At 36.6% G+C, this 72,089-nt stretch overlaps 3 protein-coding genes and 1 long non-coding RNA gene across 6 annotated transcripts; all 4 read left to right on the top strand.

Moving 5' to 3' along the window:
* Positions 1 to 34,385: 34,385 nt before the first annotated feature.
* Positions 34,386 to 37,261, top strand: LOC141631169 (uncharacterized). The gene is made up of 5 exons (XM_074443875.1): positions 34,386 to 34,883; positions 34,967 to 35,179; positions 35,267 to 35,934; positions 36,581 to 36,829; positions 36,946 to 37,261. The coding sequence occupies exons 1-5, from the start codon at positions 34,386 to 34,388 to the stop codon at positions 37,259 to 37,261; spliced, it is 1,944 nt and encodes a 647-aa protein (XP_074299976.1).
* Positions 37,262 to 37,445: 184 nt separating this feature from the next.
* Positions 37,446 to 38,323, top strand: LOC141631168 (uncharacterized). The gene is made up of 3 exons (XM_074443874.1): positions 37,446 to 37,674; positions 37,743 to 37,831; positions 37,937 to 38,323. Exons 1-3 carry the CDS (start codon positions 37,446 to 37,448, stop codon positions 38,321 to 38,323), a joined length of 705 nt encoding a protein of 234 aa, XP_074299975.1.
* A 13,562-nt stretch (positions 38,324 to 51,885) lies between these two features.
* LOC141633320 (uncharacterized) lies at positions 51,886 to 57,815 on the top strand. 3 transcript variants are annotated; one of them, XM_074445805.1, is made up of 7 exons: positions 51,886 to 52,135; positions 54,074 to 54,583; positions 54,666 to 54,718; positions 55,347 to 55,384; positions 55,780 to 56,098; positions 56,257 to 56,552; positions 56,898 to 57,815. In XM_074445805.1, the coding sequence occupies exons 1-7, from the start codon at positions 52,123 to 52,125 to the stop codon at positions 57,520 to 57,522; spliced, it is 1,854 nt and encodes a 617-aa protein (XP_074301906.1). In that variant the 5' UTR covers positions 51,886 to 52,122; the 3' UTR covers positions 57,523 to 57,815. The 3 variants fall into 3 exon arrangements, with proteins under 3 accessions (XP_074301906.1, XP_074301905.1, XP_074301907.1); XM_074445804.1 differs by having other exon boundaries at positions 55,347 to 55,393; XM_074445806.1 differs by lacking the exon at positions 51,886 to 52,135 and having other exon boundaries at positions 54,562 to 54,583; positions 54,666 to 54,722; positions 55,347 to 55,393.
* A 1,869-nt stretch (positions 57,816 to 59,684) lies between these two features.
* LOC141626895 (uncharacterized) lies at positions 59,685 to 62,802 on the top strand. The gene is made up of 3 exons (XR_012536464.1): positions 59,685 to 59,886; positions 59,986 to 60,046; positions 62,626 to 62,802. It is a non-coding gene; the product is annotated as an uncharacterized LOC141626895 (long non-coding RNA).
* The last annotated feature ends 9,287 nt before the right edge of the window (positions 62,803 to 72,089 follow it).

Below are 72,089 nucleotides of genomic sequence, written 5' to 3'. Positions count from 1 at the left end.
AAAAACCCGTCATTTATTGATGGTAATAAAGTCTCCCTATTGTGTTAGAATAGAGATAGTAAAAGAATGAAGATCAATTATTAATGCACATATAGAAACATAAGTGAAAAATTGTGATCCAAGTCCACTACATTTGACATGTAAGAAATAAACACTAATATTTAAACTTTAATTTTAACGAGAGTACACAACTCGGGAAAAAAAGATCCTACAATCAATTGCATTTACAACGAGATGAAATTATTGATGAGCTTAGAAACACCATCGGGAAATTATTTGAAAAGCAAAAAACTCGAGATGCTGATGCAAATTACTTCTACCACACTAAGGACATTAAAGATTTATCGTGCTTAGCAAATTTAAAAAGGGTGTTTGGTAATCAGCAGATTATAGGATAGTTAGAATCGTTTCATGTATAAGTTGAATCTGCTAATACAATATCCTGATATTCGCAGCATATTCAAACTTAGTTGATTCCGACCAATATGCTATTAGAATATGTCGTTTACCTAATATTTTTTTCCTTTATATAATCGCATAACTCATTGTATGCCGTTAAAGAAAAATATTATTCTAGGCCCGTGCATTGTACGGGCATTAAATCTAGTATATATATAAAAGAGGCTTTTTTCAGGCAATTCTAGAGTCTCCAACTATTCTAAAACACCTAAATAATTTTAAATTAAATTAATAAATTAATATTATTAAAACTAAATCTTAAAATTATTTTAAAAGTTCAAAATATCAGTGTTTGTGTTCTATAACAAGTGAATTTCGCCGCTGCACATGCTATGTCTATCACATACAATATAATTCTACAGTATATTATATATGGAGTGTATATTATATATTATTAATAATTAATAATACTATTATAATAAAAAAAAAAAGAGTTTTCTATAACTTCAAATATATGTTTGAGCATGCGCATATAAAAGAGATTATATAACTTCCAAAGAAGTCGATTATCCCATCTCCTCTCAATCATTCATCTTTCTCTCTTGACTTTTTTTTATTTTCTTTTCCTGCTAGATGAACTGTTTGTTGTGAAATTGGTGTAGATAATAATTATTTGCTAATAATTTGTTTGTGTGTTATGCTAAATAATATCTTCATACGATTTTTTGCCCATATTAATAGTACAACTTTGTTGAAAATTTCAGGTACATTATTATGTCGAGTGTTTAACGAGTTTATTTAATCCATGTGCGGAACAAATCTTTAAAATAATTATGTTGGCAAAGGTAACCCACATTGTTTAACAATTGCTTTCTCAGTAACTATCAAATGCTTTTCATAGGGTTTTCTTTTCATTCTTTTTATTATTGTTGCCTTTACTTAATGTATTATTTACTCTTAAATCGGCTTGCTAGAAACTCTATTTTTGATTATTTTTATTAGTGTATTTGATGCAGGGGCGTCTTAAAACAAATGGAGGCCCGGTGCTCCGAGAAAAAATGAGGCCCCAAATATGAATGTACAAGGGTACTATACTTCGATTTTTGTATTGAATTTAATCAATAAGGCTTATAAATTCGGCGTTCAAAACCGGAGGCTCGGTTCCTCCGCCCGTGGTTGCATGGGGTGTTAGACGCCCATGATTTGATGAAATAGGTTTCTTGCAGGGCAATGGGAGCTAGGTAGGTAGTAACAAAATAGAGTATAAAAACTCTCGGGAACCGAGAGGCAGGGGCGTCATAAAAAGAATGGACGCCCGGTGCATCATAAAAAAATGAGGTCCCAATTATAAATTTCTTGGTTTATTGCATTGAGGCATAGATGTATTACTTATATTACACACATTCTCTACTTCCGCCCTTATTTTTGGGTTATAATTTTCCTTCTTTATGTACATGCAGACTCTGAAATCTACACAAGCCATGGGAGAGGCCATGAAGGGGAGTAACAAAGGCTGTGGCCTGTGGGACAAATGAACAGGCAAATGAATCTTCCATCTCTTTAGAAAATCATGCAGGAATTTGAGAGGCAGAATGAGAGGATGGAGCTCAGCAGCGAAGTTATGGGAGATGCTATTGATGATGCTTTGGAAGGAGATGAAGAGGAGACCGAAACTGAGGATCTTGTGAACCAAGTTCTTGATGAAATTGGAATCGACATCAACCAAGAGGTATGTGAATTCCTAATTTATATAGTCACTTGAAGGAATGACACACATTTAAAAATTGCGACGCATACAATAAATGGTGGTTATATTACGTGTTTTCACAAAAACTTAAATGAGTATGTAAGACCAAATCATTAACCCAAGAACACATGAATTTTGGTGTGTCTGATTGTCCCCTGCAAGGCTCTTAGTATATTAACTGGTAGTTCATGGTATATGAATCGGTCTCCCAAAATATAGTGTTAGACCGTCTCTCTTTTTTGTGTATATGCTCCTAATTTATATACTTTCCTGATTACTGTGAATGCACACAGGAAATGTTGATAGTGTGATTCTTGAGTAGCTTTATTGGTATTAGGCTTCCTTGCTTAGGGCACTTTGAGCTTTGTTAAGTGTTAGCTTACTGCTCTTTATAGGCTGTGCTTTTTTGAGATAGTTTTAGTTCAGTTCAGTGTAGTTTATTTTGGTTCTTCAGTTCAGGTAAGGTAGTTGCACTCGAAAAGAACTGCCTTTGTTCTGGCAAAACTTTTGACTTGGTATGTTAAATAAGCAAGTTACTCTGATGAAGAATTCTATCCTCTCACCAATGGAATTTTTAACTCCGATATGGGGACATCTTTCCGCGTATCGTCATCATTCATATATTAATTGTTGCAGCTGTTGCGGTATTGCCTAGAATCTGTAAAGGCTGTCACTTGTTTTCAGAAATCAACTGTTTTTGATTCGTTCGGACTGCCATTCGTTTGTATTAGTAAATGAACAAAAATTTTATGGCTTTCCGGTATTCAAGTTTTTCTCTGATAATTGAGATATGCAATTTGAGCTTCTGCTCCTGCCAATGCTGCAGTGGTTATAAATCAAGATTAGAAGGTAATAAATACCCTTTATATAGTATTTTGTGGTTCGTATTTTAGTCTCACTTGGAATATAGGCGGTAGTTATAAAAATTTATCTTAATCATTTATTATTCATTAATTTTTATCTATTGATAATTTAGACTTTCGTAACAAATTTTCTATCTTATCAACTTCAATTTAAAAGCATTTTTAAAATAGAGACAAAATAATTTGGCTGTGACACTTAACACTAAAATAAGTACATAGAGAGTATTTGCTAATAATATTGTATACGTGCCTAATTTATTAGTAATATATTATTATTTATTATTCATATCTTGTGCAATAAATCATCATGAATACACAAATTCATTCTTCTTTGATAGCTAGCTAGATTTCTTGCAATTTCGGATGGAATTACATACTCCATATTATATTTGGATACAAAAGCATGTATTAACAATAAAAAAAAATCCCAAAGAATTACAATCAACAGTCCACCACGTAAGTAATAATCACCATCAACATGAAAATTACACAACCAACCAAAGTGACAAAAACAATAAACAAACTGAGAAAGAGAATATGATAGGAGTATGTTTCTAGGTAGGTAAAAAAACAGGAAATAAGACTTCTTTTATAGAGTTTAGTTAAGGTAGGCAAATCCAACTCAAACACTCTTATTAACGAAAAAGATTTTAAACATGTTAGAAGTTGAGTCTTACTTTAAGAGGGACGACCGGACGAGTACAACTATGATAAATAGCGGGCAAGATTCGAGAACAAACTATATCAAAATTATGGAAATAAGAGTAAAATAAGTATCTCTAAAGGCTCAATGGCGGAATAGTTACCAACATGGCAACATGTATGTTTATCAAAATTTGGCCTTAACAAAATTTAAATAAGAAATTTAAATAAGACGATATTATTTCCAGGCCCGTGCATTGCACATATAAAAGAGGCTTTTTTTCAGGCAATTTAAGAGTCTCCAAATTTTTTAAAACACTCTGATTATAATAATAATAATATTGATCTAAAAAAATAACAGAATTTTTAAATATTAATCTAAAAGATAACTTTTCTTTCATGGAAACAGGTAGAATAATTTAACAACGTTTTTTTTTTGTTAAGACGTTAGCAATATATATTGTGCAACTATTTTTAGTCATACCAAATTTAAGTACCATATAGTGTGTAACTATTTTTAGTCATAACAAATTTTAATACCCGTGCAACGCACGGGCACAAAATCTAGTATTAAATATAGTAAAGACAATAACATTAATACAGTCGTTATTACATGAGACGGTTTTACACTGTGAGATGATTTCATTGTATATAAAAACAACTTACTTAGGACTTGCTTGGAATGGGAGTAATAATTAAGGAAGTAATAGAGGTAAAATGAACTAAAAAATGGAGGGAAGGGATAAGAGTTGGAGATAAAAATGAATAAAAATGGGGAAATATAGTGTAATAGTACCTCCATTACGGGAGTAATTGTTACTCCCCAGTTCCCTCCCCCTCAAGTAATGCATTACCTTCATATGGAGGTAATAATTCCCCCCTCACCTCCTCTTTCCACCCTCCACAACCACCACTAACCACCAATCTCCTCCCATTTCTTCTTATTTTAGCTCTCATTAGTCCCTTAATAATTATTCTCATTCCAAGCAAGCCCAGTAGTATTAGATAAATTGTTTATTTATATAAATGAACCGTCTCACACGGTGATCCGTCTTACTCTATAATTCGTGTCAATCTAAATAGGCTCAATAACAAACTGTTGGGTCAAAATCTAAATATGATTAAAATAGGCTTAAACAACCTCAAACAAACCCATTAAAATCCCAGTACATATCGCCAAAGGCCCCAACTTCACCTAAAAGTAAATTAGTAATGCTAACCTAACATACTTTCAAATTATACTTCACACGCCTCTTTCTCCCTCGCTCTCTCTCATAAAACACACCCTCACCAGTCACTGTCATTATATCACTCCCTCAAACTCACTCTCTCACTTCCGTCTCAACTTTTATCTCTCGTAAATCTCATGGATTCATAGTCCCTATAATTTCTCTCGATAATATTTACCCAATTGTCAATTTCTCTCACTATCAACTATATATGTTTGTTTCATTTTTTGTTCATGTTTCTGTGAGTTTTTTTCTATTCAATTTCTCATAGATCCGACGGTTATTTTTATAAAAGTTGATTTTTTATTTTTTATAAAATTATTAGTGAATATCATAGATCTAATAAGTATTGCTTTTTTAAATAAAATTACTCAATATAAGTAAGTACTCATCCCTCCTATCCGGAATAACCGTCTCATTTGTCATTTCCGTCTATTTATATAACTGTCTCATTTGTCATATTTGGACAGGTTTAATGACTTCCCTACCCTTGGCTCTTTTCTTTATTTACGACCCCAACCACCCCTAACCCATCCTATTAGTAAACTTTTCATTATTTAACTCTGTTATATTCTTACCCATATACAATACTTTTCATTATTTAACTTCATTCCTTAATTTTCGTGTCATTGTCCAAATGTGACAGTTATTCCGAATAGGAGGGAGTATGTGTTTTTCGATAATATTCTTTTTACTTTATTTCGTTGCCTATATTACGTTTAAATTATTTTTTTCATTTATTCAAAACTTATTTTCGTTAATTTAAAAAAATCCCATATTTTGAATGTAATCTTCCCCTTTTTTGAAGTTTTTTTTTTGACAAAACAATAGAATATTTCAAAGAACGAAAATCAAATCTATTAAATTTAAATGACTTGGATATTTTCTGAAGAATATTTATCAATTAAATTCCTAAATCTTATTTTTATATAAGTTTTTTATGGTTTAATGGCATGCTTTTCATGTATTGAGTTAGAGGATTTTTAAAGAGAATTTTTTGAAATAAATTGTTAAATTTAGCTTTCGGATTTTTTTTAAGATTTTAAAACAATTTTTTCAAAAAAAAAGTAATTTTTAGATGTTAAATATTTGTAATCACTTTCTTGAGATCATTTAAAAGAATTAGATTATATTAATTCAAATTATATTAGCTTAGATTATACGGAGTATTAATACATTGATTTTATTATAAAAAAACGTGCAAAATAAATTCAAAATCGTTTTCTTCGGAGTAATTTTTCAGATTTGAATTGGGTGGAGGAGAGGAGATGAGAGGAGAGGGGGTAATTAAATGGTGTATAGAATGTGGTGGGTCCTATATGCTGCCAAATTTCTGAAAATTTTCAAACAATGGGAAGTTTTGAAAAAACCTAGCTTTTATACTAGGTAGACTAGATTTAATGTCCGTGCGATGCACGAGTCTGTTTTTAGTGTTCTAAAATATACTCTGTAGTAATTGTAAAATGTTAAAGTATATTCCTAATTATAATGGGTTCTTAATTTTCAAATACACATTTTACTGGTTATTTTTTTTTTTTGGGTGCACACACATTTTACTCATTGTAAAATATCAAAGGTTACTCTAAATTATAATAAGGTGTTTATTTATTTTCACAATATATATTTTACTTATCACACAAACCTTATACCCTTCTCATCTCCCTTGTCTCTTCTATCATCTCTCTTCCCTTTACTACTACGCCCACATCCACCCAATTATTACCTTTTTCCAACCCAATAAATACTCAGTTTAGTACCTCTATACAAAATAGGTTCATTGATAAAGAACATTAAATAATCATCAATTTAATCTCTAAATACTTTCTTTACAAAAAAAAAACTCGCAAGAGTGATCTCGTTACGTTTATCTCATACTTGTGGTATTCATTATAAGGAGTTAGGTTTTTTCAATGCATCGGCTGGTTAAATAAACACCATAATTCGTAGTATAATAATAACAATTGTTGTAGAATTAATATAAATTTCTTCTGTTAAACGTATATTCAATTTTTTCAAACTCGTCACTTCGTCAATGTATCAATTTTCCATGAAATAAAAGTGTTAAACTACAATGAAGCTAGGATTGATATGGTCTAATTGCATGGCTGATATGGGATTATGGTCTAAGTGCTTGGCTAGCAGTGAACATGCTAGAGCATTTGTTTATGGAGCACATACGTTAATACTCCCTATATTCACTATACTTTTCCCTATTTTTTAAAATGGATTGTTCAGGTTTTTTTCCACTTTCTTATTCTGAAAATTTTTACTCTTATTTTATTCACCCCTCACTCCTATCACCAAACCCCACCCAACTCTTTTACTCATATTTTATTACTTTCCTTAATATTTTGGCCCCACAATTCCCTATTTCTCTTATTTTATTCATCTGTCTCTCCTTATCAACAAACCCAGTCAACCCTTTTACTCGTACCTTTTTACTCGTATTTTATTTATTTCCTTAAATCTCGTGTCCACAAACAAAGCGAAGATTATAGTAATAAGAGGTCGTATTTTATTCCTTTCCTTAAATCTTGTGTCCACAAATAAAGGGAAGATTATAGTGAATATGAGGGAGTATATTTGCTTTCTGGTATGTTTGTTTGCAGTTAGGAATAGATTGTACAGAGTAGTGTTTACGGGAGTTAAGTAAAGAAGAAGGACCTCAAATATGATAAAAAGGTGAAATAAGGACCTAAACTATTTCAACTAGTCTTGCTGAAGACAGGTCGAGGCAAGTGACGGATAATGTCATTCACAAAACGGATAGGGGGGACAAGGTGGGGGCACCCCCATTTGCTTCCCTCTCTCCTCTATTTGGGTCATTTGTGAGGGAAAATGGTATCCGTCACTCCAAAATGACGGATACGTACCGTTACAAATGAGATTTTGTGAAACTATTTTCAATTGGTCTCCCTTGTGACGGGTTACCATTTGTGACGGATATTTTGTGAGATAAAATGGTAACAAAATGGGTTAGTGGAGAAAGGGGACCACATGAATAGTGTTGCAGAGAGAGAAAAAGTGGGTACTTTGTGAGGTAAAATGGTATCCGTCTTCAGCTTGTGACGGATATGTCATGTCTTCAATGAGAATTTGTGAACTATTTTTAGGAAGCTTTAAGGATCTCAACTACCTTATTCCGTTAACTACCAATCTTGAGCCGTTACATCCACGTTCTGCATCTAATACATTATACAAAATCAAAATTAAATTGGCTAACCACACTCTCTCTCTTATTTAGTCCACTGCCTCAAGCCCTCATTTAACAACTACCATAAGTTAATGTTGTTGAAATTTATTTTGTCAATTTTAATGATGTTGCGTTTAGATTATCAATTTGCTCCGTCTTCAGCAAGACTAATTGCATTCATTAAGCCTAATTACGTACGTATGTACTCCCTTCCGACACGGTTATTTATTTTGCCTTTACTTTTGACACAAAGACCGAGCAAAGAGAAAAGAGTCAATTATTAGATTATAAGTGGAATAAATTGAGCGTGGAAGATTTAATTGTCCCTCAAATATATTTCTAAAATAGAAAGACAAATTTAAGTCCAAAAGAACAGGGCCTAAGACACTCCAAAATGGAAAAAAAATAAAATAAAAAATGACCGAAACGGAGGGAGTAAGACGGTGATAAATTTATTATTGTAAAACCGATTTATAATAACACTAGCTTTTACGCACTACAAAAGAACGATTCAATAAAATCAATGGCGGAGTCAAGATTTAAAGTTAGCGGGAGTGGAAAATTTTAGCGGAGATAAATGAGTAAAAGTATAAGGTAGTCTCAAAAAAATTTCGAAATGATATACTACTAAAGACTTCGAAATTTTTGTGCGCCAACGGGGCGAGTATAAGAAGAACCCAAAATCTGAAAATTAACTGAATGATACATTTATATGACACATGCGAAATCAACCGAACTTGAAATCACAAGTTACATAGCCAACACATTCGAAATCAACCGAAGTAAGCCAAAATGAACCAAAATTAAATGATACGGAGTACTTAATACTCCGTATATCATTTACATTAAAATATAAAAATAAATTGTCAAATATTGTTTCATCAATAACTTATTACACGAAAATACTCTTTTTAATTAAATTTATACTCTTTCCATCTAGACCTGCCAAATGAGTCAATTAAAGCAGGTTACGAACTCAGTAACTTCGGTATATTTCGCGTTTGACACATACTAATTTATATACAAATAATTCTTGTTCAAGACTGAATTATCCGTTTTATGATTAAAACGTGTCAAATATTAACCACTTGTATAAAAAAACAAAAATTGGTGAAAAACTATCATCAACGGAACCCAAAATCTCACTTTAAACGGACACTATCCGTCTAAAGTTGTAGACGGGTCAAATATGTGACCACTTACTATTCTTGCAAAAATGAGATTATTTAATCTGTCTACATTTTTAGACGGATATATCCGTCTACAATAAAATTAATGGTCAACGTAAATAAATACTGACTTACTTAGTAGTGGAGTAGTAATAAAAATAGGCAATTGGTCTCCCTTATGACGGGTTACCATTTGTGGCGGATATTTTGTGAGATAAAATGGTAACAAAATGGGTTAGTGAGAAAGGGGATCACATGAATAGTGTTGCAGAGAGAGAAAAAGTGGGTACTTTGTGAGGTAAAATGGTATCCGTCACTCTTGAGTGACGGATATGTGCGGTCACAAACAAGAATTTGTGAAAAATAGGAGAGGGATGGAGCCCATAGAGGCCACTAATTACTTTTTGTTAAACTGTTAGAATTTCTACTTAGTGTACAGTATTTAAACATTTGACAACAGTGAATAACGGAAAGTAGAAATGTTAACTGCATAAATCACTTGGGGTCCTTAAAGCCTCGCAATTATATTTGAGGTCCTCGTTGCAATGTTTTACCATATTTCAGGTCCCTTCAATATGCTTTACTCGTGTTTACGGCCTATCAATTTCTTATATCATATTGAGAGTGAGCAATTTGTTAAAAAAAAGTAGGAAAAAAAAAAAGTGAATTAACAAAACAAAACTCAATAATATACGTGGTTTAACCCTACCCCCTAAACTTAGAAATCCAATTTGTTAAAAAAACCATCCCCAAATTAACAGCCCATCCTTTCCCAAACCAATTATCCCCGATTCAACGTCATTATCTCCAAATCATTATCAAACAAATCAACCCATATTTTCACCACAAATTCTCTCCCAGATCATCATTCATCACTACCACCAAAATCCTCGATTCATCTTCAACTCTTTCCTTAATCAATTTGTTCCCCTCCAATATGCTCGATCACGGATCATCACTGACACTGTTCATCATCAAATGGAGTAGGCGATTATATAGCTCATCTATGAAACAAAAATCATAATAGATCCTTACTGAAATAAAAATTGAACTCGAAAAAAAAGTGCATGAAGAGTTTGATTCTTTGTAGCCAAGTATGATGAAAAAAAAATTAAACAAAGTAATGATGAAGTAAAATTAGACTTAAAACAAAATATAAATTAGATATCGATTATCGCCATTATTAAAGCTATTAAAAATATGTTAACTTTTAGCTTTAGTTGTAATTATTGTGTGAGGCGACCTGTCTTATTCTATACTTTTTGTTAGCATGAAAATCTATTTGTTACTATAGAAGACACTAACAAATATCTGTATCTAAATATCAATAAAGTTTAATATTGCTAAGCATTAGACAAATTAATATGGACAACGGATTACTCGCTAAGCATTATAAACAAAAAGAACCAACAATACAAATCATAAATATCTTCCTACAAACAATTCATCAACGTAGCATATGATTTATTTGTATCATTGGACATTAGTGGTTACCTTTACTTCGTATTTGTGTAGAATACCATGCAATACACACCCAATTACTCCAGTCTCCATACTAATCAACCCAATTGTATAAGCTGCAAAAAAGAAAAAAATGTAAGATATTTCATCTTCTATATGCATGTTTAATTACTTAAATAAACATACAATAAACTAAATTGCGGAAGCGATAAATAAAGATCGAGAATTAAAACCTCCAACCATTGCTTATCGGTATTCCTGAACAGCTTTTAAAACCCGAATAAAGAAATAAACCCGTTTCCGATATAAACCTTTGCTGCTGTAAAAACCCGTCTGCTTAGTGTGCCTTTTCTGATTTCGGTTCCGAACCCTCCTTCTCACTGATTTAGATGGTGTATATTATCTTAAGGGAGAGTAGGTTTGGTGACCTTATTAATCAGAATTGTGTTGCATTTATACTAATCTTGCCATCAAAGATCAGTTAGAAACATAGAGAAATGAGTGGGTGGTTGACTGAAGAAGTGGGGGAGAGAAAGTAGGGCAGTTTGAGTCCATCTTTTGACTGCCAAATAATGGGCCACAACTTTAGTATTTTCAGTAACTGAAAAAAATCCAACATTCTCCCACTTGGCCCATTGCAAGAGAAACTTCATATACGAATCATAGCGACGAATTCTCTAGAGCGAGAATTAATCTTCCATGTATTACGATACACTTAGTCTCTCACCACTCACACTTAACTTAATGAATAAACCATATGTTTACTCTAGGTCAAAACATAATGATATTTCTCAATAAAAATAAATAACCAAAGTATGTACGTACATAATCCAAAATGAGAAAATATCCAACTAAATGAAAAATTTCAATACAATAAATAAATGTATCACATTATGGAACCAAGTCTCATATTCACTACATGACCCTTGAAACCTTTAGGTGGCATGCCTTTAGTCAAGGGATCAGCAATCATTAATTCAGTGCTAATGTGTTCTATGATCAATTTCTTTTCCTGAACACGCTCTTTTATGGCCAAATACTTAATGTCGATGTGTTTACTTCGACTTCCACTTCTATTATTCTTAGCCATAAATACCGTGGCTGAATTATCACAATACATTCGAATTGGCCTACTAATAGAGTCAACGACTCTTAGCCCAGATATGAAACCTTTCAGCCATACACCATGTGAGGTAGCTTCAAAACAAGAAACGAACTCGGCCTCCATAGTAGAAGTGGTCACAATGTCCGCTTAGTACTCCTCCAGGATACAGACTCACAACTAGCATAAACACATATCCTGATGTGGATTTTCGTGAATCAATGCAACCAAGAAAGTCCGAGTCGAGTACCCCACCACTTCAAGACTATCAGTCCGTCTATACATAAGCATGTAATCTTTAGTACCCCGAAAGTACCTCAACACTTTCTTTGCACCTTCCAAAGTGATCGATGCAGGTTACTCGATATCTCGCCTAATACTCCAACAAAGATATGCAATGTCGGTCTGGTACAGGACTTGAGCATACATAATGCTACCAACAATCAAGCATATGGAACATTTTTCATTTGTTCTCTTTCTAAATCATTCCCGGGACACTTTGGTCTAAACCGAATCGGTCACCTTTCACAATAGGTGCTACACTTGGTGAACAATCTTTCATTCTGAATCTTTCAAGCACTTTGTTGATATAGGCCTCCTGAGACAAGCCTAAAATGCCTCGGGATCTATCTCTATGGATCTTAATGCCAATGACATAAGATGCCTCGCCCATATCTTTCATATCAAAGTTATTTGAAAGAAATTGTTTCACCTCATATAGTAACCCCTTATCATTGGTTGCTAGCAAAATGTCATCCACGTATAACACAAGGAAACAAATCTTACTCCCACTAACCTTAAGGTATATGCATTGGTCCATGATATTTTCTTCAAAACCGAATGAAGAAATTACTTCATGGAACTTCTTATACCATTGACGGGAGGCTTGTTTCAAACCGTATATGGATTTATTTAGCTTACAAACCAAATGCTCACCATCTTTAGAGGAGAATCCTTCAGGTTGTTTCATGTAAACCTCTTCCTCTAAATTGCCATTGAGAAATGCCGTTTTCACATCCATTTGATGTAGCTCGAAATCAAAATGAGCTACTAATGCCATGACAACTCGAAGAGAATCTTTCTTTGATACAGGAGAAAATGTCTCCGTGTAGTCGATCCCTTCCCCTTGAGTGAACCTTTTAGCAACGAGCCTTGCTTTATGTCTCTCGATGTTGCCAAGTGAGTCTCTTTTAGTCTTAAAGACCCACTTACATCCGATGGTTTTTACACCATCAGGCAACTCGACGAGATCCCAAACTCGATTAGACGCCATAGAGTTCATCTCGTCTTTCATAGCATCCATCCATAAGCTTGAATCTGTAGAACTTATGGCTTGTGAAAATGACATAGGATCATTATCAGCTCCAACATTGCAATCCGATTCTTGTAGATATACTTCATAGTCGTCAGGAATAGCCGATCTCCTTTCTCGAATAGATCTTCTTAATGGAATTTGTTCAACCTCATGGTGAACTTCTTCCTCATTATGATCCACCCTATTTTGATCGACATTTTGTGGAATTTCTGTATTTGGTTGTTGAACTTGCGGTCGATCTTCAGGACCGTGAACAATAACCAACCTGTCACTTAAAACAGAGGGTGAAGCTTCATGTTGATCCTTTTCAGGTTCAACTTCTATAGTACTCCCACTGATTAAGTCATTCTCTAGAAATTTTGCATTTCTAGATTCCACAATCCTGGTACTATGAGACGGACAATAGAACATATAGCCTTTGGACTTTTCGGCATATCCAATGAAATGCCCACCAATAGTCCTTGGGTCTAGTTTCTTTTCTTGTGGGTTGTAAATTCTCACCTCAGACGGACATCCCCAAACACGTATATGTTGCGAACTCGGTTTCCAACCTTTGAATAACTCAAAAGGCGTCTTTGAGACGGCCTTGGAAGGAACCCGATTTAATATATACGCAGCCGTCTTTAGTGCATCAACCCACAAAAATGAAGGAAGTTTAATATTACTTCTCATACTACGCACCATTTCAATTAATGTCCGATTCCTTCTTTCTGCTACACCATTCTGATCCGGAGAACCGGGCATTGTGTATTGGGCAATAATCCCATGCTCTTGAAGGAATTTAGCAAAAGGACCAGGTGCTTGTCCATCCTCAGTATATCTACCATAGTACTCACCACCTCTATCTGATCTCACGATTTTAATGTGCTTACCACATTGTTTCTCTACTTCAGCCTTAAACAATTTAAAGGCATCAAAAGCCTCGTCTTTAGAACGAAGTAAGTAGATGTACATATATCGTGAATAATCATCAATAAAGGTAATAAAGTATTTCGGATCATTAGCGTTCATGTCCGGACAACAAATATCCGTGTGTATGATTTCTAATAGGTCAGAACTCCTCTTAGCACCTTTCTTAGATTTGTTAGTTTGCTTTCCCTTAATGCAACTAACATAAGTATCAAAATCGGTAAAGTCTAAAGTACCAAGTACCCCTTCCTTTACCAATCTCTTAACCCTCTCAATGGAGATGTGTCCCAATCTCCGGTGCCATAACATAGAGGACTCCTCATTCATAATACTTCTTTTTAAACCAGTATTAACATGCATAGTGTTTTGAGTGGTATCATTTTGTAAATTAAGACGATATAAATTATCAGACAAAATACCATAACCAATAACTTTAGAATTTCTGCAAATACTGAAACCAGAATTCGAAAAATTAAAGGTAAATCCAAACGGTACAAGCCTTGAAACTGAAATTAAATTCCGAGCAAAATTCGGAACATAAAATGTCTTTTCCAAAATCAAAACAAAACCACTACTCAAAACTAAACTGCGTGTCCCTACGGCCTTCACGTTCGAGCCTATCTGGTTTCCTGAATTGATAGAGCTTTCACTTGCCACTGGTTTCCGCAGGTTTGTCATACTCTGCAAGGTATTCGAAACATGGATTGTAGTACCAGAGTCAATCCACCAAGTATTATGAATAACATTAACCATATTAGATTCATAACAAACAAACGCATAAAAATTACCTTTCTTTTTAAGCCAAGCCTTGAACTTTATGCAGTCTTTCTTCATATGTCCCTTCTTTCTACAGAAGAAACATGAAGACTCCTTCTTAATGGTCGGCTCAACATGTAACACCCCCTCATACCAAGGTACCTTACCAGGACCACCCAAGTATGAAAGACTGTTACCATCTCGGTTGCCCGAGATTAGTACATATCAAAAGCGTCTGAACTGAGCACATTTATTAAAGTAATGTAAAATGCAAAGTTTACAATATCCAAAACCAAATACTGTCTAAAGAAATACAACTTCAAAGTCTTAATAATAAAAGAAAACTCGCTAAGACTCAGACAGTGATGCTATGACTCGTGGTGGCAATTCTCCCAATGAAATCCCCAAGCTCTCACTAGCAAAACCTGTCAAGCCTGCTCACCATCCCCGAATGGATCACCGCAGATTACACAAACAACAACGGGGTCAGTGTTATGCAACAACAAGACAAACAAATGCAATACTCGTCCGATCATCGTCAACTCCCAATCACCCTGTCTCACATAGTAACCGACTACACACTAAAGTGTGTAGCCCTGCCAGATTACCCATCGCAACAGGTAATCCTCGCCGCCAGTGGGTGACCGCAGCCGATCCCACCTAGTCCAGCTCCTCAACGAGCGACAATAATCCCTGTCCCTTAATGTGCACATCCCCTCCCGTGGCGGGTTCCACGGAGGGCGAACTAGGGTGTGAAGCCACTCCCGCAAGTGACTCCACCACAATCACAATCACATGACATTACCGTCATCTCAATCCCCTCACACCAACATTGTCACAACAATCTCCATATTACGATGATCAATAGACAACGATAAATACAATAATATGTCATGTAAAGCACAAAGAATCGAGTAGGGAAACCCTACCTTAGCAATCACAAAGCATAAGCAACACGGACAATCAAAAAGGCTCCTCTACGAAGTCTTCTCCTATACAAGGATCATACAACACAATTACACTTTGAACAATTCCAAACATCCCCTTCCATATAAATGTATAGCAACCCGAAACGATGCAATAATTACAAAGATGTACTTACCAACAAAGGTCAACAAGAACCTTGACGCAAGAATCGCCGCAAATTATCGACACAAAGATGCTACGAAATGCTCAAAGGGATGATTAGGGAATGATTTGGGTAGGATTAGGTGCGTAGCAATGTTAACGCTGTGAAAAGTGATATTAGAAACTGACGCGGAATTATAAAATACCCTAATCATTCCTTAATCAAACCGTCGAAATATAACTTCGCCAAACCGGACACTCGGTCGAGTGCAAACAACACTCGGCCGAGTGTCCAATACTCGGTCGAGTATTCGCTATACTCGGCCGAGTGTTCCTCGGCAGAACCGAAATAACACGCACTAAGAGCACTACTCGGCCGAGTAGGCTCTACTCGGTCGAGTAGGCTCCAAAGAAGATCCGTATTGTTACAATCTTTCCCCCTAAAAAGAACTTCGTCCCGAAGTTCACACTCTGCTATACACAAGCACAACACCACGACACAAGACTCACAACACCACGACACAAGACTCTAACACTCACATGAGACAACTCCAAGGAACTACACAAAACGCACCTCCCGACACGAATCAAACAAAGCAAAGAAAGCACAAAACACTATCGCGACCATCTCCTACCCCCCTAAAAAGACAACGGTTACGTCCCCGTAACCAAACATACCTGATCAAAAAGGTTAGGAAAGCGGTCTCGCATAGCTTCCTCGGGTTCCCATGTTGCTTCCTCCACATTATGATTAGACCAAAGGACCTTGAGTAAGACCGTCTCACCATTCCGGGTCTTACGAACCTTGCGATCAAGAATCTCCTTAGGAATCTCGGCATAGGACAAGGATTCATCAAGTTCGATGTTCTCCATCTCGAGGATGTGCGACGGGTCACTCACATATTTCCGGAGTTGAGACACATGAAAAACATTGTGAACTCTATCCAAAGCTGGTGGTAAAGCTAATCTGTAGGCTACCTCGCCAACACGGTCCAGAATTTCATAAGGACCTATAAACTTTTGGCTTAGCTTACCCTTTTTCCCAAACCTCATAACACCTCGCATAGGTGACACTTTCAAAAGCACCTTGTCACCTACCGCGAACTCAATGTCCCCGCGTGTAAGTCGGCGTAGCTCTTTTGGCGATCTTGAGCTGCTCTCATCTTTTGGCGAATCAACTGGATTTTCTCAACCATATCCTGAACCAATTGTGGCCCTAAAACCACTGTCTCGGAACTATCATCCCAACAAACCGGACTTCGGCATTTCCGGCCATACAAAGCTTCAAATGGTGCCATCCCAATACTTGTATGATAACTATTATTGTATGAAAACTCGATCAAATCAAGTCTGTCTTCCCAATCGCCTCCAAAGTCCATAACACATGCCCTTAGCATGTCTTCTAAGGTCTTGATGGTCCGTTAAATCGACCATCGGTTGCGGATGAAAAGTCAGTACTCATCTTCGCCGTTGTGCCCATCAACTCTTGCAGTTCTTGCCAAAACTTTGATATGAACCTCGCATCGCGATCGGAAACAATATCTTTCGGAATACCATGTAACCGAACCACATGCTTTCAGAACCCAAAGCCACCGCATCTTAGACCAAGTATCTTTCATTGGAACAAAATGGGCTGACTTGGTTAGCCGATCAACAATCACCCAAATCATGTTGTTACCTTGTTGTGACCTAGGTAACCCCACAATAAAGTCCATAGAGATCGACTCCCATTTCCACTCGGGCACTGTCAGGGACTGAATCTTACCTTGAGGTCTCCTTTGTTCACCTTTGACCCTTTGGCAAGTCAAACATCTAGCCACAAACTCAAACTACCTCCCTCTTCATGTTCGGCCACCAAAAAGTCTTCTTAAGGTCTCTCAAAAGCTTGTCACCACCCGGGTGAACTGAATAAGGAGTGCAATGAGCCTCGGACAAGATCATTCTCCTTAACTCGCATCGTCGAACACACCATCTCCCATCAAAACGAACACTCCCATCTGGATGTATAGAGAACCTAGATGCTGCTCCGCTCTCTACCGTTGACTTCCACTCCTGGATTTTAGGATCAAGTTGTTGCTTACCTTTGATGTTTTCATACAACTCTGGCTCGATCGTCAAATCCCCGATGGTATTCCCCTCTCGAATCATAAAGATCCCCAATCTAGACATCTCATCTCTCAACTTCAAAGAAGGACATAGCCGTACATAGCGAATGAACGCTCTTCCTACTCAAAGCATCTGCGACAACATTAGCTTTACCCTCGTGATAGATGATCTCCATATCATAATCTCCAATCAGCTCCATCCACCGCCTCTGTCGCATGTTAAGCTCCTTTTGAGTGTAGATATACTTTAGACTCTTATGATCAGAGAACACCTTAAAAGTTGCGCCGTAAAGGTAGTGCCTCCAAATCTTAAGTGCGAACACAACTGCACCCAGCTCCAAATCATGAGTAGGGTAGTTCTCCTCATATTGCTTCACCGCCTCGAAGCATAGGCTATCACTCTTCCTCCCTGCATCAAGACACAACCCAAACCGTTCTTTGAAGCGTCGGTATAGACCTCAAAGTTCTCACAACCTCTCGGCAAGGCTAGGATAGGAGCCGTGGGTCAAGCGTTCTTTTAAGGTCCGAAACGCCGTTTCACAACTCTCATCCCAAAAAATCGACTTCTTTCCTCATCAAGGATGTCATAGGCCGTGCTATGGTAGAGAAATCCTTCACAAATCTCCGTGTAGTAGCCGTGCAAGGCCTAAGAAACTCCGAATCTCAGGAACATTCTTCGGCGATTCCCACTTGGTAACGGCCTCAATCTTACTAGGATCCACAGATACCCCCTTCTTGGATATTACATGGCCTAGAAAAGCCACTTCCTCTAACCAGAACTCACACTTGGATAATTTGGCATAGAGCTGATTTGCTCTCAAGGTCTGCAAAACTATCCTCAAGTGCTCTTCGTGCTCTTCGTGCTCTTCTTTAGTCTTGGAATAAACCAGGATATCGTCGATGAAAACAACCACAAACTTATCCAAAAACGGTGTGAAGATCCGGTTCATCAAATCCATAAAAGCTGCTGGCGCATTGGTCAACCCAAAAGGCATCACTACATACTCGTAGTGACCATAGCGAGATCGGAATGCTTTGTTTTAGGAATATCCTCGTCTGCTATCCTCACCGATGATACCCCGACCTCGATCAATCTTAGAGAACACACCCCACTCCACTAAGCTGATCGAACAAATCATCAATCCTCGGCAACGGATACTTGTTCTTCACTGTAACCCGATTGAGCTCTCTGTAGTCAATGCACAATCTCATACTCCCATCTTTCTTCTTTACAAAAAGAACTGGAGCTCCCCACGGTGACACGCTAGGCCTGATATAACCCTTGTATAACAACTCATGTAGTCGCTTCTTCAACTCAACCAACTCTTTAGGTGCCATACGATAAGGTGCTTTAGATATAGGACCCGTTCCCGGTTTAAGCTCCACGCTGAAATCGACATCCCTCTTGGGAGGCAAACTTGGTATCTCCTCGAAACACATCTTCAAATTCTTTCACCACGAAATCTCGAAGTTGTCGGCGACTCTACTCGGTGATCTCTCACATGACAAAGGATTAAGGGACACTTTTTCCTTAAACATGACTTTAAAGTCATAACCGCTATAAACCTACACTTAGGCTTTACCACAAACCCTCTATAGGACACCTTAACACCCTTGGGACTCTTTAAAGACACTCTCTTCTGTCTACAATCTATCCTGGCATCATACCTACCTAGCCAATCCATCCCAACGATCACCTCAAACCCATCCTTAGGAAACTCTAACAAGTTTACTGGTAAATCTACCCCTCCAATCACCATGGATATACCCTTATATAACTTGAGACACGACACAGACTCCCCCGAAGGTATGAACACATCATCTTTTACAACCTCAAACTTACCCAAACCCATAGACACAAAGATGACTTTTAGACACAAAAGAATGTGTAGCCCCAATCAAACAAAACAAAGGACGGTACATTATTAACAAGAAAGGTACCCAGAACTACATGAGCATCATCCTGTGCTTCCTGCTTATCCATCATGAAGAGCTTTCCACTATTCTTCTGTCCTCCACCCCGAATCAAGCATTGGAGGTACTAGGCTTAGCTGCCGAATCCTGGGTGACACTGTTATTCTGACGCTGATAAGATCCACCACCACCGCGGTTGTAACCGCCCTGGCTACCCTGTCCACCTCTGTTGCCCCATGAACCTCCCGGTCGGCTACTAGCAAAACTCTGAGTCGGCCCCTGAGAGAAATTTCCTGATCGAGCTCCTGAACCATTGCCGGGCTTGTAGCTCGTGCATTCCCGCCTTTTGTGGCCTATACCACCACAGTTGAAGCACGTAAGGTTGGTGTTGTCACTTACAGCCCGACCTCCATTCTTTCCCCCCACCCACGAGAACCTCCCGGAGAAACCACTCCACTAGAGAAAGCTTTAGCATGGTTGAAATTCCCTTTCTTGTTGGTTGGCTGATTGTTGTTCCCACTATCAGCCTTCCTCTTTTCGGTAGCAGTCCTCTCCTCAATCTCCCTTGAGAGATCCACCATTCTCTCAGCTTGACCCGCTCTCAGATACACTTCCTTGAGGTCAGTAGCAACCCCAGCCGGCATACGACTCATGATCTTAGCAGACAAACCCCTCTCAAATCGGAGAGCCAAACCTCTCTGTCCAAGCTGCAAATCTTCCACATAACGAGAAAGCTCCATAAACCGATGATAGTAATCAGTGACCGTCATCTCCTCAGACATAGTGAAAGATTCAAAGTCAGATCTCATCTTGTGTCGGATATGCTCCGGCACAAACTGTTCCCTCATAGCACTCTTCAACCCAGACCACGGGATAGCCCCTTCCTCCTGGTAGTAAGCTCTAGCATCATCCTTGACGTTCTGCCACCAAACTGCAGCTTCCCCTCTTAGGTAGTATACAACCTGTTCCACAATCATATCCTCGGGGCACTTAACCATTTCCATGAGAGCTTCAATCTCACGGTGCCACTTCTCGAGCAGCTTTGGTTCGCCTACCCCGTCATATGTGGGAGGGTGGAAACGAGCGATGTTGATGCTAAGCTGGGTTGCATCCACATTTCTCTCGTTTCCTTTTCCCACATTTTTGAGAGCTTCAAGGAGAGCCTCTTGTTGCTCAATCATGCGAGCAACCTCATCAACAGACATCTCCGAAGCTTGGATCTGCGCAGGAGTTCTTTTGGGCGGCATTTTGAGCTGGTAAAAATGAAAGAAACGTAAACATATGCTCAAAATATAACATCCCTCCGCCATAAGAACACTCGGCCGAGTATAAATAACACTCGGTCGAGTAAAGATCACTCGGTCGAGTATCCTCTCGTATACTCGGTCGAGTATCGACTCCAGAGACAAACATCAAAGCACAAAAGAAGCACTCGGTCGAGTATAACAACACTCGGCCGAGTGGACCATACTCGGTCGAGTGTACCCCCATGCTCGGTCCGAGTTACCATAAACAATGAGCGATTGCTACTTTCCTTCAAACAACACTCGGTCGAGTTCCCTTATGCTCGGCCGAGTACTCAATACTCGGTCGAGTGCCTATCATGCTCGGCCGAGTAACACTATTTACTGAGTTAACACTTTACGATCCCTCTATCATACTCGTATTCTCATAACAATACGTAAGAAAGCAAAAGCCATGTTATAAACATATCAACATGCAATGCATATATCAAAATTTTAATGCCACATTGTAAACATATCAGCATACTATTCATGCTTATTCGATTTCTAACATAACAATTATTTACAATCCATCTCTTCTATCATTTCTCCCTTCATCACCTTCACAACTTTAACACATATTTACATTCAACTATCAACTTTTACTAGCCTTCATCATCACATACATGTACATACAAAACCTACTCTCACCACTTTTCCCCATGTTACCGGTTTGAGTTAGTGAGGGCCAAGTTGCGACTCCAGGACGTCTCCCGAGTCTTTGCGGTAGCTCCAGACAACTCTCCCCGGGTTCATTTTATTTAGACTCCCTAGGTTCATTAATTCATTTTGTTTAGGTGCCGGAATCTTCGGCTCTGATACCACTTTGTAACACCCCCTCATACCAAGGTACCTTACCAGGACCACCCAAGTATGAAAGATCATACCATCTCGGTTGCCCGAGGTTAGTACATATCAAAAGCGTCTGAACTGAGCACATTTATTAAAGTAATGTAAAATGCAAAGTTTACAATATCCAAAACCAAATACTGTCTAAAGAAATACAACTTCAAAGTCTTAATAATAAAAGAAAACTCGCTAAGACTCGCATGGTGATGCTATGACTCGTGGTGGCAATTCTCCCAATGAAATCCCCAAGCTCTCACTAGCAAAACCTGTCAAGCCTGCTCACCATCCCCGAATGGATCACCGCAGATTACACAAACAACAACGGGGTCAGTGTTATGCAACAACAAGACAAACAAATGCAATACTCGTCCGATCATCGTCAACTCCCAATCACCCTGTCTCACATAGTAACCGACTACACACTAAAGTGTGTAGCCCCGCCAGATTACCCATCGCAACAGTAATCCTCGCCGCCGATGGGTGACCGCACCGATCCCACCTAGTCCAGCTCCTCAACGAGCGACAATAATCCCCGTCCCTTAATGTGCACATCCCCTCCCGTGGCGGGTTCCACGGAGGGCGAACTAGGGTGTGAAGCCACTCCCGCAAGTGACTCCACCACAATCACAATCACATGACATTACCGTCATCTCAATCCCCTCACACCAACATTGTCACAACAATCTCCATATTACGATGATCAATAGACAACGATAAATACAATAATATGTCATGTAAAGCACAAAGAATCGAGTAGGGAAACCCTACCTTAGCAATCACAAAGAGAAGCAACACGGACAATCAAAAAGGCTCCTCTACGAAGTCTTCTCCTATACAAGGATCATACAACACAATTACACTTTGAACAATTCCAAACATCCCCTTCCATATAAATGTATAGCAACCCGAAACGATGCAATAATTACAAAGATGTACTTACCAACAGTGCAACAAGAACCTTGACGCAAGAATCGCCGCAAATTATCGACACAAAGATGCTACGAAATGCTCAAAGGGATGATTAGGGAATGATTTGGGTAGGATTAGGGTACGTAGCAATGTTAACGCTGTGAAAAGTGATATTAGAAACTGACGCGGAATTATAAAATACCCTAATCATTCCTTAATCAAACCGTCGAAATATAACTTCGCCAAACCGGACACTCGGTCGAGTGCAGCAACACTCGGCCGAGTGTCCAATACTCGGTCGTGTATTCGCTATACTCGGCCGAGTGTTCCTCGGCAGAACCGAAATAACACGCACTAAGAGCACTACTCGGCCGAGTAGGCTCTACTCGGTCGAGTAGGCTCCAAAGAAGATCCGTATTGTTACACAACAGACATCTTACCCTTTCCCTTATCCTTATGGTGACCCTTCTTAGTACTAGATGATTCTTTATTAGTACTAGTAGTTAGGTTCACCTTTTCGCCCTCCTCCAACAACAACCTCCCCTCCTCTTGAACACACATGGTCATTAATTCATTAAGAGACCATTTATCCTTATGTGTATTGTAAGAGATCTTAAATGGGGCATATTGTCTTTGGGAGAGAACACAAAATGAAATGTACCAGAAAGAGTCGACATAGTAACTTCCAATACCTTAAGTTGGGCACGCATATCCCTCATGCGCATGATGAAATCACGCACTCCATTAGTGGCATTGAGCTTCAAAGAAGTAAATTTCATAATTAAGGTGCTTGCCAGAGCCTTATCAGAAGTTTCGAACTGCTCATCTATTGCTTTAATAAGGTCTCGGACTTTAGTATGCTGCTCGACGGAACCTCGGATACTAGCACACAATTTTGTCTTTATGAACATCGTACAAATATAGTTTGATTTCTCCCACTTTTCACGATGATCTACTTCATCTGGTGTGCTAGTTTCCTTTATCTTAGCCGGTTTAGCATGTTGTATAGCATAATCGAAACGCGTGAATCCTAAATGCAATAGAACTCTTTCCTTCCACACCTTAAAATTATCACCAGTTAATTCAGGAACGTTTATTTTGATATCATAGGAACTTCCAGGTAAACTTGCTGCAAATTTTAAATTACATGCTTAGTAACAAAAATGAGACTTAACTTTATCACAACTTACCAATGTAAATTATGCTCATATGAATCTAGTGACATAAACTTGCCTGTGGGCTAAAGTCTACTCAAATTAGATGCATAAAAAATTAAACTTTATGATGAAACTATCAAATTATATTCATTTCTCAACTCCTGTGGGTATATTAAGAAACATAATTCAATATAACATCCTAATTAATTATACAAATATAATAAGATTCCTGTGGGTAAGTCTCATCGCATTACGTACAATTAATTACAATAAAATGTCTAGTTTCCACATGCGATTTCGTATAAAATTTAATCAATTAGAGATGCTGTGGCTACTCCCTAACTAATAAATTTAAAATCACTTGACATTTAAAAAAATTTAATCTATATAACAAGACTTAATATATATAGGATACTGAAGGAGGAAGGCATAAACATGGTCGACATGTGAACTGATTATAAGCAAATACACCCAAAATCATAGTGTATATACACGACACATTAAGCATGCCTGACAATAATAAATAGACATGGACCAGGAAATATAAAATGAAGTACCACTTTGTCTACTTTATTTAATTGTGCAGAAGGTTTATAAATTGACCAAAAACCACAAGTTCTCGTAAAATACATACCAAAGTAATTAATAGTTATTGTCCAAAGAAAAGGTCTCTAAAGAAACACAAATGAGTATTATTCAATATAAGTCAACTTCATATTCCTACCTTAATTAAAAAGTAAAAAAGGTAGTGGGGTACATCACAAAGTATAGCCACACAATTATAAAGCAACAAAAATTGGCACAGTAGAGAACCATATGCAGTGCGCAAAAATCAATAAATGTGAAGTCAAAGTCACAAGCTTAAAAGGTGATAACAAACCAACAAAACATGTTGCAGAGAGCACATGCGAGACATGCGAGTACTGTAGATTTATAAAGCATACACTATTATTATAAAAATACTTCTTTATATATGACTCTTGGTTTATACTTTATAGACATCAAGTATCCAGCAGTGCACTTTACAACACAATATAAGCGTTTCTTCAAAACAAAACAAAACAGAAACAAAACAGACGACATAAAAGGGAAAAACCTTCATCCCTTACCTCCGTTAAAACCAAAAAAAAAACCCAGAACAGACATGAACACAAAATTTTTCCAGATTTTAATGATAAAGACGGAAACTCATTACAAACAAACAAGGCAATAAACGATTATCAGAAGAAATCCCAAAATCCGACAGAAAAACGAGAACGTCAAATCATCACATTTCAATCGATGGAAAAACTGAAGTCGGAAAAACAACAAGCAAGACAGAGGCGATTTCTCGCTCTGATACCAAATGTAAGATATTTAATCTTCTATATGCATGTTTAATTACTTAAATAAACATACAATAATAAACTAAATTGCGGAAGCGATAAATAAAGATCGAGAATTAAAACCTCCAGCCATTGCTTATCGATATTCCTGAACAGCTTTTAAAACCCGAATAAAGAAATAAACCCGTTTCCGATATAAACCTTTGCTGCTGTAAAAACCCGTCTGCTTAGTGTGCCTTTTCTGATTTCGGTTCCGAACCCTCCTTCTCACTGATTTAGATGGTGTATATTATCTTAAGGGAGAGTAGGTTTGGTGACCTTATTAATCAGAATTGTTTTGTATTTATACTAATCTTGCCATCAAAGATCAGTTAGAAACATGGAGAAATGAGTGGGTGGTTGACTGAAGAAGTGGGGGAGAGAAAGTAGGGCAGTTTGAGTCCATCTTTTGACTGCCAAATAATGGGCCACAATTTTAGTATTTTCAGTAACTGAAAAAAATCCAACAAAAAAACACAATTTAATATAATCTATAGTCATCAGGTAAAAAAAAATAAGCAAATCAACATCAACATCGATATATCCATATATCAATACTAAAAAGACCAATACAACATGTACACAATTAAAATTACGTGACTAAGAAAATCATAAAAGAGCAATGTATATATAGCTTTCCTATCTTTTGCTACCGAGATGTTCGAAACCTAGCTAAATTCTATTTGTTTTCTTATTGTATTGATTTATATTGTTTATGATGAACTAATTACTATCTTTAGTTGGTTTTCAAGTATAGTTTATTTATAATACCTACAATGATAGAATTTCTTCTTTCTCAGAGTCATGACGCACGTTTACTACCGAACTCTTTACTATTGGTCGAAAGTCTTTCGTAAAAACTGGACACTCTATAATCGCTCGAAAAAAGCTTTATTTAATAATATAGATAGATAGATAGATAGATGTTTATTAGGAATTTAGGATACTAGCTAATATTATATACAAATAAAATACAAGTATATAAGTTCCTACGTCCAAAGTTTTCATATGAAATTTTTATGCATATACCCTTCCCTATATATTCCCCCTTCTGATGTGTTATGTACTCCTAATGTGTAAATTTAATGTTTTTAACCTTTTTTATTATTATTATTATTATTATTATTATTATTATTATAGTTTTAATCATGTTTTTTTCTATGCGGTTCAAAATCCGGGTATATTCTATGAGGAAAGACAATGCTAAAAGTCGGAAGATCGAGACTTTCAGTCGGTTTTTACTCTGATTGTTAAAATGCATTGATGTCAAGTTAGTAGGAATCTGCGGATGCAATGACGGTAAAAAGGTGGAAAGGCATATCTACAACTTCTTAATCTGACCCAAGTGTAAAGGTCATGCAACTCATTATATATCTGCACCATCACACCACTTTCAAGTTAAAATTTTGTTGTGCGTGAGATTTTTTTCTTTTACCATGTTTATTTTTGTTTATAGTGATTAATTGATGATTGAGGGTGATTTTAATTATAAGCCTTTTTTTTCCTATGAAACATATGTAATCTGACGTGTAATTTTAATCTTTTAATTGCAGGATGCAGTGAATAATATTTGTTGATGCTCATGATAATTATTCGATCTTAAGGTTCGTTTTAGCTCCGGTTAATTTCTACATCATTGAGACTTCCATTAGTTTAATCTTTATTTCTCGGAATTCATCAATTAAATTGAGTTGTGTTTCTGTAAAATTTATGAATGTTTGTGTTAACATTTCCTTATCAATTTTTTTGTGGCACAATCTAAATTATCATTTGCATAATGATCAATTTACGGATCATTTAAGATTTTGGTGTTTTTTATATAGATGTAAATTTTTTGGGTTAACTCTATTATTATGTAAATTGATGGTTTAAAATTAAGGGTAAGGTTTAATACCTTCTATATAAGGTATTAACTTAGGAATTAAGAATTAGATTACACATTACTCAATGCAATTAATACAAATATTACGGATTTATTTCCTTTTATGGCTCCTTAAAGCTGTATTTATCATTTCCCTAAAATTAATTATAGAGATAAAAAAAAAAAAAGCAAAAAGCAATTATTTTAAGTGTCTCAGCTTTGATATTATCCAACTAATCTGCAACCAAGCAGATGACATCTGATTGATTAGGGCCATTATTACACATACACAAGTACAAGTCTTAGAGTTGGCTGCCAACACAATTTTTATTCTTTTTTCTAAGTTGCTCAAGTTAAGTTGTTCTCAGTTGTTATCTTCAACAACAATACAGTTCTACGACTTCTACCTAATACTCCTGTTAAAGATGATGAGAAAACTATATAGCCCGTATATCCCCATGCGAAGAGAAAAGTGGTCAATTTATGTTTAATGAAGCCTTTGTGAGCTAATCTTCTGTAAGGCAATTTGTTACACTTATATAATTGTAAAACGAATTCAAATACAACCTCATTAGTGGTTAAAAATGATTACTAAAAAAATTGTTTTTGTTAGCCAAAATATATCGTGTAGATATTTTTGGTAGTATATATTTTGTAATTATACTAATCCTAGTTTCTCTCCTATCTTAGCTAATTAGTTACCATAATCTTAGGTTGTATATTTGACCTTTGACCTTGTATTTACCTATATAATGAAATGAGAAACAACATCCCAATTCAGGGATTATTATCATAACATGGTATCAGCCTGATAAGGAAAATCTTCTCCTATCGGTCCTGTGCACCTCCGGCCGTTTTTCGAAACCGCCTCACGCTACCAAGCCTCTCGCACAACCATGGCCCCTGATGCTTCCCCATCGCCTAAACCCGACCCGCATCCAGTTTTCACGGTCTCCAACATCCAGCATAAAGTTCGTGTTCTCGACGGCACGAAAGTGACATATGCATCGTGGGTTCGCCTATTCAAACTTCATGCCCGAGGGTATAAGGTGTTATCGCACATCGATGGTACACCCGCACCCAAGGCCACCGATGAGTCCTATGACTCTTGGTCCGAAGTCGATGCTCATGTTTTGCAATGGATCTACGGAACCCTAAGCGACGATCTCCTTCCTCGTGTCCTTGAAGATGAGTCCACTGCCCGACAAGCATGGGTCCGGGTGGAGAACATTTTCAACAATAATAAGGGAGCTCGTGCCGCCGCTCTCGAGCAGGAGTTTAATACCCTAAAACTCAAGCATATGCCTTCGCTAGAGGCCTATTGTCAACGCCTCCGCGAACTCGCCGGGATGCTTAAAGACGTCGACGCCGCCGTCACCGAACGCCGCCTTGTCATACAACTGGTTCGTGGCCTACCAGGTGAGTATGATACCGTCGCCTCTTATATTAATCAAACTAGCCCTAATTTCGAAACTGCTCGAAGTATGCTAGAATTAGAATTACATCGCAAAAGTGGTCGCGATGAACCCGCTACTGCCTTAGCGGCCCCATCTACCCCTACTGCCGAACCGTGGACTGACCCAACCCCGAAGGCCACCCAACCTGGTCCTCCACGTAATTCCCAGCCTCCTCAAAATAATCGAAATTCCCGTCGCAACAACAACCGTAATAACAACAACTACAATCGACAACAGCCAAACCCTCCCCAAACCCCCACCATACCTACGACTCCATGGAACCCTCCACCAAATTGGCCACAACAATGGACCCCACCCCCCTGCCCGTACCCTACTTATCCCGGCTGGGCACAGACGTGGACCCCACCACCTGGCCCAACCCCTCGACAGCCATCTTACCGTGGTCAGACGCCTCGATACCAGGGGCAAGCTTATGTGATCGACAATGAGGCTCCTCAACCTACTGATCTCAGTCAGGCTTTTCAAGCGCTATCGGTACAAAGTCATGTTGATCCGTGGTACATGGATACTGGTGCTTCATCTCATTTGACCTCGGACCCAGGTATGATTACTACTCCGCTTAATACGAGTAAAATTCGTTCTATTTATGTTGGTAACAGTAACAGTATTCCTGTTGTGGGCTCTGGCACTTCCTTTTTAAATACCTCAAACCGAACCCTTCACCTGAAACAGGTCTTGCACACACCGAACATCATTAAAAATTTAATATCCGTGCGAAAATTTACTACCGACAATAATGTAAGTGTTGAGTTTGACCCTTTTGGCTTTTCTGTGAAGGATATACCGACTGGGAAAACGATTTTGCGGAGTGACAGTAATGGCGAGCTCTATCCCGTGTCCACAATACCCTCATCGAGTCTCTCCACCTCCACCTCGAGTCAACCTCAAGCCCTCCTCACACACCACCAAGACGTCTGGCACTCTCGGCTCGGACATCCCGGAGCTTCTATTTTGAGTCTTTTACGTTCAAATAAAATTATTGATTGTAGTCACTCAAACAATTCTGGTTTATGCTCTTCATGTTAAATTAGTAAACATCAAAGACTTCCTTTTTTGCATTCCAGCACTCGTACTTTTGCGCCTTTCGATATAATACATTGTGATCTTTGGACCTCACTCATATTAAGTAAAAATGGTCACAAATACTATATGGTGCTAATCGACAATTATTCTCAATTTGTATGGATTTATCCTCTTCAATTCAAATCACAAGTTTTTGATAAATTCATTCAATTTAGTAAGTACATACAAACCCAATTTAACCGAAAAATCAAAGCTTTTCAAAGTGATTTGGGTCGCGAGTTCGACAATAGCAAATTTCACAATTTTGCAACCCAAAATGGTTTAGTTTTTCGGTTCTCCTGTGCACAGACGTCCCCACAAAACGGTAAATCCGAGCGCATGATTCGTCGTTTAAATGATATAGTTCTTGTCCTTCTCCACCACGGCTCCGTCCCACCACAATATTGGGTCGATGCCCTTCACGCGGCTGTCCATCTTCACAATATTTTGCCCACCTCCACTCTCAATTTCCGCACCCCCACGTCCATACTGTTTCTTAAAAATCCCTCCTATGATCACCTCCGCGTCTTCGGATGCGCGTGTTACCCAAATATATCCGCTACCCGTCCTCACAAACTTGCTCCTCGGTCTCTCAAATGTGTCTTCTTAGGCTATCCTCCAAATCAACGTGGATATCGATGTCTCGATTTATCCACGGGTCGCGTCTATGTGTCTCGCCATGTCACATTCGATGAAACTGTTTTCCCCTTCACTGACTTGCCAAACCAACCACCCCAATCCTACTCCTTCCTCAACCCTACCTACGATACACCCAACTCTCTCTTCTATGACTTCATCTCCCCACAGCCTGACCCACACCAGACCACCCAAACACCACTTCGAACTCCTGCTGCGTCCTCCTCCCCCACTGCTCCAACTCCCTCTCCCTCCCCTGTCACTCCACCCTCCCCTGCCACCCCTGCCTCCCCACCGCACCTCATCTCGCCTTCACCACAGTCCCCACCCTCTGCCACTCGCACACAAACTCCACCACCACCACCACCACCACCCCCTCCACCATCCCAATGACGACCCGCGCCATGAATGGGATATTCAAACCCAAAAATCCATCCGCTCTTACCATTACATCCACAATATCTCCCATACCCAAGTCCCCTCGCCATGCCTTAGAAGACCCAAACTGGAACCGTGCCATGCAGGACGAATTTTCCGCGTTAACGGAAAATCACATTTGGGACTTGGTCCCTCGACCAAATGATGCATCTATTATCCGTTGTATGTGGTTGTTCCGTCATAAGTTTCATGCAGATGGCTCCCTTGCGCGCTATAAAGCTCGTCTTGTCGTTAACGGTAAGACACAACAAGTTGGGGTGGATTGTGACGAAACATTTAGTCCTGTTGTTAAACCCACTACAATCCGGACTGTTCTTAGCCTTGCGGTGTCCAAGTCTTGGCCCATGCACCAATTGGATGTTAAAAATGCGTTCCTACATGGTCACTTGGAGGAAACCGTCTATATGCATCAACCACCGGGTTTTGTTGATAAGTCGTCCCCTACTCATGTGTGCAAGCTTCGTAAATCACTTTATGGCCTTAAGCAAGCGCCCCGCGCTTGGTATCATCGCTTCGCCACATTCCTACTTTCACAGGGCTTCACAAGTAGCAGGTGCGATTCTTCGTTGTTTATTTTTAAATCTGCCTCTGAAACAGCCTATTTGCTCTTATACGTGGACGATATCATCATCACGGCATCCACTCAATCATTGCTGAAATCTATAATTGCTCGTTTATCTCAAGAATTTGCAATGACGGGCCTCGGAAATTTACAGCATTTCCTAGGTATCTCGGTTAAAAGGACCGCCGGTGGTCTATTTTTGTGTCAACAAAAGTACACCAATGACATTCTCGCACGCGGCCAAATGAGCTCGTGTAAACCGTGTACTACACCAGTCGAACCCGGGTCTAAATTAAGTGCTGATGCCGGCCCAAAAGTTGAGGATCCCGCTCTTTATCGTAGCCTTGCTGGCGCACTTCAGTATCTCACAATCACTCGGCCCGACATAGCTTATGCCGTCCAGCAGGTATGCTTGTTTATGCATGATCCCCGTACTACACACCTTGCATTTTTAAAGCGAATACTTCGCTATATTCATGGCACTAGTGACCACGGCCTTACCATCCACCCTTGTCGTTCCCTGTCTCTTACGGCTTACTCTGATGCTGACTGGGGCGGTTGCCCTGACTCTCGTCGCTCTACTTCCGGATACTGCGTTTTCTTGGGTGATAATTTAGTATCATGGTCCTCCAAAAGACAGCCGACGGTGTCTAAATCTAGTGCAGAGGCTGAATACCGGGGCGTTGCAAATGCCGTCGCAGAAACTAGCTGGCTCCGTAATTTATTACTTGAGTTACATGTTCCATTGACACGGTCCACTATTGTGTTTTGCGATAACATCTCCGCAGTATATTTATCTGGTAACCCGGTCCAGCATCAGCGAACCAAACACATTGAGTTAGATATTCACTTTGTTCGCGATAAAGTTAAGCTTGGTGAAGTTCGTGTCCTACATGTGCCCGCGGAATATCAGTACGCTGACATTTTCACTAAAGGGCTTCCTCGTCATCTCTTCACCCGTTTTCGTGCCAGCTTGAGCGCCCGTTCTTCTACCGCTCTAACTGCGGGGGCGTGTTAGCCAAAATATATCGTGTAGATATTTTTGGTAGTATATATTTTGTAATTATACTAATCCTAGTTTCTCTCCTATCTTAGCTAATTAGTTACCATAATCTTAGGTTGTATATTTGACCTTTGACCTTGTATTTACCTATATAATGAAATGAGAAACAACATCCCAATTCAGGGATTATTATCATAACAGTTTTTACGACAAATTTAAGTAAAACCGCCCTATACAAGCATTTGTGTTGTTCTATTTATTACATGTTGTATGATTGTCTAAACATCCTTTTTTGGTGATGAAAAGCCGGTCTCTCTAGCGACGGGTCACATATTGTGACGGAGAAAATGTGATCATTTTATGATAAGGGTAATGATAAATACAACCCATTGGGTTGTATTTAAGAAACCAAAAGAGGAAGTAAATTCTTAATATATGCATTAATTGTATTGATGAATGTGTAATTAGTTCTTAATTCCTAAATGAATACCCAAATTAGAAGGTATTTAATGCTTAAATGAGACTTTGTGAAAATTAAATACGTGCATAGACCGAGAGAATTACAGATGAATAACTGAGAATTAGCCACAATTATTAGTTTAAAGTTCATTGTAATACGAAACTAGATTTTGTGCCCGTACGTTGTACGGGTTATAATATTGATTCGTTTCTAATTGTATCTTCGCAATTGAGAAGCTATGTTTACTTTCTTTACATTACAAATACATTGAAATATTTTTTTTAAAGAATATGAGTATATACAAATAAATTAACATTTTTTTTATGATTTGCGTATAAAAGTTATAATCGTCATGCACGAGTAACTAAATAGCGTTCTGTTTGTAAGTGAGCTTGTACAAATGTAGTTTTTTTTGCATCTGGAAAATTTAAGTTTTTCTTCGTAGAATAAATATTTAATGAGTTAAAAGAAGGTCTTGACTAATTCAATACTAATACTCATATATTATACGGAGTATGTTATATGTTATCTTTGAAGAATAATTATAAATTATTATTATTTTAAATATTTTAAATTACAAAAATAATTGAAAAATCAAGTTTATATATTTTATTAAATTAATATAATTTTTATAAATTCTTCACTATAAGTATGGTAAGTAATATTAATTATAATATTATTATTATTATTGAATATGATTGCTTTTGACAAATAAAATATACCATACCAATCTATATTTTGACATGTATTCTGATTCTACCTCGACCCGTGACGGCGTGACCCGTATAAGCCCACCCATATTTAGTCTGACCCGTATTCGAGTTTAACATGTATGAACCGCCTCACCAACCGACCCATCCAACCCGTTTGAGTGGTCTAGCAAACCTCACCAGCCGACCCATCCAGCCCGTTTGAGTGGTCTAGCAAACCTTGCCTCAAAGTCGTGTGGTAATTATCTAAATTTTGTAGTCTGATCCGTATTCGAATTTAACATGTATGAATTGCCTAAAATTGCAGTAATAATAAGACAAACAAACTCAATTGTTACAGTGGTGTGCATTCTGTATTGGAAATATTAATTCAATTAGTGGTCTTAGTGGGTTTACCACTTCTTAGTGGGTTTACCACAATGGTCTTAGTGGGTTTACCACTTCTTAGTGGGTTTACCACAATTGTCTTAGTGGGTTTACCACTTGTTAGTGGGTTTACCACAATGGTCTTAGTGGGTTTACCACTTGTTAGTGGCCTTAGGAAATGGTCTTAGTGGGCATTTTCTTAGACTACAATATGATGTTTGTTGCACTAGTTTGTTGCTATATAAGCCTTGTAATTTCATTAGAATCAAAGCAAGTAATTTCTTCCTTCCTCATATTTGTTTTGTCACATAAAACTCACAAAATTCACAACAAATTGGTATCAAGAGCTCTAGGTTTCATATCCTAGGACTTGTCATGGCTTCCAATGGAGCAAGCTCAAATGGTTACTCTCAATTGCCAATATTTAAGGGTGTCAACTATCAATTCAGGGAATTGAAGATGAAGACTCTTTTCGGATCACAAGAGCTTTGGGAACTGGTTGAAAATGGGTTTGAAGATACCAAACCGGAAGAACCAGATGCGACTCTTAAGGAGAAGAGAAAGAAAGATGCCAAGGCTTTGTTTATCATTCAACAAGCCTTGGAGGAGGAGTTCTTTTCTCGGATTGCTTCTGCTACTACATCAAAGGAGGCCTGGGATATTCTGAAATCAGAATATCTAGGTGACAAGAAAGTAATCAAGGTGAGATTACAAACTTTAAGGAGAGAGTTTGAGACTTCTCTCATGAGTGACAAAGAGTCCGCACAAGACTATTTGTCCAGGGTATCAAGAGTAGTGCAAAGAGATGAGGGCATATGGAGAGAAAATATCGATGAGCGGGTTGTTGGGAAGGTGTTAAGGAGCCACAAAGAAGTATGACTACATTGTGATCGCCATTGAGGAATCAAATGATTTAGAGAAATATTCATTTGATGACTTGATGGGCTCACTGTTAGCTCATGAAGAAAGAGTCAACAGATCTTCAGAGAAGAAGGAGGAGCAGGCATTTGTCTCCAAGGGTGAGTCTTCCAAGGACGGATCAAACAGTGCCGGAAGAGGTAGAGGAAGGGGAGGTTTCGAGAGGAAGAGGACGTGGCGGGACATCCGCCGCCATCATCGAAACTCAAGCTAAGGACACTCCAAAGGGTCCTATGAAGTGTTACTACTTTGTAACAAGCCAGGTCATAAGGAGGTGAACTGCTGGCGAGAAGGAGAAGGATCGAACACGATCAAAAAGTGAATATTCTTTGAAACAGAAGAAAAGCTTTTTCGACAAGCAATGGGGCACAAGAGACTGGGAATGTCCGTATATTGACAGTGGTTGCTCTAATCACATGTCAAGTACCAAGTCTTTGTTCAAAGACTTGGATGAATCCAGGATAAGCAAAGTAAGACTTGGGGATGATAAGCGATTAAGTGTGGAAGGTGTTGGGATCATTGCGGTCAAAACTGAGCAAGGTAATATTAAATTACTTCATCATGTGCAGTATGTACCTCAATTGGCCTATAATTTGTTAAGTGTTGGTCAATTGCTTGAGTCTGGTTTTTCACTATCATTTGATAATAATTCTTGTGAAATTAAGGATAAAAAATCAAATGAGATAGTGGCCATGACATCAATGGGAAGGAATAAAATGTTTTCCCTTGATTTAGTCAAGTCGATGGGTAGAGCATTGACGATAAAGGAGGATGATAAGGCCAGACTGTGGCATCTTAGGTATGGCCACCTTAATGTTCAAAGTTTGAAACTTTTGAGTAGGAAAGGATTAGTGGATGGTTTGCCTGGGATTGGTGAACTTGGAATTTGTGAGGGATGCATTTATGGAAAACAGTCTAGAGACTCATTTCCAACTGGAAAGGCATGGAGGGCTAGTGAATGTTTAGAATTGGTGCATGCTGATCTTTGTGGCCCTATGCAGACAGAGTCATTAGGAGGAAGTAAATATTTTTTATTATTTACTGATGACTGCAGAGGATGAGTTGGGTATACTTTCTGCGGTCAAGTCTGAGTCATTTGAATATTTCAAAAAATTCAAGGTTATGGTAGAAACTCGAGTGGTAAAAAATTGAAGTGTCCGAGGACTGACAGGGAGGTGAGTTTACTTCCAAAGATTTCACAATTTTTGTGAAAATCGGTGTAAATAGAGAATTGATCGCTCCATATACTCCTGAGCAAAATGGTGTTGCAGAGAGGAAGAATAGAACTGTGGTTGAGATGGCAAGAAGTATGCTAAGGGGAAGAAGTTTACCAAATGATTTATGGGGTGAGGCGTGTCAATCTGCAAAGATATATCTTGAACATCTCACCATCTAGGGCTGTTCAAGATAGAATACCTTATGAGATTTGGAAGGGAAGGAGGCCAAATGTGGAACATCTCAGAGTGTTTGGGTGCATAGCATATTCCCTAGTGAATTTAAGGTCAAAGCTTGATGAAAAGTCAAGAAAATGCATATTTATTGGCTATGCTACTCGATCAAAGGCATACGGTTATATAATCCTGTAAATGGAAATGTAATAATCAGCAGAAATGTTATTTTCTTTGAAGATGAAGTCTGGATTGGTCAAACAGTGATAATCAAAGAGTATTTACATTTGAGTCTGAGTCTAAACCACAGCAGGAAGAAAATCAAAATGTGAATCAGGAGTTGGATGCAATACCAGCTACACCACCAGAAACAAATGAAACATCAGAAGACTCATCTTCTTCTGATGAGTCACCTCCAAGGAAGATGAGATCCATGGAAGAAATTTATGAAACATGTGGGTTTGCTCTAGTCACTGCAGAGCCAATCCACTTTGTTGATGCTTTGCAAAACAAGTTGAGTGGCGACTTGCTATGGAAGAAGAAATAAAGTCTATTCAAAAGAATAAGACTTGGGAACTGGTTGACCTACCAGTTGACAAAAATGTTATTGGGTTGAAATGGGTTTTCAGGACCAAATTCAACACAGATGGGAGTATACAGAAGCATAAAGCCAGACTAGTGGCCAAAGGGTATGCTCAATTGGAGGGGATTGATTTTGAGGAGACTTTCTCACCAAAGGCAAGATTTGAGACAGTTAGAGTCATTTTAGCTATGGCTGCTCAACTCAAACTGACAGTCTATCAGTTTGATGTTAAATCAGCCTTTCTGAATGGAGAATTGCAGGAAGAGGTCTATGTGGAACAGCCACTGGTTTTGTCAAAAGGAAAGAAGAGGGAAAGGTTTACAGTGCTGAGAAGGCTCTATATGGATCAAGCAAGCTCCTGAGCCTGGTACAAACAGATTAGATGCATTCTTTACAAAGAGTGGCTTTGACAGGAGTGAAAATGAGCCAACTTTGTATACCAAAAGAACATCTAATCTTTGGGTTTTTGGTGGTATGTGTGTATGTAGATGACATAATTTATGTCAGTTCATCTCAAGAAATCTTGAATGAATTCGAAAGGCTATGATGAAAGAGTTTGAGATGACAGATCTAGGAAAGCCGCAATATTTTCTTGGATTAGAGGTGAATCGATCAAGAAGGTATCTCTGTGTCTCGGAGGAAGTATGCAAAAGAATTCTCAAGAAATTCAGAATGGAGGATTCTGAAATTGCAATCACACCAATGAATGCAAATGAGAAGTTGCAAAGGGAAGATGGCACTGGTAGTGCGGATGAGAAACAGATTCGGGAGCATTGTGGGTGGTCCGAACTACCTCACTCACACCAGACCGGACATTGCATACGGTGTTAGTGTGGTCTCTAGGTTTTCGCACGTCCAACAAAGCGGCATCTAGGAGCCGCAAAGAGGATTTTAAGGTACATTGCGAGAACAACAGTAGAGAAGGGAATCGGGTATGAAACCTCTGAAGATTTCGATCTGGTTGGATTCACGAGATAGTGGATCAGGCGAAGTCTTGATGACAGAAAAGAGTACATCGGGTCTCGTGTTCATGTTAGGGTCTGGTGCTATTACATGGAGTTCAAAGAAGCAGGACACAAAGAGCATTGTCATCTAGTGAGGCGAGTATGTGGCGGCGAGTGCGGTGGGAGGCAAGCAATCTGGCCGAGAAAAGTTCTTGTCGATTTGGGAATGAACAAAGTAAGGCTACTGTGATATGGTGTGATAACAAGTCTGCTATTGCTATGACTAAGAATCCTGCATATCATGCCAGGACCAAACACATTGAGGTTCAAAGATCATTTTATCGAGGCTTAGTCGGTGAAGGAAAAATTGAGTTAAAGTTACGTGGCACCAATGAACGAGAATGCGATTTGTTTACCAAAAGTTTATTCCAAGCCAAGCATCAGAATTTCATGGAGAAAATTGGAGTTTGCAGTATTTGAATTAAGGGGAGGTATTGGAAATATTAATTCAATTAGTGGTCTTAGTGGGTTTACCACTTCTTAGTGGGTTTACCACAATGGTCTTAGTGGGTTTACCACTTCTTAGTGGGTTTACCACAATTGTCTTAGTGGGTTTACCACTTGTTAGTGGGTTTACCACAATGGTCTTAGTGGGTTTACCACTTGTTAGTGGCCTTAGGAAATGGTCTTAGTGGGCATTTTCTTAGACTACAATATGATGTTTGTTGCACTAGTTTGTTGCTATATAAGCCTTGTAATTTCATTAGAATCAAAGCAAGTAATTTCTTCCTTCCTCATATTTGTTTTGTCACATAAAACTCACAAAATTCACAACATTCTGCAATAACAATGGCAAATAATTTCCATTTCAACAAAACGATGACCAAACACCTTTGCCTTGAAACATACGACGCATACTACACTAACCCATCTGCTCCTCCTTCTTCCTTCGGCCTTGAACCACTCAAAGAGGTCTCTCTCTTCTTCATTCTCCCATTTACGCATTATTTCCGTCTTAACATTAATACGGGTCAAATAATCCCCACTTTACTCAATACGCATTCTATTTCTTGCTTGATCAATTCTCGTCTATTCTATTTAACCCGTTTTAAATTTAAGACTGATATTTAATGACTATGTCCAAAATAGATATTGACCGATTGAAAAATCGGCTAAAGATGGTAAATAGAGTAATTCGAAAGAATTACTATGTTTTGGGGGACGGGAAAATGTAAGTAAAAGATTTATTTACTGGTGATGCAGGGGACGAAAAATAAAATTATTAGAGAAATAACATCAGAGATATAAAAAAGAAAGTATAAAAATAACTTCTTTGAATTAACCAAACAGCCTGAAATATTCAATTGTAAAATTGTCAACATAGCGGTGTATATGCATGTACATTGCGCATCAAGCTAATTATATTACTTATGCACCTATGTCTGCGTGTATATTACACATCTTTGGTCTGTCATTGATGTCTTATGGGTATTGAAAATGTGCTTTTCGGTTTATGTAATGTATCGTTTGGTTGGAGATGAACTCTTTTCATTTCAGTAATGTTGCATCGCTTTAAAATTTTGTTGGAGATTGTTAATTCACCTTTGATGAACTTCCTATCAGATCATATACCTTTTTTGAGGGTAATATGCGATTAGCTATTGGCCAAAGATTTATTATCCTCCTCGATCAACTATCTTCTTAGTTTCTTGTTCATATGTTTTTCTTGTAAGATGAAAAGTGACGTCTTTTACTGATTGTTCTTCCTTGCTGCGGTTTAGTTCACGAGATTGGAAGGCAAAGTTGAAGCTTCCACCACAAGATAGCAACAGTATATAAACAATAGTTCGTCCCTGATAATTTCTTGTTGTTCACCCAATCGCTTGTAATTTGTCCCTCATCAATTTCTTGTTGTTCGATGCAAAACTTATTGATCCGGAAACAATAATGACAACAAATTGCAAATCACCTCATAAATTCTTGAACTCAAATTTCTCGCCGTCTGAATCCAAATACATGCCACCAGAAGTACTGACTCAAATATCCTTGCATCTTAAATATAGCCGTCTTAACTGCGACAAGGATAAAAAACTTTTAGTCCTTAAAGAACTCGGTCAGCAATAGAGAAAAGAGGTGCTCTTTGACAGTTGTTCAGGCAAACACTCTTGAAAAAACCGGTCGTATATTTAAGAAAACAGGTGCTGCACATGGATACTTCATTTTAGGGCGTTGTAATGGTTTGCTATTAGTGGTGCAACGATGTGGTCCTCTTCACCAGAAAGAATTGAGATTGACGTTGCACATGCAATTAAAAACAAAGTTGTATATATATGTGTATGATTCTTTGGAGATTTATCTTAGTTAGGATTCAATCTTAGTTAGGATTCAAAAATAAAACTCAATCTTTATCTTTTTTTGTAATTTACTATATCTTTTATTTGATTAGTTGATTAGCTCAAAATAATTATCTTCAGCTGAGTTTATTATTAAAAATAAAAATCAATAATTATCTTCAACTGAGTTTATTATTAAAAATAAAAATCGTGTTGTAAAAAAGTTGGAGTCTCTAGAATTGTCTGAAAAAAGCCTCTTTTATATATATACTAGATTTAATGCCCGTGCGATGCACGGGCCTGTTAGTAAAATTTTCAAAGTAAAATCTCGATTTTAATAAAATTGTGTACGCCTTTTAATTTATTTGTTTTTTTTCATCTTTCTATTTGTTTTTAGGTGGCCTCCAAAATAGTACTTTGACTGTAGATTCCGATTTGTATATATTAACATCGTATTTCATGAAATATTTTTTCCATATTATATATGTAAATATTTTATTTTAATCTAAAACTTGTTTTTTCTTTTAACTAATAAAAAGTCAAACATTGCTTCCTTTAACTCTCAAAAACGTATGGAAAATATGTAAAGATGAAAAAATGAGAGAATATTTATACAACCTTCGTATCATATCACAAATTCTCATTTATAAGAGAAAAATAAAATGCATATATATATTAGCAAAGGGCTTGTCTTTTATCTTATCGCAAGTAGCGTGTGTTTGCTTTTGCCGTTTTAAGTCTTTAAGACGGAATCTCCGGGCAAAATCCAGGGATTTTCTTACAACATTCCTCGCCATAATATAAGAGCGTAAGGAAGAGTCGTTTCGAAGGGTTGACTTGCTCAGTCTCATATCGACCCTAACCTTAGTCAGTCCCATAACCTCATAATGATATGGTGCCCGGTGCCGATTCATTTTCCACCCTCTCACATGTATCCCTTATTATTGAGGTCCCCACTTATTCTATGGGATGTATCCATTATTTTGTGGGCCCGCATTTATTGCATGTGAGAGGGTGACGCCTAAATTGGGCGCCACCGAGTGGCGCCATATCATTATCCATCTTTTAATCAGCCAAAGCGTCCTTCTCATTAATATGCACTTGGAGCAGTTTCCTCTCTCTCTCGTTTTTTAGTTGTTCCTTGGAACGAAGCCGATGCCGAACTATAAATAGCCTCACGGGTAGCAGGGTAACATGATCATCGTTATTGAATATCACAATATACGCATCCCTTTTCTTTCTCATAATAATTGAAATTACTCGTGGTTAAGTCATCGCAAGATTCTTCAAACTTTATCTCCTCTATGTACGTTTAGATAGTGGTAACACAAAATTTCTTTATTAATAGATTTGTACTCGTACTCCCTATGTTTTATATATAGAACAAATTTGGTACTCCATGTGAGATCACTTATGTATTAGCAAAAGATTTATCAATTGAAATTTGGTAGGGTAAGAATATTATTCTACGTACTGCATGCATGCGAGATTTTTAATCTTCTTAAATTAATCAAACTACTTGTATACTCATACAAAAGAAAGACTACTCAGACAAAAGAAAGACGGTTGGTCTTATTTAAGACCGTTTCAACTTAAAAATCTCTGAAACTCCTTTTATTTCCATCTTTTTTTTTAATTGGATGTGAAAATCGTTTTCACGTTAAGACGGTCTTAAGAATTATGAAAAATAAGAACGACAAATTAATGTGTCAGCTCTCAACCACTAAATCGAAAAGGAAGATAATTGTACATAGCAAATAAAAGTATATAACTCAAATAGTTGGCTTTTCAGCTTGGAAGGGACTTGGAGATAGCAGTTTGTACCAATATTAATCATACCTAATAAATTGTTTGAACACTGTTCATCCATGAGCTCAACCATCATGTTATACGCTTACTCTAATTTTATTTGTACCTGCAATATCAATGCACGTACTATTAATACATACGATAACCCTATATAATTGCAAAATACAACTTTGTTGGAATATGATAAACACGCATAATATATACTTTATCTATATAACACGGTTATGCTTTATCCTTCTATAAGAGAATCAATATACAAGCGCAACATAATATAAATATAAATGGAACAATAGTGAATTAAATTAAACAAATCAGTAAGGAGAAGAAGATAGATAAGCAGGGAAGAATTTGATTTGTGTGCGCTTATATAGTGCTCCATATGCACATCGTTGCAAAGTTGTTTGAAGTATTTGTGGTGTAATTAAACTTTCTTTCTTTTCATATTGTGATTAAGTTTCAGAGTCTCCGTCAAATATTATCACTATCCCAATTTTTTTTTTTTTTTTTTTTTAATATTAAGTAGTTCATATAACATGGACTCTCTAATATCGCTCGAAAAAAGCTTTCTTTATTAATATAGATTAGATTTAATGCCTGTGCGATGCACGGGCCAGTTGTACTATTATGTTTTATAAGCCGCTGTTGAACATTACGTTTATTATCACGTGTTATCTCGATATTTGCAATAGTAAATTTGTATGTATTTAACAACTAATAGATCATCTCAACAATAGCGAAAGTTTATTAATCTTAGGAAACGCAATAAAAATTAAGAATAAGTTACATCAAATTATGTAATATCCAAATTAAATTATTTTAGTAGTGTTATGTATGTTAGGTAGTAATCAACAAAATTAGCAAAATTTTATATATCAAAATTGGTAAAAAAATGCACGTAGTTGAGGAAAATTATAATATCATATGATATTCACAAATTTTCATTATAGATGGAAGATATTCGTCTATAGTTATAAACGGGAAAATATTCACCCATTTTAAGCATAAGACAAACAACAAGTTGTATGATAGAACCCAAAAATATCACCACTTTAAGCATATTTTACCCGTCTTTTACTTTAGATGGATATATCCGTCTATAATGAGACTAATGGTATACATTAGATAGTAACGTAGAAACAGTTGGGAGTCCTAAAAAAGTGAGTCCGCAAACCTACAAAGGCCACCGTGATACGAAGTTACAAACGGAGCAAATGAATATCAACTACTGCTTTTATTTCGGCTATTTATTTACTTTTTATATTTATATTATGAGGGGTATTTTAATAAAAGTAAATAAATAAGGGACATGCTAAATCCCGCACATCATACTACTAATTCCTGCACATTTTTCTCTTTTATACCGAGTATACCCCTCTCACATTTCACAACCATTGAGAGAGAATTGAAAAAACCCAAAAAAAATAAGAAAACACACTATATTCTTCCCTTTATCTCACCGCGCCAACACCAACGCCGACCGAACAAACAAACACCGTATTCCGACGATGGCCAACGCCTGCCCACTGCGCCAACAGACGAACACCTAACTCTGACGATGGTAGTCGACGACTATGAATTTGATTAAATGTATAATTAACATTGTTTTGCTCAATCACAATAATGTTAATAGAAATTGGGGAATGCCATGGCAAATGCTTCAGTGTTTAGGCGAGTTATTGATGGCTTAGTTTGTACGATGTATTCAACATCTTAGGTGCAATCTGAGTTAACAATGTGCAGTTGAAGGAAGATGACAAATTGAAAGAAACCCTAATTGCAAATTTCTTACTTCGTATTTGTTCTTTAAATCAATATTCACTAAATCAATATTAAGGCGTGTATTAATTGATGAATTGGTTTAGTTTTGTAAGGAAGATAACCTTTTAAATCTGTTTTTAAGAGAAAGGGTAAAATTGGAATACTATGATAAAGTATGCAGGATTAAGTAAAACCTCGTGCGGAATTTAGCAAATGCGATAAATAATTAGGAAGAAGAAAGGATAAAGTATTACTCCCTCCCACAAATAAATATATAATGAAAGTGCTCAATTCTCTATAATAAGCTGTATAACTATATTTATATAGAGAGAAGGATATGTTTAATTAAAATTCATGGTTAGTGTCCCTTCAACTTACTCTGCCCTGTGTGGGAGATCGCTTACTTGGTGTCAAGGGCTCAAGGCAGATAACAGTCATTGTTACTCAAATCTCCTGCGGATGTAGTCTTTGTGTTATGATTCGAAAAAGATCTATCATCAACATCAACATGATAAATATAATTCACTAAAAGAAATCATGAAATAAAACTAATTTCTAAACTCTAAAGACACAAGTCACACAACTCATTAGATTGAAAATTTACGAAATATAGTAATAAGCAATATTAAAAAAAAAAAAAAAAAGGTAGGCACGCAATCGTCACAAAGGGAAAAATAATGCGAGAGAGGATCATATTTCATGTTTGATTCAACGTTATAAGCACCATGACAAAAATAATGCCCATAAAAACATCGAATTATGAAACAATAAACGTATTACGTATATATAACCTAATACGATTAAATGGGCTTATTGTATGTTCATATAAGACTCAAGAGGGTTGGTTATTTGGTCGTAGCAAAGCGAAGCTTAATGTCGATTCGTCGTGATCAATCTTCATGCATATCTCACAATCATGTTACCGGCAAACAAATAATAGAACATAGAGATAAATAAGCTTTTCCCGTATTATAATAGAATCGTAAATAAATTTATAGAATAGGAACATGATAACTAAAGAAAAAAAAGAAAAAACTCATGATAACAAAAGAACTAATGAGCATAGCGACTTGTTAGGGGTCTTTAGGGGGCAAAGCGCTTTTATATAGGATATTCACTATTGCAACCAAAATTAATCATGTTTATATTTCTTGCCATTAAAACACAAATAGTAAAACCAAATTATATTTCGAATTAAAGTTTAACGTACCTGGCTCAATCCAAAAAAAACGCATATATGTTTCCTACGAATACAAACATTCAAAGAAACTGTAATTTGAAGACTAAAGAATCCGACCTCGTTCCTATTAGGCAGTCGAAGCTCCAGAAATTAAATACCGTATTTTAGTTGGTCTTCATATATATTTCCTGAAATAAAAACAAAGATTATTTAGTAAACATACACCTAATGATAATAATCGTTAATAAACAAACAAAATATAGGAACTTGAAACTAATTTTTTTTTCGGGTGGGGTGGAGTGGGGGAGGGGGTTAGAAGCAAAATATTGATCCATATATAGTAGTGTAGATTTTGATTGTTTGAACTTTATAAAACAAACGTAATTAGCTTTTGTTTTAGTTTAGGATTCATATTGTACCATAACAAACTAATAATTAATTTATTGCTCCATATCTTATTTCAATAATTATTATCTTAAATATTATCTCTTATTTTAAGTCGTTCGAAATAGTTGGAGTCTCTATAAACGCTCGAAAAAAACTTCCTTTATTAATATAGACTAGATTTAATGCCCGGGCGATGCCCGGGCCCTTTTGTAATATCCTGTTATTATAATGTGATAATATTACTTTTATGAATAGGAGCTTAACTTTTATCAACTGAACATACTAAATTTAAAGGGATTGACCTTATTTTCAAAAGAACATGACCTAACCACTAATTTGCCACTAATTCAAATCTAACTTGTGATAGCAAGTAAATACACTTTGCTCAGTTGCAGATATTCTTTAACCGCAAATTCTCATTTGTATAATTCTTATTAGTTGATTTAGATAACAAAGATAATTCAAGCAAACAATAGAGAGGAAAATAATCATCCAGCTACGTCCAGTTCCTTACATATGAAAAACTAACACGATAAATTTATAGATACATGTACGACTATATTTAATCAGGTTTAGCTAAATTCATCGAATCAAGTTAGATAGCTCTATTACTTCTTTTGTTTCTGCTTAAGAAACCAACTTAACTCAAAATTCCTTCTAAAACAAATGAGTAAAACCTCCAAAATTACATAGTAGATTACAATTCTATAGCTTTACAAATTATAATTATTACCCTTAACTCAAATTTTTGAATAATGGTTCTCAACACACTTCTAATACAATAAACATTGTGTTTTTCATCCTAACACACTTCTAATAAAGTAATGCCAATATGATTTTATCCTTAAATTTACATAAATCCTAACCAAAATCTAAAAACTATATGCCCCATACATGTACACTACTTAACCGTTATAACTCAACCCCATGGCACTATTTGTAAATTTACATAAATCCTAACCAAAATCTAAAAACCATATGCCCCATACACTACTCAACCGTTATAACTCAACCGCATGGCACCATTTGTAAGTTATTTTGACATTGTTAGTCTCGCATCCCTGAAACGAAAAGCAAAATATAAAATAGATTTAATCCCACTTTTTAAAGTAAAGCCTCCAGATTAAGCATTTAAAAAGAATATTTCAAATGTCTAATTTTTCTTACTTCTCTAACCCCTTTGAGATGTCAAATTTTGTATGAGTGTTGAACTCTTGTACCAACTTTTCTTATTAAATACTCCGTATAAATTAGATTTAAATCAACTTAATCAACTTTTAAATAATAAACCCAAGTATTCCGTATTTATCAATCCGAAGCTACTACAAACCTATATTTTCAAAAGGATTACTAACACGTATTTGGTGCTCTGTGGTCATGCAATTATAAGAGTATCCGGATACCTCGATCGAAACATATAAAAGTCAATTACTTACACAGTTATATTATCCAAAGAGAATATTTTCTTATCGGCTCAGCTTAGGTAGAAGAAGAAAATAGTATGCAAAGTGCCGTTATTTGCCGAACGATCCGTTGAAGGTTTTTAATATATAAAAAAAAAAATTCTACGTGATTACGCATGTAAATATTAGTCTTTAATTAGGAGTATATTTTAAGAAAAGAAAAAAAAGCTCAAAATTTTCCATGTATGTTAATAATGTATGTAATTACAGCTCGCTAATAACACCAAGCTTTATGCCAATTTCATGTGATAAAACTGAACTTGTGTAATTGTGTGCGTAGATTTGTATCATTGTACTAAACTTGTGTACAAACATGAATATGCATGGTAATAGATACTCTAACTTTTGAAGGTAACGAATATGCACATCTATTTAGAGTATCACAAATTCAATTGCATGTAATTTTGTCATTAGTAATTTTGTAAGTAAAATTGAGTTATTGCTCGCCCGACCTTTATAATATGAGTCAGTAAAAAGCAATAAAAAATGAATTTAAGTCAACAAAAACTTTATAAACTATTATGTGAACTAATTATTACGGAGTATTAAGATGAATGTCGAACTAATATTTGGAAGCACGATATGAAGCGGTAGCGCATAATATTAGAAAGTAGAGGCAAATTCAAAGTATAAGTCTTTTATCTTAATTACCTTATTTGTGTTACGATAACAAAGTCTCCAAATTCTCTTGCAACTTTGGCCATTACGAACGTATAACCTAGAACAATTTATCATCAACCTGCATCATATACAAATAATCTATATCAGTGAAAATAACTATAATCATTATTGATCAAAACGAACAAAGCACAAACATAATCAACTAAAAATAGATTATTTCATGAGGGAATTATTATTGACATCTAAGATCAAGGCGATATTTATATAAAACGGATAGTGTTCTAATTGTATTGGAATTGTCTTCAACTTAATCTAGGATTAAAGATTAATTCGCTGAGTTTTGAGCTTATATAAACACTAAAGCTGTGGAATTTAGTGGTTTGGCTTCTATACAATTTGTCAATTATAGGGCTCTTACTTCACCTATGTGACGTATGAAATGTGAACATGTTATAGTAATGTTTTAGATTCCTTATGATAATAATCTCTCAACCAAATTCGTATAATTATATACAGTAATTATAACTCATAATCTCATATAGCTTAGGGTAGTAGTGTAGTTCTAGGAATCTAAAGTAATTTTATTATAATTATATTTGAACTGAGGTGTATGCTCTGAAAACATAATAGTACTCCGTGTAAGTTATTTGAGGCAAATCACTAAATTTAACTAAAATTAGGATATCATACGGAGTATTATTAATTAAAAGTAAAATAGGTACTCTCTAATAGTTGGACTCTCTAAGTAGTTCGTAAAACTTGGAGTCTCTATAATCGCTCGAAAAAAGCTTCCTTTATTAATATAAATAGATAGATATATTGATTGTATTGTTGTTAAACTTATTTAAGAGTTTTTGTTGTACTTAGTATATAGTTTAATGCATGGTAGTATGGTACCATACAAAAATTTAGAACTTTGTGACGATGGCAACATTTATCATAAACTGATAAATGATGGATTGACATGACCTAAAAAATAACTTTTGGTTTTTTTTTTTTTTGTTGTTGTTGTTGTCAGCAGTAAAAAAAAGGTATCCTTTTTATTTCACCATCGATATATCATTGTAATTTTACTAAAAATTTCATTTTCTTCTGAGTTTTTATATTTCTAACTAATCTTTTAAATGGTGTTACTCGACTAGCTAGCCCGATATTAACGCACCTATGACCTATCAAAAGAAGCTTATTGATTACAAACAATGATGCCCTAAAACATTTGGGTTGCAATCAACACAATGTAGTCGCAATTTATAAAGGTCGAGAGATTTGGGCTCAATGTGATATCCAAGATCCTTGACTTAGGTTTAAAGTTGTGGACTGATGTTATATATTTATTTATTTAATGCTCTACATAAAAAAAATAGCGTATTTATATTTACAGAGGGTGATTTTGTTACTTTAGACGACTTTATTCTTTACCTGTAAATAAGCACAAATAATTTCAGCCATTGTTGTGATATGACCCGGCAATGCCCGGGCATGAAATCTAATCTCTTAGCAAAAAAAATTAGTCTATGTATGGAATTCGAACCTAGGGCAATTGGTAGAAAACCAAAGCCTTTATCGTTGAACCATAAGCTGTTTGTTGTACATTTAATAGAATAATATTTATTTATCTATTATTCAGCGATAATTGGGGTGTCTTCTAAACTATTTCTTTTATGTTTGGGGTAGCGTCCGCCACCCGTTGCTACTAGGTGGGCCCGTCCCTGCGTGTGAGTATTATATTGATAAAGAACATATGTGGGGTTGGCTGATAGGAGAGATGGATGAATAATTAGGAGTTAAATAATGAATTGTAGGCCACAAATATTAAAGTAATGAATAAAATAAGAGAAAAAGAGTTGAGTGAGGTTTGGTGATAATAGAGAGGAATGAATAAAATAAGAGTAAAAGTTTACCAAAAATAGAAAGGGGAAGAAAACCTGAATAATCCGTTTTAGAAAATAGGGAAAAATATAGAGAATTGGAGGGAGTAGTATTTATTACCATCCAATTTGGGATTTAGTTCAATTGCTTACATTTCTAAATTTGGCATATTTTTTTATGGGTAATTAGTTGTATGCGATAAAAGATCGGATAATAGTGAAAAATGGATTAATGATTGTTATTTAACGCTGAAATTGAATAGGTTAACTTCAGAAATGACCTAGGGCACGTGGTTTAAAAACCATGAGAAAAAATATGTTTTCAAGTACGACCTCCTGAACGGTCCAAGTTGAAATGTAATACACAGTTTTCGGAGATTTCAGGATCCTGGAACAAAAATGTCTGAAAATCAAACTGCGGGTTCAATGGATCATATAAAGCGGTCACACAAATTTTGAGGAGCAACTGAGGATAATTGAGGACGCATGTATGCGATAAACTAGTCTTGGTCAAAAATCGTATAATTGTGAAAAATGGATTAATACTTGTTATGTAGGGTCGAAATTGAATAAGTTGCCTCCTGAAGCGACCCCGGACACACGGTAGAAAAATCGGAAGAAAACTAAACGTGATCATGTACGACCTCCTGAACGGCTCAAATTAAAGTGTAATACACCGGTTTTCGAAGATTTTGGGGTCCGGAAATCTAACGGAGGGTCCCTTAGGTCAGATAAAGAGACCATGCAAATTTTGAGTAGCAAGAATGGCTATTTGAAGGTATGGTATGCGATAAATCGGCTATGTCGAAAATCGGATAATCTATAAAAGTGATGTGTACTTGTTTTTTGTCCATAAAATCAGATAACGTACCTCCTGAATCGACCCCGAATACGTGATAGAAAAACCCGGGAAAAAAAGAAATGTCGCCCGATACAATATCCTTAATGCTCAAATTGAAGTGCATACACAATTTCCAGGTATTACAGGTTCCGGAGCAAAAATGTCCAGAAATTGCACGGAGGGTTCCTCGGGTCAGATAAAGCGGCCACGCAAATGTTAAGGAGCAAATGATGAATTTGACTGTGCTAGTATGCGATAAACCAGCCTCAGCTCGGACAAAAATTGGATAATCGTGAAAAATGGATTAATGCTTGTTATTCGGGATTGAAATCGAATAAGATATATAACAACCCAACTCACCACCGTCGTAAAACAACTCCAATAAGATGGGTGTGCACCGTTGGGCCCATTATTTGTCTCCAGTTAAGCGAAAAGCACAAGACCTTGTTACTAAATGGAGAGTGGAATCCCTTATAAACATATCACAAGTATCTTATTCCTCCGATGTGGGACAACTTTCCTCTCAATCTCTTGGGATGTTACAGGATACATCCTGAAGAGACCCAAGAAACACGGTAGAAAAGGCGAGAGAAAAAGACACGTGGTCTTATGGCCTTCTAAACAAATTGAAGTGCAATACACGATTTTCGGGTCCCAAAACAAAAATGACCGGAAATCAAATTGAGAGTCCGTTGGGTCACATAAATAGGCCACACAAATTTTGAGGAGAAACAATGATTATTTGAGGGCGTTAGTATGTGATAACCAGTCTCGATCTCGGATAATCGTGTAAAAGCAATGTATACTTGTTTTTTGGGTATGAAATCGGATAATGTACCTCCTAAAGCGACCAGGGACACATGATATAAAACTAGTAGAAAAAGAAACGTGGCTCGATACGATCTCCCTAGTGCTCAAATTGAATTGAATACGCGATTTTCCAGAATTCTGAGCTTCCGGAGCAAAAATGTCTAGAAATTGCATGGTGGGTTCCACAGGTTAGGCGAAGCGGCCACGTAAATTTTGAGGAGCAATTGATGACATTTGACTGTGCCTGTATGCGATAAACTAGCCTCGCAACAAAATCAGATAACTTTGAAAAATGGATATACTTGTTATTTAGGGCTGAAATCGAATAGACTAACTCCTGAAACAACTCCGAAAACGTGGTAGAAAACGCGGGAGAAAAAGAAATATGGTCTGTTACGACCTTTTGAACGACCCAAATCGAAGTGTATAATAGACGGTTTTCGGAGATTCTGGGATCTCCCCCTAAAAAAAAAAAGACCGGGAATTGAACTGAGGTCAATATATTGTTTTACAATATGCTGATTTATCCCAGCATATTGGTTAACATATTCTACACTAGGAAATTTTACACCATTTTACAAAGAAAACTAACAATCTGCTAACTACCAAACACTCAAATTAATTCTTCTAATTAAAATATGTTAGTCAAACATTTTAATAAAATTTTATTATCCGCTTTTACGATGTGCTTATGTTGAAATTAATCATTGATTAACAAACATGACCTTAAACAAAAAAAAAAAAAAATCAACTCAAATCCACTAATTAAAATGTGAAAATTTATTAGGTCCTCCGGGAGGACCATTAATGTATCCTCCTTAGCCATGCCTATATTTATTTTATATTTACCTTTATATTTATTGTTTTTAAATAGCCATAAATACTTCTTATTGGCTAGAGAAGACACATTAATGGTCCTCCCGGAAGACATGTACGGAGTACATTAACTTAGTGAAGAAAACAACAAAAGATGTAAGATACCATAATACCAGATGACATGGTTGTGTTAACCACCATACAATTATTATACAAAGACCAACTCTCTTTTATCCTCCCATTTCACTCCTAATCTTCTTTACAATTTCTCCCCAATTTTCTTCCTTTTCACTTCAGTAGTATAATCAATAAAACCTAATTCAATTGGGGAATGTTGATGAACATTTCTGCTGTTTCTGGGATTTTCTGTGATTTCGACTGAATGACCTCCTCATGCCTTTATTAGGTTTGTTTTCTCTGTAAATTACATGTCTTTTTTGTTAATAGAATTGTTGGTTTTTTGTGTTTATGCTGTAAATGCAGTCTAGGATGCTAAAAATTAGTCTTTAATAGGATTTATTGTGACCCAAATGCAGTAGAAGTGATATGGGCATCTGGGTATTTGAGTATAGTAGGAGCCATGATTTGTCGGTTGGGGGGGGTTGGGGTTGTTTAGGTATAAAGGGAGCCACAAGTGCGAGTTTGATGTGACGAGGTTCGAACCGGGGTCATGAGTACCACCTCTCAGTAACGTTACAGACTAAGCTGGTTGACATTTGGTTTTATGCTGTAAATTCAGTACAGGATGCTAAAGATTTAGTCTTTAATAGGATATATTGTGACCCAAATGCAGTAGATATGATTTGGGCAGGTGGGGTATTTGAGTGTAGTGGCGGAACCAATGATTTGTCGTTATAGGGGGCGATTTTGATGTTGACGAGGTTCAAACCTAGGTTTAGAGGAGAAATAGTTCATTGTTCCAGACGGCCTTCCGTGCGACCGTGCCAGTCCACCCACCTCTGTTTGAGTGGGTAAGGTTTAGAGGAGAAATTGTTATTTCTTAGAAATATTGATTTTATGGCAGAATTGTTCATTCTGTGTTCCTTTAAGCAGACTGTAGTTAAGCGTGACAGTAAAAACATTATGGCAATGTGGAAATTGTAAAAGGGTTTGATAGTGGAGTAGTATTTTGGAGAACCTGTTAGATCTCATTTTGTAAAAGGGTTTGACATTAGTCTTGTGTAAAACGGTTGTGCACTTGTGCCAAACTGCCAATATGTTGAACCATTACTTGTGGAATTAGGTATTCAGGTCTTGGGCTCTTGGCTAATTATGTCATATAGAAGTAATAGAACTATAGAACCATCTGGGTGTTTGTTGGGTATACACTATACAGCATAGTATACCAGAGCCTATGTACTTGGACTCGGCTAGTGGTGTCGAAAAAGGGGTACTACTCTGTCCTGAAAAGAGAGTGTGGCGGCATGTCCTCTGCACATGAGTGTAGTTTTAAAGTATGAAATATTAGGGTGTTTTTATTTAAGATGTTTGAGACCTAAAGCTCAAATTGTGAAAAATCATAAGAGTACTAACTACTACTCCCTCTGTCCCGGTCATTTGTTGTCCTATTCTATTTTCGGGTGTCTTAGTCAATTGTTGTCCTTTCTATTTTAAGAATGAATTTAATGAGCAATTTGATCATTCACACTCAATTTGTTCCACTAGTCATTTATTAATTGACCCCCTCCCTTTTTCTTGGTCTTTGTGCCAAAATCATAGGACAACAATTGACCGGGACGGAGGGAGTATTTGCTTCATTTGACATTCTCTTCCTCTACATTTTTTGTGGGAGCTCCCATTTTTGTCTCCACTGATAAAGTGATGGTTTGGTAGATGCTGGGTACGGATTCCATACCAATGTACATATCTTTAGTGTCATGTTGAACATGGGCATGGCCGTAGTAAGCAGTTGAAGTAAAATAGAACATCGCTTCTCTAATACATTGTAGGTCTTTTTGCCTTTTTGGTTATGCATGAAGTAGTAAAGGATTGATATCTAAGATCTCATGCACTGTCCAATGGAGCTGATCTTTTGAGTATCTAGCTTATAGGATCAGATTATAGGTCCCGCTATTGACCCAAAAAGACGAGTTGGAAAGCATACATAAGTTTTTAGTGATAGTAATGACAAAAAGCTCAATAAACGCAACGAGAATGACCCGGCTCAAATACAAATCACTTAAGGCGAAGAGACCCGACCCAATAAAAACCCAAAAGCACGTGAAATGCCTGAATGACCGGTCCCTTTCCCACCCAAATGACCATTTGCCAGCTAGGTGTGCATAATTGTTTATTTTTCTTATCAGGGATTAATACTAATTTAATGTTCTAATCATTTTGGCAGATATTGCTATTGCACAATCCTCCATCCCGACTCATTTAGGTTACACGAGGGTGCGGTTGTTTATTAATGGTAATATACCAAATTATCCTCTGTTACAACATGAGGATAGATGGGCATCATCTCGTAAATCTTTGCAAAATACTGGAAACTTGAACTTTGGCTTGGTTTATTTTAAGAAGTCGTGTCCTGGATTCCTAGTTAGTGCCGTGGCTACTCTTGAGCCACAGTGCTTGAACTTTGGCTTGGTTTATTTTAAGAAGTCGTGTCCTGGATTCCTAGTTAGTGCCGTGGCTACTCTTGAGCCACAGTGTTTAGTCCTGAATAAAGACATAGAGAAGGATAACAATGCATTATCATCTACAGCCGAATTACAATCTATAACAGTTCAAAATGAGTCTTCAAGTGGAGGTTCAGAGGAAGTTGATGAGCGAGAAAAATTGAGGCGCTTGAGGATTTCTAAAGCAAATAAAGGAAATACACCTTGGAATAAAGGCAGAAAGCACAGCCCTGGTAAGTCATTCGACTTGCTACAATTAGCTAGCTTGTACGTACTAATCAAGCATATTGGTGATAACTATGCGAAAATGTGCAGAAACTCTTCGACGAATCAAGGAGAAGACCAGACTTGCCATGCAAAGCCCTAAGGCATGTAAGATTAGTTGCAAGTTTACTACAGCTTATACATCTTTAGGAGCAGCATGCAGTAATGTTAGGAATAACCTCATTAAAATATAACAAAAATACTGTTCCATGTTTTTTTTCCGTATTTGATAAAATTGACCATGTAGCCTCAGACTCTCAGGCTTTACCGTTCTCCGAGTTCTCAAATTGGAAAGCAAGAATAATATGATCATATTCACTATAAATCCTTGCGTAGTTCATTGTGCCACTGGTAGTGCGGCTAAACAAATTTCAAATTTTGTGATTCTGCTGGAGCTATGACATTTTTTTTAGAGCCTAGTCATTATAGTATGAATTTGAATCTTGAATCGCAATCCGTACTGATGAATAGCCGCTGGGTTTTATTTACCTTCACTAGGTATTCCATGGCTGTTCCAAATTAAGGGCATTTTGTTCTAGAATTGACTAGTTATAGTCTTTTATAAGTTTGAAAGAACAATTACGTTAACGAATTCCGTTTTTGGTGAATACAAATACATAAGCAACTCGCTAAAATTTAGATTGAACTAATCCCAATTATCTTCAACTGAATGAGGTTATTTATGTGATTACTTTGAGCTTTCCTTCTGTCTAATGACCCTTCCTGATTCAGGTGAAGATGAAGTTGGCAACTATGGGCCATGCACAAAGGTGGATAAGGCATAAATCCTACACTTTTTTTTAGTGTCAACTCCCTAAATATGACATGACGATACGTGTGACTTTCTTATCTTGCTAGTATATTCACTAATTTATTCTAAAATGTTTTCTGTATCACTTTTTTTTTTTTTTCCTTATTTTGCTGGCCATATTAACGGTTTCAATTGATGATAGATGTTAGCCGACTCCAAATTATTTTCGGATTTAGGCTCTCTTTTTGTTGTTGTTGCATGTGACGTACAACTTTAACCTTTCGTTAGTTCAAATCTTATCTTTTTGTGTCAAGTGCGTCTTAGACTCTTAGATTGCCCTGCTCTAGCATTTTATGTGTGCAGTCGTGGTTAATTTTCTATGAGATTTCACCTTCATATTGTTTCTGTATGAAGCCCAGAAACCAGGGTGAAAATTGCAGCCGGAGTGAGAATGGGCTGGCAGAAGCGTCGTGAAATGCTCATGCTTCAAGAAACCTGCATCTTTGATTGGCAAAATCTAATTGCTGAAGCTGCTAGAGGAGGCTTTCAGGACGAAGAAGAGCTACAGTGGGATTCCTATGATATCTTGAGCAAGCAGTTGCAACAGGAATGGTTGGAAAGTATAGAGCATAGGAAATCCTTACCTAGACCCAAGGGTAGCAAGCGAGCACCTAAATCTCTTGAACAACGAAGAAAGATTGCTGAAGCCATCTCCGCTAAATGGGCTGATCCGGTAAGTTTTTCACGCTATAGCTAGCCTTTTTTCTATTTAGAGACCGTGTGTCTCAAAAATCATATAGCTTGTCTGCTTGAGTGAGTCTTGTATGAGACATGCTCACTAGAGAGACCCATATGTAGTTTTACTCGGAATTTTTTCTACTTTTACGCTAGGCATACCGCACAAGGGTCTGTACTGGCTTGGCTAAATATCATCGAATACCAGAGGGTGCTGAAAGAAAGGTAAGAAAGAAGCAAAGTGGTGAGGACTCAACTAATACTTCTAGAAAGAAAAGTGAGAAAGAAAAATCCACTGCAAACGGAAGTACTCAACTACCCAAACTGAAGAAAAGGAACGTCCCAAAATACAAAGATCCACTGTCTACATCCAAACTAGAAATGCTGAAGAGTATTAGAGCTCAAAGAGGGACATCAGACACAATGAAGATCGAGGCCTTAGAGCGAGCCAAGTAAGTCTTCTATCCCCAAAATGGTGTTTCTTGTTTTAGCCATCCTTTTCCTTTTTTTGTTCATTTATTTGTTTTGTACTTGTGTATGCACGTGCAGCCTGTAGCTCCAATGATAAAACCGCATGTTAAATGATAAAATGTAAAGTGCACAAGGTTTGAACATATTACTGATATTAGTATATTACTCCTCGTTTCTGTTTTCTGTACATGGGTAAATGGTAGACACTATTGATGATTCATTCTTGTGTTGCGCTGCTAATTCTGAATATTCTGTCTAAGACTTACGTAAGCTATGTTCTTTTCCTTGAGAAAACTATTTGGTCGTGAAATTCTGCATATATGCAGGTTGCTTATTGCAGAAGCTCAAAAGGCAGCGAAAGCCCTTGAGGTTGCTGCTACAAGAAGCCCCGTTGCTAGAGCATCCCTCATTGAGGCGCACAAGCTAATCGCTGAAGCAACTCAATCGATCAAGTCAATTGAAAACGGGGAACTTCCTCCACAAGATAACGTCCAATCTGGGCATCAGGAGTATGCTGGAAAAGGCGGAGAAACCCTCACTGAAGATGCTGATCAGAGATACAATATAGCAGTGAATGGCAAAAAAACCATAACACCAAAAGTAAATCAAGAATACCAGAAAATGGTGAATGGTTTCCAATCGATGAAACCAGGTGAAGACCGAAATCTAGATACCAACCTCTATCACAAGCATACCCTTCCTACAAGCCTCGGGGGTTATATGCTTGGGCTCAGCCTAGAGAGCTTTGCAGAAAAGCAAGACATAAAGGAACGCACGGAAAAGCAGTATCCTCTCGGAAAGAATGGAGTTCCCTCTGTCAATGGAGTTAAGTTGCAAAATCATGAAGAACATGCACACCCAACTGCGAAATCAGCGACCAAAAAATGGGTTCGTGGGAGGCTTGTTGAAGTCGGGGAAGGTGTCATAAACAATGATGGTGTTTCTGATTAGCTTCAAGAGATGCAAAAATTAGTGTAAACAAAGGAGATTAACTGCCATGCTTGCTTAGAGTTATGTAGCTCTGCAACCTGTATCGGGTCTTAAATACGGTTTACGAAAATTTTGATTAATTGCAAGATCATGATTATAAATGTAATGTCTACTTGGCTATGTAATTAGTTCTGTTTCATGCTCAAGATAGCTTATGTATATGATAATATGAAGAAACTTGCTGTGTGTGACGATCCGTACACTTTGAACCCTTAGATTTATTCATACTTATGTAATTTTTCCCTTGTATATTTTTAGTAAATACTTTCCTAGTTTAGCATAGTTTTAGAATAGCTTTTCTTTCCATAAATAGGTATATCGCTATTCTACACTAGTTTTGTAATTTCAATATCTTCTGCTACCAGATGTAGATATCAAATTTCCCTCTTTAGGGAGTACTAGTGAATGAAAATCTGCTTCCTACTTTGTGCCTTCGTGTTGCTTGTTGTTGCTTTGTTGTGAACGACTCTTTGCCTTCACTTTTCTAGCAAGGCGTGTTTGTGGGATCGACACTAGGATCCCGACTCACACACCCGAGACCGATTACGAATGCCTAGTGCTTGACAAACACTAGTGCTTGACGCTCTCGTTGCAATCCTGTCGAGTGTTGCCGTACTTGCCGAGACCCGAGTATCGTGCTAGTGAGCGATCCTTCACTAGTACGAAGATCCTTGTCGCTTGCACCTTGCCTTGAGCCGGGCAAGGGTGCGCGCCACGATCCGGCAAAAGTACCGGACCGTGACATTTGGTATCAGAGCCCGGTCTTCGGACGGGTTTCTGCACGCCGCATTTGTTTATCGAGATCGAGAAAATGGGCGAAACAATTGAGGATTGAGTGGATGCCTTAGAGGAATCAATCGACGTCAAGCTTCCCAAACTCGAGGGCTTTGTTATGCGGATGGCCGCGAGCCTCGAGGAGTTGCAGAAGACGGTTTGTGATCTCGAGACGAAGGTGGACGGGATGAACACCCGCATCCAAGCGATCAGTGATGCGATCCCCGATGATCGGGAGGAAGAGATCAATCATCTCCACCGAAAGGTCGAGATGTTAGAGAACACTTGCGCCACACTCGTGAAAGCGGTGGCTAATGACGGGAAATCTATGGGGGGCCATAAGGGGAAGGCACCTCCACTTCGTCCCTACGATGGGGCGAGGGATTTGAAAGCGGTCGATAACTTTATCTTCGATATGGAGCAATACTTCCGAGTAAGTGGGCTCGACGAAGACGCGGAAGTTGTCACGGCAAGCATGTATCTAGTCGACGATGCCAAGATGTGGTGGAGGGCTAGGTACAAGGAAATCGATGCGGGCACGATTATGGTGACATCGTGGGCCGACTTCAAGAGAATCTTGAAGGATCACTTCTACCCCGAGAACACAGAGTTTGTTGCTCGGAAGAAGTTAAAGGAAATCAAGCACACCAAATCAATCCGAGAATATGTGAGGGAATTCTCAGCGTGCATGCTCGAGATTACAGAAATGTCCGAGAAGAACAGGACATTCGAATTCATTGACGGGTTGAAGAGGTGGGCACAACAAAAGGTCATGAGGCAGTATCCCAAAATTCTGTCTTCGGCCATATCGGCCGCGGAGCGCCTGCTCGACTTTCACGGAGAGCGAGAGGCACCAAGAGTTATTGTAACACCCGCGAATTTCCCTTTGTGACATTTAAACTTTATTAAACCGTTTGATTACTTTATTTTATATTATTAAATTATTCAAATCAATTAATTCATTTTGAGCACGGTTTTTATGAAAAGAATATTTTAAAGCGTAGTTTATATAAAAATACGTATTTTTGGTCGAATAATAATAGTGACAATAATAATGACCGTAATAATAATAATCCTTGTCTTAACTTCCGTCTAGCTATAGACCGTCACATTTCCACTTGTGAGACTAATCTTTCCCGACCTATCCTAAATCGACAACACACTCACCCACACTCTTACACCCTACCTCTAAATATCTCCTTTATATATTATTATATATTTTATATAATTCTTTTATTATTATTATTATTATTATTATTATTATTTTATTATATATTATTATTATTATTATTATTATTATTATTATTATTATTATTATTATTATTATTATTATTATTATTAATACTTTGTGTGGTTGACCGTGTCCCACCCCCCTCACTTTTTTTCCCTTCTTCCTGTAAACAACGAAACACAGCGACAACAACAAACATTATGACAGAGCTCCGTACACCATTTTCGCCCCTTTCAAACCCAGATTTCTCCTCCAATTCTCAACCTTTTCCACTAATCTTTACGCCATTAGCTTCCTCTTTCCTTCCTCATTCTTTCAAGGTAAGAAAGTCTCGTCCTTGTGGTGGTTTCGTCTTTCGCCGTCTTATAAAAGTTGCGGTTTTTGTCTCAATCCTTTCGTGTTCTTGCTCCTTGATGAAGGTTTCGGAGACCCATTGGAATACTCAAGCTTTGGAGGCCATTTATTCGAAGAAATTATGAGGTAACGGTGATAGGTTACTCGACATAAACTCCGTCTTATAGGTCGTTTTATATGCCTTTGTTTGATAAAGTTTGGTCCTTTAAATTTTTCTCACTTGTATGCTCGAATTTATCGTGTTAAATTCCGTCTTAAACCTTGTCTTACTGGGGCTGCTCAAAACGTGGAAATGGAGTTGTGAGACGGTCTTATACACGATTTTTGGTCAATGTTTTGTTGGTGGTTCGAGCCAAGTTTCTTATTTCCGTCTCAACTGTATATTCAAGAATAATACGGGTCTTGTGTATGGTAATTTCCGTCTCAGAATGATGTTGAAATGGACTGATTTATGGGCTATCAATGGCCTGTCTTGTTCCTATCATGTAATGACAGGAGTTGGGTCGGATATAGGACGTGGGGAGAAAGCAGACCCGAGCTTTTGTTTTGCAGGAGGAGTTAAGTGCGGTTAAATGTGGATTTGTGGAGGAAAATTATTTGGGATTGGGAGGTTGCCGTTTTAGGGTGACTACTGGTGGGGGTGTGGGCTTATGTGGGTAATTGGAATGTTAATTGTTGACTTGGTAGAATTAGTGGTGCGTAAACAAAGTAGTTCCTTTAATTTTGAACATGTTTTCCTAAAATATGGTGAGATAATCAGGTCATTATGGGACCTGTAGAGGAAGTGTGTTTTTCTTTGGGCCAAACATGCTTGATAGTATGATACACTTACACAATATCAATATCTAAGGGAGCATGCCCATATCACCATTTCCTTATGCAAACTGGAATACGAGTATGTTATGCTAGCTGGGTGGTGAGTCCGTTATTGTGTTAGTAAACAAGTAAATGAATTACTAATTCATGTTCACGAGTATAAATGGGATTGGAATGTCTAACTTGGATTATTATTTGTCTATTACATTTATTCTCCCCTTATTCTAGGTTTATTATGTATCATACTTGGGCTTGTTGTATATGGTCTTATAGTTATTGGGCCAACCTACATGTTAGTGTTGACTTATGAATGACTCATTTGTAGTTAGTTACGTTTTATTCCACGATTTTCATATAACGTAAATTATTCATCACTTCTTGCTATATTTTATTTTAATCGGCATCTTAAATTATAAAGTGGAATATTTATTAATATAATGCAAGTATGAGATATTTATTATAAATAGTTACCTTTAGTGAGTCGTATGCGTAATAATGTCTTGTATTGTTCGGTTGTGAGAGTCTTGATTCTATCGGTTACTAGGGGTGAGCCAGAGGCCCTCTAGTTGCGATATGATTGTCGGGATTGATATTCTCATCCGTACTTATGGCGATGCAGGTCATAAGTATGAATGTGACATTTATAATCCCGTCCCTGAGTCTTGAATCAATCGGTTACTAGGGGTGAGTCATAGGCCCTCTAGTTGCGATATGATCTGCGGGAGTGATGTTCCCATCCGTACTTATGGTGATGCAGGACATAAGTATGAATGTGACATTAATCATCCCGTCCCTGAGTCTCGGTCCTATCGGATACTAGGGGTGAGCCATAGGCCCTCTAGTTGCGATAAGGTCGTCGGGATTGATGTTCCCATCCGTACTTATGGTGAGATGCAAGCCATAAGTATGAATGTGACATTAATAATCCCGTTCTATGTGCTTGTTTGTTGTGTTTGTTTGTTGTACTTGTTTGTTGTATTTGGCCATGTTTTAAAGGTAACCGCTGAGCCAGATACTTGTTTGTTGTGCCTCGGACATATTTTAAAGGTAACCTCTGAGTCGGGCACTTGTTTGTTGTATTTGGCCATGTTTTAAAGGTAACCGCTGAGCCAGATACTTGTTTGTTGTGCCTCGGACATGTTTTAAAGGTAACCTCTGAGTCGGGCACTTGTTTGTTGTATTTGGCTATATTTTAAAGGTAACCGCTGAGCCAGATACTGGTTTGTTGTGCCTCGGACATGTTTTAAAGGTGACCTCTGAGTCGGGCACTTATTTGTTGTATTTGGCCATGTTTTAAAGGTAACCGATGAGCCAGATACTTGTTTGTTGTGTCTCGGACATGTTTTAAAGGTAACCTCTGAGTCGGGCACTTGTTTGTAATATTTGGACATGTTTTAAAGGTAACCGCTGAGCCAGATACTTTATGTGTGGTGCCTCGGATATGTTTTAAAGGTAACCTCTGAGTCGGGCACTTATTTGTAGTATTTGGACATGTTTTAAAGGTAACCGCTGAGCCAGATACTTTAGAGGTCGTGCCTTGGACATGTTTTAAAGGTAACAGCTGAGCCAAGGTAATTAAGGACTTGTGTCTCGGATATGCTTTAAAGGTAGCCTCTGAGTCGGATGCTTTGCTTATTATGTGATTTTAGTAGTCCCATTTCATGTATTGTATGTTGTTGGGTTTTCAAAGTTGGATGTATCATATGCCTTATCTATGATTGACTACGCATGTTTTGAATGTTAGTCTCATGCCTGAGTGCTTGCATCAAATAGTTATATTCATGATATTCTAATATGTTCTTGTTTATCTGTGTTTCGACATTTTGTGGCTGGGAGAACCTTGAGTTACTCCCCACTGACTGTGGCGTTCATGTTTACATGAATGACAGGTGGTGAAGATACTTACGTGGGGAAGACGTGTGGGCTAGCGAGAACTAAACCCTTGGACCTTAGTTTGCTAGTTTAGAAACCCCTTATTTGTTTATTCGTGGGATATCTTTTCCCCGCTTTCTAGACTTGGGTTGTAATAACCTAAGTTTGTCTATTGTAGTATTTATTTCATTTCTTTTGGCACCCGCGTGTTAATCTTTAACTAGTAATTTAAAAGTTTTTAAAATCTCATAAATTTCCGCTTTAATTTATTAGTTACATTTTCCTCTTTATCGCGGGGTGTCACAGTTGGTATCAGAACTTATGTTGCTCCCGACGTACACACGTGTACCCCAAATTTATTTTGAACTTGACCTTGAATAATGAACGAGAGACGAGTAGACTTAAGGACCTAAGGTGGTAGTCTGTAGTGTGCTTGCTCTTTGTTAAGTTCTAACATGTTTGTTGATTGTCAATTATTTTTGTACCCTTGGATGACCGTGAGCTTACCTACGTGAAGATCAAGACGTGGTGCCTATTGCCGGGAATTGAAGATTTGTTTAACCTTTGAAGGATGCTTCTTCTTCCTCGAAGTTATTCCTCCATCTTTGTGTACCTTGCCTTATCCTTTACCTCTGGGTGCCTATCCTTCTTCTAAACTCTCTTCTGTTTTACTTTGAAAGCTACTCGTATACCCCTAATTTATCTTTTGTTCCTTACTTATCCTCTCTTTTACGCCTTTTGATAGTACTCTTTCTTTTGAGGAATCTTGACCTTGGTTGGAAAATTTGACTTTTGAGGAGATTGTTTATGGTTAACCATAACCCTGGTTTTGAGAGGTTGTGATGTTAGAAAGACTTAGGTAGTGGATGAGACATACTTAGTGATTCTTATACCTAGATCCTTGATAAAGTGAGTATATTTGATTGGTGGATTCTGTGTGTCAAGTGTGAGTTGCATTTGTTACTAAGGTTATAGAACTTGGCTTTATTGTTTATGTTTGGGATTTGAAAGGCTCGGGAAGTGTAGTGAGACGTGTCTTGGGATACTAGTGCCTAGTACTTGACTTAAATGGATGAAATGGAATGGTGGATTTGAGGATGTAGGATCGACTAAGTAAGTCGAGTTTGTGATTGGCTTTCGTAGTCGCTTGGGATATGAGGGTTTGATAATGTGTATGTTACCATACGAGAAATGTCAATTGTGGAATTATTAGTTGGTCTAAGTGAGTGATCTTGATTACTACTTGAGGTATGGTATGGGAGTGAGACTAAGCTACATTGTTGGGGAGTCTTAGCGCTTGTTTTAGGCCATGTTCTTTTGGACTGAAATTGTCCGGAATCGAATGGAGCCGAATCAATCCCAATCAAATGAATGGAGTGAATCGAATCGAATGGAATCGAATCGAATCAATCGAATCGAATCAAAATAATAATAAAAAGATTATAATAATAATAAAAATAATACTAAATATTATAATAAAAATAATACCAATAATAATAATAATAAATATTATTATAATATTATTCATTAATAATAATAATAATAATTTAATATAATCTAATAATAATAATTTAATAAGATATATAAAAAATAAAATAGTAATATAATAATAAATATAGTAATAATAATAATAATAATAATATATTAGTAATATAAATGATAACATTATTAATAATAATATAATATATTAATAATAATAACTAAAAAATAAATAATAATAATATAATAATAATAATAGGTCTAATATAATAACTTATTAACATAATAATATTAAATATAATAATAATAATAATAAATATGTGATTAATAATATTAATAATAATGAGTATATTAATAAAATAATAAATATAATATTATAACTTATTAATATAATAATATTAAATATATTATCAATAATATTAATAATAATGAATATATTAATAAAATAATAAATATAATATAATAATGTTGATAATAATAATAATAATAATAATAATAATAATAATAATAAATATATTAAATATAAATTTAATAATGTAAACAATACGAATTAATTATTAATAAATATAATAGTAATATAATAAATATAAAAATAATATAATAACAATAACAATAGCAATAACAATAACAATAATAATAATAATAATAATAATAATAATAATAATAATAATAATAATAATAATAATAATAATAATAATAATAACAATAATAACAATAATAACTACATTATAAAAAATACTAATAATGATATCAATAAGAATAATAATAGTAATATTGAAATAAACTAATATGAACTTAATCAATCAATCGATGTGAATCGATCAATGGAGTGAATCAATCAATCGAATCGAATCAAATCAATCGAACTTAGTTGAATGAACGAATCGAATCAACTTATTAGAACTGAAATTAAGTCCAAAAGAACAGGGCCTTAGTAGCTAGAAAGGATAATGGTATGGTTGAAACTAGTTGGATAGGTAAATTATATACTACTCCCAAGAGTAGGGAGTAGGATACTCCTCTTAAGTAGTTATTGAAGGAAAAAAATAATAAAAATAAATAAATAAAGAATAACAAAAATAACTACCCACTATATTAGTATGTTACCAACTTACCACTTCAATTAAACTTCAACCCCTTTAAAATACATAACAAAAACTCTGTCGTTAATTTATTACTAAACAAATTCATAAATTGCATATTTTTTTGGCAAAATTAAATTGGATTATGTACTTTGTTATGGTCTCAATTGATTTGAGCAAGTCTGCAAATGGAGATACCGACATTCACAAAGTATAAATAACATAATCAAATGTTATATATTGTGAATATGGGGTTTATATTTTATGTATATGTAATTTATAAGTACCGTATATGTAAATAATATTTGTGAATATACATAATTTATTAGTGTGAATATATAGTTATACTTTGTGAATAGTATTTATGTTTTATTTGGGTATTGATGATCAACTCTATGAATATATTTGTTATTGTTATGTATGTGTATCTGTGAATATGTTCATTATATTGCGTGAATATCGTTATTAATTCGAGGAAGTGAGTTTTATTTTGATAATATGATGTTTAATTTACATGACTTTGTCAATTATATGATGTGACTATCTACGTGAATATGTCGACTATGTAATATGAATATCTCATTGTTATGAATACGCCAATTATATGATGTGAATATGCGAGTAAAATTAAAATAAATGCCAAAATATATCAAATGCGATCTCTAATTATAAAGGAATAAAAATTATGAATAATGATGCAAATTTTATTATTTTTCAATTTATCAAATTTAAGTTATAGAGTTTTTAAAAATTAAAATAAAGGAGGAGTATGATGTATCATACACCTGGGTGTATGGTATAAGAATTGAGTTGGATATGAGTATAGCTTTGTTGGAAACTTTGACCTTAATCTTGTGGAAGTTGTTTCTGGATGTTTGAGGATTTGGAGTGATGAGATTACACTTATGATAGGCTTATCGCGTACCTATGCAAAGATAAATTTCCTAAACACAAGTAAATGTAGTAATAGGGGTCGAACCACAAAAAAACGGGAATTACATTGTGAATTGCTATGGGTAGATTTTTATCAAGGTCGATTTCGTTTTTGGTTTAGTTTGTTTGTTTGATGATTAATAAAAATTGTAATGTAAATTATATGATAAAAGAGAGTCTAAGGGGTTCGGGTCACACATGCAAGGGTAAATATACGATCATGATAAATTCGGTACTAATAACATTATCAATTGCTTAGGCTTAGAGACACCCACCTTACGATATTAGTGTCAACCATAGACCGGGTCCTAGAGAAACTCTCGTCCATGACTAGGTCGTCCTACTATATATGCTTAGTCTAATTCAATTCCGTGCCTCTCGACGTATAGAACGAATGAACAAACTTAATCAGTTGAATAAGGCCTTAAACAAAGATTAAACGTTATGGCGCAAGCATGTCATAGAAGCAATTTGAACAATATTAATATTAACTTATTTTATCATGTTACATATTTAATTTATGCATGGCTCCCCTAACCCTTAGACTAAGAGATTTAGCTACTCATATTAAGGTGTAAATTGTAAGCTATATTAAGAGAAATGATAAACATGATAATGAAAATGATGTAAACTAAATGGTAAGATATATGATATAAAATTAAACTATGTAGTATAAAAGGACTAATGATGAAAACTATATGATAACTATAATAGAAACGTAAATTAAACAGGCTAGAATTAGAATTACCGAATGGAAATAGAACTTGCAAGGAAGAACAAAGTAGAACCAAAAGCTTGAATGTATAAATAACCAAATGTTTAACAACTACAAGCTTAACAATATTGAAAACTAATGTGAGAAAAAATAATGCTTAAGGCTATTGTAAAGTAAAATGAGACGTGAAGAAGAGACGCCTAAGCCTTGGGATGCCTCTCCTATTTATAAGAGAGGAAGAAGAAACGTAAACAATCAAGATGCATGCGGCCCCGATCGGGGTCGTGTGTTTCCGGGTATTTTCTCTTAATTCCTCACTTAATTGCTTGAGAAATCCTAAGAGCGTGATTAATGACCCTTAATGGACCCGGGTAAATGCTCCATCTATCATCTTTAGAGCTCCCAAAAAGCATCCTAAGCATGTTGGAATCTTATGCTTTCCACCTTGACTTGGACTTGAACATTGGACTTTGACTTTGATTGTTGGCAATATTTGCATTACACATATTAATCCATCAATTTCTCCATGCAAAACCCAATCCAATGCTCCATGCTTAGTCCAACACTTGGTCTTGATTAGCTTAGTGAACTTGGTGTATAAAATGATAGGAAAAAGCCTCTAAATGCTTAAATTCCTACAAAACCGTAACAAACACAACAATACATCTAGAATACAAGATTAGCTCAAAAATATATTAATTAAAGTATGATGAATAATAGAAACCGAGCTAAAATGAGAGGTAAAAGTATGTAAACTATGCACTTATCAAACTCCCCTAAGCTAAACCCTTGCTTGTCCCCAAGCAAGAAATCAAATCCCATTAATTGCGATATCCAAACAAGCTATGCAAAATGATTTAAAAACCCGAATCAACATGGGGAAAGGATAAAACAAAACATGGATGAGATTTACATGACGACGTAGCATGGAAAACTTTGAATGAACCTTTAAGCTCTTGCATAATCTTTCGACTTATGGACTCTCACGGTGCACTCAAACTCTTTTTTTTTATGTGAAAGGACAATTATGTGAATGATCACTCAACTATCCTCGACTTATAACAATGTGCCCGCAATCTAATATGGTAAACATGTCAAAACTAGCAAGCAAAAACAATCAAATGTAAGCATGATAAAGAAGCCAAATGGGTAGAAAGAAGGAAAATAAACATGGGTAAGAAAGGGAACAAATGAGTTATGGTAATGTGGAGCTAAGTCAAGCTAGCAACTACCAAAATGCAAGGATGCTCAATCCCAATTTTAACCCAATTTTGCAATTCAAAACATAAGAAAATTCTCCAAAATAATATAAATAATGCTTGAGAATTTCTCATATCTTTTCTTCTTCTCTTTCTTTTCTTTTTCAATGCATACTTCTTTTTTCATGCTTTTTCTCATTCATTCATTTTCTTCATTCTCATTTTTTCCGTCATTTCAACTCTTTTTTTCCTCATTTCTTCTTCTTCTTCTTCTTCTTTTTTTTTTTTTTTTTCTTGAGCATTAAGACCAAGCTCACATGACTTCAAACAATATAACATATCCCAATGAGCACCCAAACACTATCCAACTAAGCTACTAGCTCAACAAGGGTAGGCAATTTCAATGATGTAGCTAGGGATAAATTTTTGTGAAGGGGTAAAAAAGGCTAAAATATCGTGTGAATGGCTCCAAAATGCTATAACAAATGAATGCATGCTTACCAAGAGATGACATGAGAACCATACTTGGGCGTTTTGATGAAACACACATTATAAAGAGACACCTACACTCACCTAAGAGAGACCGGATATGGATGCATCGGTCAAAAAGAGGCTCTACCTTACCATTTTGCAGCTTGCCACAAGTCAAGATCAAGCCTATTCGATTCATTCTTCATCTCCCACCTACTATGTCAAGACATCCCCATGTAGCTAATATCCCATCATTAAATAATAAATCATTAGCAACAAGCCATTATTAGGATAAGCAAAGAGGAAAGTAGGCTACAAGCAAGCACAAAGCAAAAATTTCTCTCAAAAATTTTCAAATTTTCTACACTACATGCAAACTACGCTATATGCAAATGTAATATCTCCCCCCAAGCTAAACATCACATTGTCCTCAATGTGCCAACAATTCATAATACCCAATCAAACCATAAAAATGGCTCAAAGTACAAAACAAGAAGGACTAGAGGTTATGTTTAATGGGATGCAAGATCTAAACTAAAATGCAAAGCAATTAAAAACTTACTCGATTTGCTAATCTCCTCCAAGCTAGCATGAATTCGGGGGATGTAGATGTTTCCTTGTGACTAAGGTGAAAAATAGTGAAGAAAAATGGTAGAGAAAGAGAATGGAGGTACCATCGGGTTTCTATAAGAATGATAGAATGATTTACTCGTCACCCGCATAAGAAAGAAAGGCCAAAAATTCACGGAACCACGACCCCGATCGGGGCTGGCAACCCCGATCGGGGTCGACCTCCTCTTCGGGTTTTGACTCTTTTCCGCATTTGATTTTAATTCCTTCTCGTTTCTCGAAAACCACGTCCCCGAATGGGGTTCTTGCATGGGGAAGCGTGCCAGATTTACTTTTAATTCTTTTCCCTTCATTTTTCACCTAAAAATCACAAAAAGAAACATCGTCAAGTCAAGCATTTTATTTCTAATCTACGAAAAACAATAAATTGCAGAAATGAAATAAAAACAATTAAAAAGCTTGGGTTGCCTCCCAAGAAGCGCTGGTTTAACGTCCCGCACGACGTAAGAAGCTATTTGATTCAAGTTTTGTTTTTGAGCTTGCCACCAACCAAGCTCCATGTCATAGCTCCTTTAGCATTCCGCAACCATTTGAAAATTTTCAAATAAAATTTCCCTTTCTTCTTTTTGGCACTCTTAGCAATAGTGCCCTTAGCATCGTCACCTACAAAGCAAACAACACCCATATCGTCCTCCAACGGATCCATTAGTAAGGATTCAAGCGTAGTAGAAGCATAAGAAGAGTCCACAGTGCTAAATAAATAAAAAGACTCTTGTAACATTGGGCTTCTAATGGTGTTGTTTTTGCTAAAGGAAACCCGGTCATCACCCACTTCCAATGTCAACCTCCCATTTTTCACATCAATTAACGCACCCACGGTGCGTAAAAATGGCCTACCCAATATGTAACACCCGCGAATTTCTCATTTTAACAATTAAAATTTATCTAACCGTTTAATTAATTTATTTTATATTTTTAAAATTATTTAATTTAATTAATTCTTTTTAAGCACAAATTTTATAAAAAGAATATTTTAAAGCTTAATTTATATAAAAACACGTATTATAGTCGGATATTAATAATAGGTGAAAATAATAATGATATTTCCGTCTTATGTTACCGTCTAGCAAAGATCGTCGCATTTCTCTTATAAAGCTACTTCTTTTCGAACCAACCCGATTCCGACAACACAACTAACTTAAATATTATTATTATTATTATTATTATTATTATTATTATTATTATTATTATTATTATTATTATTATTATTATTATTATTATCGTAATTGTTATACCCGTCCCATACCCCCGTCACTTTCCCCTTTCATTTCTTCCTTTCCTCTTTCGATCTATCAGCAACAACAATAGACAACAACCAGGGAACCACAACACCCACCATTTTCGTCACCTCCAACCTCAGATCCCGCCCCCATTCTCAACCAAATTTGATAAGTTTTACACCAATAGCTTCCTTTCCTCGTCCTCCTTCTTTATATGTAAAAAAGAGCCAAACTTTCGTCCTATTTCAATTCGGCCGCCTTACAAAGGATTCGGATTTTGGGTTAATTTCTTCTGTTTTTGGGTTTCGTATCATCCTAGGGCGATTCCTTGGACTTTAAGAGATCAAAAACAGGTAACGGTGATGGGTTACTCGACAATCGTCGAAATTTCTGTCTTTTGTGTCCTTTTAAATGTTCTTGTTTATTAAAGTTTAAATCTTTATATTGTTTGGCATTTGTATGATGTTTCCCGTCTCGAATGGTGGTTGAAATGGGCTAGTTTATACTGTTTCAGTGAATCATTTTACCCGACAATTCTCGAGTATAGTTGAACGAATTAAATGGTTGTCATTTGTGTTTCATTCATGCTTGTCTCCGTCTCGATGAGTCGTTTTGGGGTCGTCTCGTGTTACATTTTTCGATCGAAGGAAGGTGTTGGGCGGCCTGATATGTGGGTTAGTTTTAGGCCGGCTTTAGTGGCGTGTTTGGTGGATGTTTGGACTCGGTATGGGCGTCGTTTTCAGCAGGTATTAGTGTTGTCTCTGGGACTGTTTTGGGTATGAAATTTGGTGTTTATACGGACTGCTTTGGGATGAGAATAGGGTATGTGTAGTGTTGCTCTTAGGCACAAAATTATGCTTTGATTTGGGACTGCTTTTTTGACGGAAATTGGGATCATTTTGACTCAGCCTTGTGGGTACTTCATGGCTTTTTGTGTGGTCGAGAATGAGGGGTTGTGTGCTCTATTTGGGCGATCGAAAATGATGGTCGTGTGAGCTGATGTTGTACAGTTTTGGGTGTCTAATGTGAACGGGTATGCGGGTGAGTAGGTTGCTTGCAGGTGGTTATGGTGGAGTTGATACTGATTTTGGGACAGTGTGGTACCAGTTTTGGGGCTTTGTTTTGGGGTGTGAAATAATTGTTGAGCTAAGGTTTGGTTGGGCCATTTTAAGGACTCGTCAAATATGGTTTTGGCGCAAGTTCGAGTTATATTCGAAATGGCTAGTTAATTTCCGTCTCGTATTTTATATAACGTGGAGTAGAACGATATTTATAGAAGTTGGTTGGTATAATTCTTGACGGAACTTTCATTACTGGTGTGTACATTGGATCCCTTTATGCTACCAATATGAGGACCCTTTGAAGTACTGTATTCATATCTTAGCATAATTAGCAAGTATACTACTCGTTTTATATATACCCACATTCATCTCTTAGTAGTTAAGGAGTATGTTAGTAAGCCTATCCATGAGTTCGTGAGCTTGACTGTGGAATTTGAGACTGATTTAGATTACTTATTACGGAGTATTTAATTACAATGTTTGAATTGAAAAAGACCCAATTTGCGTCTTCGAATTACCAAGTATATATAGTTATTACTACTGTGACAAATATTTATTTAATTGGACTTATTCTAGTCCATTCATTGAATTTCACATGGTTTCTTTATTGGGCTCATGAATGGGTCACTTGGACTTGGTCACATTTTATCCCGTAAATTTCACATAACGTAAATTATGCATTATCACTCAT

This window comes from Silene latifolia, chromosome Y (assembly GCF_048544455.1).
Source record: "Silene latifolia isolate original U9 population chromosome Y, ASM4854445v1, whole genome shotgun sequence".
Classification (NCBI taxonomy): Eukaryota; Viridiplantae; Streptophyta; class Magnoliopsida; order Caryophyllales; family Caryophyllaceae; genus Silene; species Silene latifolia.
This window is presented reverse-complemented; position numbering and strand designations above follow the sequence as displayed.

Coding starts and splice junctions, on each gene's coding strand:
- LOC141633320 (XM_074445804.1), top strand. Junction 54,719..55,346: donor TTGCCATGCAAAGCCCTAAG/GCATGTAAGATT, acceptor TTCCTGATTCAG/GTGAAGATGAAGTTGGCAAC. Junction 56,553..56,897: donor GAGGCCTTAGAGCGAGCCAA/GTAAGTCTTCTA, acceptor GCATATATGCAG/GTTGCTTATTGCAGAAGCTC.
- LOC141631168 (XM_074443874.1), top strand. CDS start 37,446: ATGAAAGAGTTTGAGATGACAGATCTAGGAAAGCCGCAATATTTTCTT. Junction 37,675..37,742: donor GAAACAGATTCGGGAGCATT/GTGGGTGGTCCG, acceptor TGTGGTCTCTAG/GTTTTCGCACGTCCAACAAA. Junction 37,832..37,936: donor ACAGTAGAGAAGGGAATCGG/GTATGAAACCTC, acceptor TGTTCATGTTAG/GGTCTGGTGCTATTACATGG.
- LOC141631169 (XM_074443875.1), top strand. CDS start 34,386: ATGGCTTCCAATGGAGCAAGCTCAAATGGTTACTCTCAATTGCCAATA. Junction 35,180..35,266: donor CTATGAAGTGTTACTACTTT/GTAACAAGCCAG, acceptor TCTTTGAAACAG/AAGAAAAGCTTTTTCGACAA. Junction 36,830..36,945: donor GTTGATGCTTTGCAAAACAA/GTTGAGTGGCGA, acceptor ATGGGTTTTCAG/GACCAAATTCAACACAGATG.